The 72,089-nt window shown below is 33.2% G+C and overlaps 6 protein-coding genes and 1 long non-coding RNA gene across 8 annotated transcripts in view; 3 read left to right on the top strand and 4 right to left on the bottom strand.

Moving 5' to 3' along the window:
* Positions 1-10,210: 10,210 nt before the first annotated feature.
* On the bottom strand, positions 10,211-12,751 carry LOC105774326 (uncharacterized). The gene is made up of 4 exons (XM_012596777.2): positions 12,587-12,751; positions 11,656-11,871; positions 10,687-10,813; positions 10,211-10,527 (listed from the first exon to the last, which is right to left on the bottom strand). Exons 2-4 carry the CDS (start codon positions 11,847-11,849, stop codon positions 10,450-10,452), a joined length of 399 nt encoding a protein of 132 aa, XP_012452231.2. The 5' UTR covers positions 11,850-11,871; positions 12,587-12,751; the 3' UTR covers positions 10,211-10,449.
* Positions 12,752-26,139: 13,388 nt separating this feature from the next.
* Positions 26,140-33,249, top strand: LOC105774862 (protein ENHANCED DISEASE RESISTANCE 2-like). The gene is made up of 21 exons (XM_012597433.2): positions 26,140-26,527; positions 27,375-27,449; positions 27,555-27,608; positions 27,808-27,873; positions 27,959-28,020; positions 28,298-28,428; positions 28,503-28,549; positions 28,636-28,736; positions 28,849-28,944; positions 29,013-29,077; positions 29,162-29,233; positions 29,485-29,631; positions 29,727-30,040; positions 30,203-30,266; positions 30,356-30,531; positions 30,911-31,012; positions 31,158-31,208; positions 31,300-31,443; positions 31,813-31,908; positions 32,054-32,155; positions 32,420-33,249. The coding sequence occupies exons 1-21, from the start codon at positions 26,375-26,377 to the stop codon at positions 32,510-32,512; spliced, it is 2,211 nt and encodes a 736-aa protein (XP_012452887.1). The 5' UTR covers positions 26,140-26,374; the 3' UTR covers positions 32,513-33,249.
* Positions 33,250-34,531: 1,282 nt separating this feature from the next.
* Positions 34,532-34,984, bottom strand: LOC105774491 (ubiquitin-like protein 5). The gene has a single exon (XM_012596998.2). The coding sequence runs from the start codon at positions 34,899-34,901 to the stop codon at positions 34,680-34,682; it is 222 nt and encodes a 73-aa protein (XP_012452452.1). The 5' UTR covers positions 34,902-34,984; the 3' UTR covers positions 34,532-34,679.
* A 4,182-nt stretch (positions 34,985-39,166) lies between these two features.
* On the bottom strand, positions 39,167-39,608 carry LOC105773709 (ubiquitin-like protein 5). The gene has a single exon (XM_012595793.2). The coding sequence runs from the start codon at positions 39,518-39,520 to the stop codon at positions 39,299-39,301; it is 222 nt and encodes a 73-aa protein (XP_012451247.1). The 5' UTR covers positions 39,521-39,608; the 3' UTR covers positions 39,167-39,298.
* A 1,393-nt stretch (positions 39,609-41,001) lies between these two features.
* On the top strand, positions 41,002-44,914 carry LOC105773705 (WPP domain-associated protein). Its single transcript, XM_052632092.1, has 4 exons — positions 41,002-43,637; positions 44,200-44,326; positions 44,658-44,759; positions 44,840-44,914. Exons 1-4 carry the CDS (start codon positions 41,002-41,004, stop codon positions 44,912-44,914), a joined length of 2,940 nt encoding a protein of 979 aa, XP_052488052.1.
* A 4,732-nt stretch (positions 44,915-49,646) lies between these two features.
* On the top strand, positions 49,647-50,924 carry LOC128041812 (uncharacterized). The gene is made up of 2 exons (XR_008196667.1): positions 49,647-50,303; positions 50,614-50,924. It is a non-coding gene; the product is annotated as an uncharacterized LOC128041812 (long non-coding RNA).
* Positions 50,925-72,082: 21,158 nt separating this feature from the next.
* LOC105773708 (MLO-like protein 12) overlaps positions 72,083-72,089 on the bottom strand; it is a 2,986-nt gene continuing 2,979 nt past the window's right edge. For both annotated transcript variants that reach the window (XM_052632230.1, XM_052632231.1), the window contains exon 3: positions 72,083-72,089. This exon is cut by the window's right edge. The gene's annotated coding sequence lies outside the window, so the exon portion shown is untranslated.

The raw sequence follows: 72,089 nt of genomic DNA, 5'->3' as shown, positions 1-72,089 counted from the left end.
CAATTATTTCACTTGTGGGTAACCGTGGTACCCACATTAGAAGAGTACACCACTTTACTCTGTTGCCCAAAGATCCAAGTTGATAAAACCTACTCTAGAGTCGCCAACGTCGCAACCTTCTTGAAGAAGCTAATGAGGGACGGGCGAGCAATAAGTCGCGACCCAAATTAAGAAAAAAAGGATAATAAATGCATCACTTGGAAGAGCCTGCGGGACTTAGCCTTGGTATACCCAAACACAAGAAAAAAGATTGACGCCTTTGCCTTAAGTATTTATAGGTTAGTGATCTTCTCTAAGGCATTAGGACATATAAAATATGCGATTTCTGATTTGTTCGACCAACTCGACAAAAAGGTCACTCATGTCCCAATAATTTTGGCATTAGGACATATTAGAGAAGGAAACAATGATGCTATTTAACAACACCTTGCAGGCCCCTTTAATCATATGATGGGTAGTACTACCAAGAGCTTCTCGAAAATAACTGTGTCCAAAGAGATGATCGACAACGCGTTAAAAGCGAAAAGATAGATATATGATAAAATGTTAAAAGGTTTGTCTAAAAAAACAAAATGAAGTAAATACTGTGAGTGTATACAATATGAACTATTCAAAGCCAGCTATAGTAGCACAGCCTAAGACCATAACGTCCAACCATCAAAGCCCTCCGATACAAGAATCTAGTTCGAGCCAAATACATAAAAAATTCAATTCACACCTATCCCAATGATGTATGGAGAACTATACCAAAACATGTTCAACGCTCACATAATATCGTCGTTTTACCAAAAGCCCATGCAACCTCCATTCTCAAAGTGGTATGACACATGCTCAATGCAAATGTCATACGAGGATAATAGAGCACTCGATTGAAAATTACATTGCCCTCAAGAATTCAATCGATAAATTTACCAAAATGGGAACTATAAGGTTTGATGATTCTTCAGCGCCTAATGTGAGTAAAAATCTACTACCCAATCATCCCGACCAAGGGATAATTAAAGCAAATGGATCAACCAACGTTAAGAAAAATCTCCATTAAAATGGGTTTGGCAGAAAATGGTAAATGTAGGCTTGATCACTCACGATTTAGAGGACATATCAAAAGTAAAAAATTACTGCAAGTTTCACATTGCGGAAGGACATGAAATCCAAATGTGCGTCGAATTCAGAACTTAATGAGCAATAAAAAACTTTAAAGTTTTTAAAGATATTAAGGATTCAAAAGGGGTAGTTGTTTGTGCCTCTAAAATAGGTAGTATAAAAAAAACTTACAAGGTCAACCACTCAGTAGTGATAATATTCCAGACAATAGGCAGTGAAGTCAAAAAACAAGCCAGACCGAGACTAAAAACTCGTGGCCTTTCCTTACAAGATAGCAAGAAGGTCTTATGAAATTATAATTGCAATGTGATGATTCCAAGAGGGGAAAACTCAAAAGTTACTTCAAAAGGGGTCGAGGGTGTCGATTTCTCCACATGCAGTTGGAAACGCTACTGCCCTGTAAATGCATAAACTGAACCCCTTAACGAAAGACCCTAGTAGCCGAGCCTAAAAAAGGGAAAAATGTTAAACCTGAGTTGCCAATGACCGAGAACGAAGCTAAAAAATTCTTAAAATTTTTGAAACTCATCAAATACAATGTAGTAAAACAACTACACAAACAGCTAGTTCTTATATCTATTTTAACATCGCTTCTAAGCTCAAAGACGCATTGCAATGGATTATTAAAGGTGCTAAATGAGAGTTACGTCGTCGATAACATTTTCGTGAATAAGTTAGATCATTTGGTTAACAACTTGAATGCTAACAATTTTATTTTCTTCAACTTCGACGAAATACCTCTAAGAGGTATGAGACCAACAAAAGCTCTGCACATCACTACTCATTTAAGGGATATACACTACCTAGACTATTAATTAATAATGGGTCTACCCTGAATGTTCTACCTCTACCCACACTAAGTAGGTTGTCGGTTGATAGCTCTCACATGTAGGCCTGCATAATATAGTAAGGACATTTGATGACACAAAAAGAAAAGTAATGGAGAGGATCAAAATACCACTCATAATCGATCCAAATACATATGAAGTGGACTTTCTGATAATGAACATCAAGCCCACTTAAAACTGTTTATTGAGAAGAAGGCTTTGTATCTATTCAGCAAGGGCAGTGCCGTCATCGTTGCATCAAAAGTTGAATGTGACAAAAGGTCAGTTGGTCACGTTAAACGCCTAAGTATATCATTGCATCTATGACTACTGACGTGCCTTATATACGGACAAATGAAGCTATAGAATACTCTTTCCGATCATTGAAATTTATTAATGCAACTTTTATTGCTGAAGGAAACAAAACTCTTGCACCAAAAATATCTAAAGCCACAAGAATTGGTTTACAATTAATAGTCAAAAAAGGAGTTCTGTCAAGAAGAAAACTTGAAAAATACCTCCAATGAAAGGTTAATGCACAAATGCTAAGGAATAAACAGGATCATTTTTTGCTTAAGCTACAAGCCAGATGCAAGACAAAAAAGGAAGGAACAAAAAAAGAAGCATGAAAGAAAGAATACGCGACTAAGTGGGGAAAAGATAAAGTTGAAACCAATAATCTTTCCCCATATATATGAAACATTCATGTCAAGAGAAGTCATCTACCTTGAATGAAAAATTATAGAAAAAAAAGCCAAATAACCAAGACTGTGGGAAGAATGTGATAAAATTTAAGAGTCAACGATATATCTAAAAAGGAAACCGAGGAAGGGAACTTATTAAAAATTCGTCCTTACACCTCCGAAAATATTCTGAACAGCTAAATTGTGGATGAGATTCTTGTAATTTTTAAGACTATTTTAGAGTAATATTTAGAACATGCCTATTGATCTAAGCCTAGGAGTAATAGAGATCCTTTCGTGAAAAGACACATGACCACTATCTTTATTTCAATGAAAATAATGCATTTGTGTCCCATTTGACAAATATTTTACTACTCATTTTATTCATACTTATCTCACACAATTTATCATTTTAAATTCATTTTTTCCTTTGGTCTCATTATATTCCTATAACAAGGCTCTAACAAGGAAACCTAATGAAAAAATGAATTTTAGAATGATTCATTATTGTATGAATATGAATAAAAGGAGTAGTTAAATATTTGCTAAACAGGACACAAAAAACAAATTATTTTCATTAAAATAAAGATAATAGTTATGTGCCTTTTTCACAAAAGGATCCCTATTGCTCCCAATTTTAAAACAATCATATTTTGAACATTACTCTAAAATAGTCCTAAAAACTACAAGAATCTCCTCTACGATCCAATTGTTCAGATACAGCGTTGACGTTTAAATTTTCTAATATTCTTCCTACAGTCTTAGTTATCTGGCTTTCTTTTCCAATTATTTTTTATTCAAGGTAGATGACTTCTCCTAACATGAATGCTCCATATATATGGGAAAAGATCATTAGTTCTCACTTAATTTGTTCCTCACTTAGTCGCACTTTCCTTCTTTCTTGCTTCTTTTCTAATTCATTCATCTTCTGTCTTGTATCTAGCTTGTAGCTTAAGCGAAAAATGATCCTATTTATTCGTTAGCATTGATGCATTAACCTCTCATTAGAGGTGTTTTCCAAGTTTTCTTCCCGGTAAAATTCTATTTTTGACTATTAATTGTAACCTATCCTTGTGGCTTTAGATTTTTTGACGCGAGGATCTTGTTTCCTTCAGCAATAAAAGTTGTACTAATAAATTTCAATGATCGAAAAGAGTATGCATTAGCTTCATTTGTCCCTATGTAGGGCACGTCAATAGTCACAGATGTAATGATATACTTAGGCGTTTAACGTGACCAACTAACCTTTTGTCACTTTCAACTTTTGATGCAACGACGATGACACTGCCCCTGCTGAATAGATACAAAGCCTTCATTCCAATAAATAGTTACAGGTGGACTTGATGTTCATTACCAGAAAGTCCACTTCAGATATAGCGTTGATGTTTAAATTTTCTAACATTCTTCCTACAGTCTTGGCTATCTAGTTTTTTTTCTATTATTTTTCGTTTAGCGTAGATGACTTCTTCTAACACGAATGTTTCAAATATATGGGGAAAGATTATTGGTTCCCATTTAATCTCTTCCCCACTCAGTCGCGCCTCCTTTCTCTCTTGCTTCTTTTCTAGTTCATTCATCTTTTAACTTGTACCTTAAGCTAAAACGATCCTGTTTAACCATCAACATTGGTGCATTAACCCTTCCTTGGAGATCATTTTCAAGTCTTCTTCCTAGCAAAACTCCCTTCCCGACCATCCATTATAGACTCATCCTCATGGTTTTAGATATTTTTGGTGCGAGAATCTTGCTTCCTTCATTAAAAAATTTGTATTAACAAATTTCAATGATTAAAATGAGCATTCTACAGCATCTTCATCTGTCCTATGTAGGACACGTCACTAGTCACAAATGCAATATGTACTTTTTTAACGTTTAACGTGACCAACCAACCTTCTGTCACCAACTTTAACTTTTGATGCAGCGATGATGGCACTACCCCTATTAAATAAATACAAAGCCTTCCTAAAAAATATTTGTAAGTGAGCTTGATGTCCATTACCAAAAAGTCCACCTCATATGTATTTTGACCGATTAGAAGTGTATTTCGATCCTCCCCATTACTTTTCTTTTTGTGCCCATCAAACACCCTTACTATGTTATGTAGGCCTTCATGTGAAAGTTATCGACTAACAACCTATTTAATGTGGATAGAGGTAAAACATTTAGGACAAACCCATTATTAATTAATATTCCAAGCAATATATTTCCCTTACAACAAATAGTGATATGCAGAGCTTTTGTTGATCTCATACCTCTTAGAGGTACTTTGTCATCGTTAAAGAAAATAAAATTGTCAAACACTCAAGTTGTTGACCAAACGATCCAGCTTATTCGTGGAATTGTTATTGATGCCGTAACTCCTATTTAGCACCTTCATTAATGCATTACGATGTGTCTCTAAGCTTAAAAGGGTAAAATTGATATTCGAGTTGACAGTTTATGTAGTTGCTCTATTACACTGTACATGCTGTACTTCAAAATTTCAAGAACTCTTTAGCTTCGTTCTTGGTCACTGGCTTATTGACTGGTGACTCAGGTCTAGTGATTTTTCGCTTCTTAAGCTCGACTACTAGGGCCTCTCTCTTGAGGGGTTTAGTTTTTACATTCACATGGTTGTAACATTTGCCATTGTGTGAAAAAAACTAACATCCTAGACCCCTCCTAAAGTGACTTTTGAGTTTTCTCCTCCCAAACTCATCACATTGCAATCATACCTCCATGAGACCCTATTGTTATCCTTGTAAGAAAAGGTCACGGGTTTTTGGATTATGATTCTTGGTGTGGCTTGTTTCACGACTTCATTGCCTTTTGGACGGGAGATAACTACTGGGTGGTTGACCTTACAAGTTTTTTTTTATACTCTATCTTCAAGGCACAAATATCTACCCCTTTTGAATTCAATATCTTCAAAAAAATTTAATTTTTTGTTGTCCATCAAACTCTGTGCTAGAGTTGTAAATTCGACACACTTTTGAATTTCATATCCTTTTGTAACGTAAAACTCGCAATAGCTTTTTACTCCTTTTGGTATGTCCTCTGAATCTTGAATGATCAAGTCTATACTTACCATTTTCTGCCAAACCCATTTTAATGGAGACTTCACCTCCTCAACGTTGGTTTTAATTTTTTTGCCCTGATATTAGATTATTGTGTTTACCCTTTTATAGGGATGACTGGGTAGCAAATTTTCAACCACATTAAGCGTCAATGGATCATCAAACCTTACTATTCCCATTTTGATAATTCTTTTGATCTTCTTGAAGGTGATGTAATTTTTAATCGAGTGTCCTTTTATCCCTGCATGATATTCGCACTGAGCATTTGTGTCATACCATTTTGGAAATGGAGGCTGCATAAGCTTTAGGTAAAACGACAATACTACATTACTATCGAATAAGTTCTACTATAGTTCTCCATACGTCATTGAGATAAGCGACTCGAAAAGCCCTAATGGTTGGCCGTCATGGTCTTAGGCTACGCTATTGCGGCTGGCTCTAAATAATTCATATTGTATACTACCTCGTTCTCCTTTTTCAAGGCAGACATTTTGACATTTTCTCTTATATCTATCTTTTCACTTTTTATCACGTTATCGATCATCTCCCCAGGTATAACTATATCTGATAAGCTCTTAATAGCACTATCTAACATATGATTGATGAACAGGGCCTTCAAAGTATTAACAAAGGGCATTGTTGTTTCCTTTTCCAATAAAGGTGGTTGCACTTGTGCTGCCACATCCTTCCACCTTTAGGCGTATTACCTGAAACTCTCATTTGATTTTTTTATCCATATTCTATAGCGTAATTCTATCATGCATCATATCAGTCACGTGGTTGTACTACTTCATGAAGGCCTACACCATGAATTGATTCGGGCACGATTCAGCCAATTTTACCGTTTTACAACCAGTCCGATTAAACTATCTTGAAAACAATATATTAACAACTGATCATTATTGACATAACCTATCATTCTTTTGATAAACACTGTAATATGAGCTTCAAAGTAACTGGTCCCATTATACTTCTCAAATTCTGGGGTTTTAAATTTCAACAGAAGTACTAGGTTCGGGACCAAACTTAACTCATTGACATCAACTCCACAAAAGATGTCAACTCCCTCTATTGCTCTGAACTTTTCCTCTAACCATTTAAAATGATCTTTCAGCTATTTTGGAAGTTCTACTTTTACCTTTTCCGTTTCCATCATATCATTCAAATCTAGAACAAGGTTGGTTAGGTCGTCTCCGGGGTTGGAACCTAAAGCCACAAGATAATTTACTAGTCTAAAAGTGTCAGCCTAATACTGTTACGGTCTTATAATGCCAAGTACTCCTCGTAAACACATCTCCTGTTGAGCTTAAATGTGCAATAGGGTAAAACCTGAGGGGTAAGCAAGGTCTTCGTTCTCATCTCTAAAGCTTATCACAATACTCTTCCATTTGTCAACTCCTTCAGCCAACAACTGAGTTAACTGACTTATTATGTTTCTCTGATATTCCTATATCCAATTTTACATATCTTGTTGCACCTTAGCTAATTGGTCATGCATATACTTTTGGGTTTGTTCCAGCATTTCTAGTCTTCGATCCATAACCTTAATTTTACCTTGAGTACCATAGCGATGTCACGTTTGCAGATTTTTGATAATTTCAAGAGTAAATGTCACAATTCTATAATTAATTAAAGAAATCTTCTTGAAATTTAATGTATGAAATGAAATGCAATTCTAATGAATGGTAAATATGCATGCAAGAAGACATTAATTCTAGTTTAATTCCATTAGAACAATTTTATTAGAAAATAAGTTTCTTTATATAAGGCAAATACATTTTACATATATGGCATTGCCTTAACGCTCAAAACCTTAACTTTCCTAAGAAGTCAAGCTAATTCTTTGCCCCAATCCAACTCTGATTTATATTTCAGGCTCAGAACGTCAGCTTGAACAGCTAGGCTTGCAAATGGTTAGTCACTTCTCGTATTTGGGCCAAAGCTTTGCTCGTAACATGGTTCCTATCTCTGACCTGCCCCTAGGAGTATTGGAATGGCTCTTTCCAATTTTTGTTTCCCTAGTTTCTACGAGAAGCTCAATTTATAGTTCACAATTTCGTAATGAGGTATCAAGTTCTACCTTTTTTTTCAACTCCTCATTCTTAACCCGACTTGCTTTCAACTCAGTCAAAGAGTTACGACTACAGTGTCGATGCAAAGAGCTTTTTAACTCCGCTACCTAAGCTTTCAATCCAAATTTTTCAACTTAACATTCTAACAATTCTCATTTTATAGCATCCTCAAGGACTCGAGCATCTTGAAACTTTCCCTCCCACTTATCGGCTCTATTCTTTTTTTTTGGATTTTCTATCGCTACTGTGCCGACATTTTGCCCAACCAGACAGTCCTTATTTATAAGCAAAGTTTGTAATCCGTTTTTAAACTGTTCAAGTCCTCTTCAGCTTTATTCTTTCCCTTTCTCATTTTTTCGGTTTCTAATCTTTGGAAATCAATGTCTAACCCTAGCTGAATTTACTCTTCTTCCAACTTCTCTATCCTTTTTCCCAGCTCTAAACTTCTCTTTTCAAAGTCTTGCTCACAATACCTAATTCTGACGGGATCACTTGCAAGTGCTCTTTTATTGGCAAGATATTTTCTTGACTTAACGAAAGGATATTATCGTTGATTCTTTTATTCCACCACTAATCGTATTCTAGGGTTGTTATAAGATATGCGATAAATTTCTTCATCTTATGAGTTCGGTTCCATATATTAGATTTCACTAACCTTTTTATAATTGTCACCATCGTATGCAAACTCACGTTGGGTCAACCCTCGTGTTGCTGGAATAAACTGCATCGATCTGTACTACCTTAATACTAGTAAAGGGGCATATTTGACAGCTATCCATATCCCAAGTAAAACAACCCAGTCAAAGTCTCCACATCGATAGAGGATTTCATTGGGAATCATTCAAGGGGCCCGCCACTCAACATCTTCATTTCAGAGACTTCAAAAAATTGCCATCTATTTTTCTTCAGAGATGTTTTCTTGTCTTTGGATAGCCAGAAATTCCTTCAATGGAGAATAGTCTTCAGAGAATACTCGATAGGAGAATTTCTCCATCTTCTAAAAGGGCTAAATTGAAACTAAAAAAAAAACCTTAAAGTATGAATTGTAACAAAACAAAAAAAAACAAATAAAGGATTAAATTAATATATGTGAAAATGCACAAGGACCAAAAAGGTTATTATGCCCACCACTACGCATGTCACTTCCAAAGAAGTTGTCTAAGTTAGGGAACTAAATTGCACAAGAACAAAATAAAAGGGATAGAAATAAAATGAAACAAAAAAAACAATATGGGACGAAATTAAAAAATAGCAAAAAAAAACAAAATGGCCTAAACAGCAATTAGACCCTCCATTTGAAAACACATGTATCCTAAAGGTATTCGGGTCTAGTCTTCCTGTTGCGTCAAAACGACGTCGTTTAGGGCATATGAAGCCAAGCCCAAAATGACACTGATTCAAGGGACCTAAAATAAGTAAAAATAATAATTAAAAAAAATTATTTCCTTTAATTTAAAAAAAAAACTCTTTGCTCTTTTTTTCTCTCAACCCTCCCCCCTTATCCGACCATAGGGATGGTAGGTCTCCGCTGTAGCCGCCGGTCATTAGCGATAGAGACTGCCACCTCCGGTGACTAAAATTCTCAAAAATCCCCCTTTTGAGCCCTTTTATGCATAAAACGTAAATCTAGGGTTAAAATCCCAAAAAACCCAGTCAAAACTCAACAAGCAAAGAAGGCTTTCGACTTCACCCTTTCCCGACAAGGCCCTCGACGAATCCTAATGGATTCGGAGACCATTCAAATCGGAGAGGGCCACCCATGATGGCGGTGAAGTGAAACGTCAACAGGTAAAACAAAAAAATAAATAAATCTTTTTTGTTTTTTTCTTCTCGAAATTTCAAAAATATAAAAAATAAATCTTTTAATGATTTTTTTTGTTCTTTTTGTTTTTGTTCTCTATTTTATTGTTGATAAAAAATTACAGAGTTCAAGCTTTTATAGCCAAATTAATTACAATATTTCATTTTTGTTTTTTCCTTTTCTTTGTTCTTTTTTCTATCTTTTTATAGGTTTTTGCATGGTGGTGGTAAAGGAGGCCAAGTCAACGACAATAAGGGACGTGCTCCTTGCCCTTCCGGTGTAACCATGGCAAAAGGCAATCCTAGGGGCGTGGGTAACAAGAAGCCTTCGGATGAAGTGCCTGCTAACATGGCGAGGGCAACAACTGCTAAAGGGTTTTAAGCTTTCTGATAACTTAGGATAGTTTAGGGTTTGGACTTGTATAAGCCTTTGGGTATTGTGTCATTTAGGTAGTTTAAGGTTTTAAACTTTTGGGTTAACAAATAGGTCTTGGATAGTTTAGGGTCTGGATTTGGGCTTTTATATTTTATTCATTTGTAAAATGGACTTTTGATTATTAATGTATTTTTGTTTTTGTTTGGACCAGAAGAAATTAGGCCATTACAAAATATATATACCTTTATCCTTATATCCGACACTCACACTTAATTCCAAATAACGATCAATGTTTTCAAAAATTCTCAAATGGAATATTAAACCATGTGCTACATACATTAATCTCAACTACCAAAATTGTGTTTTAAGTTTTCACAACAATCTATTACAACATGAGCAACATATTCTTAACGAATTTGGATTAAAAGTGGGTATTTATAAATATGCAACGACCACAAAAAAAAAAGCACCAAAATCCTAATATTACTGCAAGTATGAAAGAAACCTTTTGGATTGAGAGCACAAAATATACTAGCCTGAGTTGCCTTCATTCGGCTTCGGAATTCTTTTGTAATCATAGTTGTTTATATCAACCTTCTGTTGCAAAGCCTACAAAACAAAAGAAAAACCGTCCCACAAAGACTCTTTATTTTCTCGAAGTACTTATGTTTGATATTCATGTCCAACGCACATTTAAACATGGGTATGGAGATATATCCGATGATCAGAGCCAAGTTTGAATAACATAAGAATAAAAATCTTGTATACCTTTAATTCTTCCTCTAATGAAATCTTTTTTGGCTTATATGCATCAATGGGTCCTGTTCTTGATAATGCTTTCCTCGTCTCGATAATTTCCCATTCTTGATCATCTTTCACCTTTGCTATATCCTTGCTGAACTACGAAATACTCTAAAATTTTAGAAGATCGAACAAAATGATGATGATAAGTACTAACTATGGATTAGAGGTGTTGCAACAGTGATTGAAACAGATAATCATATTGAAAATAGAAGTTCACATAATGATCAGCAGTTTTCGATTGGAACATGAAAACTGAAAGTCTTGTGAACTCTAGATAGACAAAAATGCAGCAGTGATATGTACTCTTAGTTTAAGCAGTGGCACCTTTCATGGACATTGATCAAGCCCTCGAATTTTCAGTTAGAAAATCAGATAGAAGGTCGTCTAACTCGACCAACTAAATCAACCAAACCAAACTAATAGATGACCGAGCTTGAACCTTATGCTTGACATTCAATCGATAAAGAGCCCAAACAAGAATCATACTAAAACATTTTCCTTTAACTACTAATTTGGTTATCTACCTGAAAACCGCAGTAAGATATGTGCATACAAGTGAGTGTGTGTGTAAGAATCATAGAGTGCTAGATTAATTCAAGTCAAACAAGAAGGCAAAAATAGCCTTCTATTTCCAATCATATGATTACATCCTATTGTCATTGGAATTCTTTTCTCCAACTTTAAAAATTTACAACCATATACCACCATCAGAACTGACGACCTAATACCATAGGTCCAACTCCGATCATGAGAAATACACCGTGAACAGAACTGAGCAATTATCTACGGTATAACATGGTTTGCCCCTCAAAGTTAACATGACATCTGCTGTTCTCTGCACAGCAGATATATTCACTGCCAGACGAAACATAGATCTCATCCACTAAAGTAGTTTGGAAAATCAATTTGCAAATCAAGTGTACCGAAACTAACCTGCCCTGCAAGAGGTGACCAAGGCCGACTGCCCCAAACACAGTCAACGAAATCATTGGAAGCCCATATCTGATAAAAGGATACTTCCTACCCCACCTTCGGAATGATGATGATGAACTCTGAATCTTAGCAGTGTTAGCAGCTGGATTACTAGTTTTCCGAGGCTCAGCCGTATTTCCCTCAACAGATGTCATTTTCAGCAAATCATGAAACAAACTGTATAAGAATGTCAGTTTCAATAGAATTCAGGCTATATTTACTTATCTATTGAGTTCTGATAGCCAAAAAGAACTCAAATGCACTATTCATTGCAAATCAGTCTGTTACTTAAGTGTTAGATACGGGTATGTGCTTGAAACTGGATATGATTGAAGGTCATATCCCATATCCAAGTGTCCGATATCGGTACTCAAGAAATATGAAGTTTCGAAATAACATAGATAAGTTAAAACCCTTTGCAATTTGTACAGATGAGTGACTTATTCAAGTAAAAGATAAAAGCCTTTAACATATATATCCTATGAAGCTCGAACTCTTCATTTTCCTACAGAATTTTTGTTTGACATTTTCGCTATCTATTAACGCAATATAACAAATTTTCCAAATTCAAACAAATTTAAGTTTCTTTTATGTTTTAAATAATAATGTTGAATTGAACCCATTGTTTTGCTCGACTAAAATTACAGCTTAATAACCATAAATTCTTATTTTCCAGTAAAAACCCAAATAATTAAAAATAAAAACAAATTTATTTTATTCAACTAATCTCAAAAATTATTTTTTCCAGAAAATTTATTAAACAAATTTCCAGCATAACCTTTTCAAGCTACACACAAATTGATAGCTAAAATTGCAGTTTAAAGAGGAAAAGGGCAAAATTTAAACATAGTAAAGTAAAACAAAATAAAGGTATAGAAATCAATCTACATACCTTCTTGAGACGGGTAATGTTCTGAATCTGCTTGAAAACAAAAATTAAAATTTGAAAAGTTTGAGTTGAGAGAAACACAAGGAGGAAAAGGAAGGAAGGAATGATTGGGCAGGGACAGCAAGTTAAATTTAAAAGTAGAAGCCCAGAATTCAATACCCAGGTCGGTTCATATCTTAGGTATTCATGGGTAAAATCCAAGCCCAAAATTCAATACCCAGGTCGGTTTATATCTCAGCTATTCAAAAGTAAAATTTAAGTTTTATAGGTTTTTACTTTTTATATTTTAAGTGTATAATTGAAATGGTTGACAATATTTTTCAAATATATTTTATAATTTTCTCGACTGTCAAAATAAATTTCTTTTAAATAATAGTGAGTAGAGTCGAATTTACAATGACAATGATATTTTTATTTTTTAACAAAAATAAATAAAATAAAGATTAATGGAGTTTTAAAAAACTTAAAATTAAAGTCAAATTAAAAAAAAGTAATAAAAAGTTGGGGGAAAATCAATATGATAAAGTTGTAGTTAAAGCTAAAATTCTCGTTTAATTCATGAGTTTGATCATTGATAAAAAGATTATTTTTAATGTTCTTTAATAAACTGGTTATAGTTGTCGATGTCGGGTCTAGTAACCAATCTCTCCGTATTGTTTCGATAACCAAGGGGTGGCCCGATTGAAATTATTTTCCTTATCAATAAATAATCTTATAATTTTCACTTAGGGTTTAACTTACCAATAGCATTAAGATCGAGACAAACCTAATCCTAACCAACAAACACACACTAGTGGAGTCCATTTAAATTAGATCGCATGTCTACACAACATAGGATGCATATATTCATCTTACCCACCTATGATGTTCATCATAAGTATTAGAATCAATTAAACAATTACGAATTTAGTAATTCTAATTGAGAAGGCAATTATTCTAAGCAATTGAATACAAACCTTATATTAAATAAACCTGAATACTGTAATTAAATCGGAAGACATGCAAATACTAAATAACAAATAAAATATTAAGAACAATTAGATCTCAGTAACTATCTGAATCAAACTTCGAAATTCTTTTGAATAGAAAAGTGGATTTATCAATCCATAAAATAAGAACGCAAAAACAATAAGTTCGCAATAAGCTAAAAGTTCAATGCAATCAAAAGTTATCTAACCCTCTTAAAAAATATTGTATTTATAAAGTTTATTGACCTAAATTAGAGCTACGATACTTGCTTAGGCTTTAGTATTTGAAAAATATAAAAATAGCCTCTAGCATCGAGTCAAATTGGCAAAGGAATCTCATGTCGAGCAAGCTTAGTGCCGCAACTCAGTAGCACAATGCTAGGGCTCGCAGGGTCGTCATGCTAAGGCATGGTCTAAGGCGTCAAAGTGTACGAGTAGTTGAGGTTGAAGCGCCGAATCTAGGCTAAGGTGAGGGTGTTTTGGGCCACGGCCCACTTGTCCTCCTTCGGGCCTTCTTGTAATCATTCAATTTCACTCCCGATAATTCTCAATGTTGTATTTCAAGCTCATATGCACCTAAAGCTAGCAAAACAGGTCCAAGTCTGAAAGCCAGTCCATGCTAATCTAAGCTCGTAACAGTTCAAATTTGAGAATTCGTGTCAAGGTGGAGATTGTTAAAGTTGTGTGACCCGAACCCTTGTTAAAGAAAATAAATGGTAAAATAAGGGGATCTATGTAAAGCTTTTCAACATTTAAATAGATGTAGTCAAAACTCATATTATATCATTCAGATTTCAACATTAGTGAATTTCTTCTCCATTGCCTATGGTTTTTCCCAAAAGGGTTTCCACGTAAAATCTATATGTTTTATTTTTCTTTTCTTATTGTTTATCATTCAGTTTTCAACATTAGTGAATTTCTTCTACTCAGCCCATGGTTTTTTTCCCAAAAGGGTTTCCACGTAAAATCTATGTGTTTTATTTTTCTTTTCTTATTGTTTTACGATCATTTTATATTGCCATTATCGGCATCTATTTTAACACTATAAATAGGGGTCAATCCACCCTACTCTTGTACATAGCATAAACCTTGAAATAAAGCATACGAGCATTCTAAACACTATTTTACAACCTTGTTTGTAACACCTCGAAAGTTGCTACAGTAAGAAAGTGAGATATCATCTTTGATATAGTAAAATAAGGAAATAAAGTGGAAAAAAAAAGGGGGGAAAAGTTTGAGTTATGTCAACAAAATCTGTTTAGGAAGTCTATTATGATGTATTAATTCAAGAAAAGACTAAACCGCAAAAGTGAGAAAAGTTTTGTGACCCAAGAATAAATACTCAAAATTTGAGGGGTTAAAGTGTAAACATGAAAAAGTTGAAGGACCAATAGTGCAAATATTTTAAGGGTGGAAGGATCTAGAAACTAAGGAAAATGGATGAATTAAGACCAAATTGAATAAGTGGAAAAAGTATGAGGGGTTAAATCATAATTTTACTAAAATAAGTGATGATTCAATGGAGGAATTTTGAAGGGGTCAAAATGGTCATTTAGCAAGGAAGATAATTTTGAAGAGTAATGATGATGTTGGTGATATTTTAGATTAATTAAATAAATAAATATTAGTTTATTAATATTTTGATTTGACATTTAATTATATTTAATTATTATTTTATTTAGTATATAAGGAAAGAAAGATGAAGAATTCTCTTCATCTTTCCATGTTCTCAACGTGAGAAGAAGAAGAAAGAAAGAAAATTTTCTTTTTTTTACAATTTGGTTCTTTTACAAAAAAATCCACCATTTTTGCTTAGAAATCAAAAGAATTTCTATAGCTACCAAGAGAGAAAAATAATAAGAAGACTATGGGGAGCTAGAATATTAAGTTAGATTCAAGAAAATAAAAGTTGGAGGAGAGAGAAAGTCAAGTTAAAGTTTGGTTTCACGAGAATAATGTATGGATGTTAAGGTTTTATGTTATTTTTAAGTTTAGTTGTGATAGAAAAGCATAAAAATGGTGTTAAAGTAAAGATTTCTCATGAGGAAATATTTTGTTTTTGACATGTTGATGAAGAGAGAAGTTACGTAAGTGAATTGTAACAGCCCATTTTCAGTGAAATCGGAATAGTGGTTTCGGGACCACAAATCCAAGTTTGGAAGGAAAATTATTTTAATATTATTGCATGGTCTGCATAATGATAGGAATGTCGTATAAAAATTTCATTAAGAAAATTTTACCAGTTACATGTCTAATTTGATGAAAATGACCAAATTGCATAAAGTACAAAAGTTGGAATCTAATAGCTAAAGAGATCAAATAGCTATGGAATTCAAAATTGGAGGTCCTTATATGGAAAATAGACCATTTAGAGGAGTAGTTAAGTATGCTTAGTCATCCATGGAAAATTAAATAAAGAAAAAGACTAAATTGGAAATAGAAATAATTAAAGATGATAAAAATCTAATATCATCTTATTTCATCATCTTTCCCAAAATTAAAACATGGAAACCCTAGCCATGGAAATTAGGTTTTAAGCAAACTTATTTAGCTCAATTAGATCCGGATAGACCAAATACGGAGCTAGATCGAGGTAAAAAAAAGTAACGGATTAGTAGCTTACAAGTTCACGAACATTGTCGAGGTAAGTTCGTGTAACTAAATTGTGTATATTTATATGTTTGAATTAAATGTTCTATATTTGAATTGTGTAATTGCTATTTATATGAAATTAATTACATATCTGACAAATCCTGATAAATGTTAAGTTCCGTTTGAATAGATGAAATTTCGATGGATACAGGGTTCCCGAATTGGTTGTGGTCCTGCATATGTTGCGGACACACCACAGCTCAAAAGAGCATCCCGTTATTAGCCCTATCGAGCTTTCCGTTATATGGTTCTTGCGAGCTTTCGTTAATAACTCTTTGGAGCATCCCGATTGGTTGTGATTCTGCATGTGTTGTAGACACACCACAACTTTTATGAGCGTCCCGATATATGGCTCTTCGTGAGCTTCCCGATTAAAGGCTTTTTGTGAACTTCCTAATTAATGGCTCTCCGGAGCTTCCCGATATTGGCTCATTTAAACTTCCCGATATATGACTATTCGGAACTTCCTGATTAATGGCTCTTCGGAGCTACCCGTTATTGGCTCATATGAGCTTCTTGATTATGGCTCTTATGAGCTTCCTATTATACAACCCAGATAAGCTTCCCGTTACATGGCTCACATGAGCTTCCTGTTATATAGCTCGAGAGAGAGTTTCTCATTTATGTGATCGTATGAGTATTCTCGGATATGAATTGACAGATTTTAGATTTGTACACTTTGTGTTTACTACCCGTGTATCCATCGATATTCTAAATGACTCAATGGGCAAAATCTTGATATGAGAAAATAAATGAATTCAAAGTGAATCATTACCTGTATTGTAACACCCCAAACCTGGTCTAAATTTTATGACCGAATCTGGCGATGTCACATTGTAACACCCCTTACCCGTATTCGACGCCGGAATAGGGTACGAGGCATTACTAGAAGACATACATTTGCATACGTATTAAACTGAGTTACAAAATTTCATCAGAATTAAAACTTTTAAATTATTAATGTGCTTTTAAAATTCTTTACAACATATCCTAGAAATATTATATTCATAACAAATAGGGCCTACGAGACCCGATATTTACTCATGTAATACAAAGCTTCATTTCCATTTCATTCAATTCACAAATTCTCATGTTCACAATTCAAATTAATTTCTCAATACAATATATATATTTCAATCATCTAAGAATATAATTCAAGTTACACAAACTTACCGAGGCTAAATTGAAGAAATACTAAAATTGAGGGACATTTTGGTAATTTTCTATTTTCATCAATTTCCACCCAATCTTGATATAAATTAATATTTCATTCAATTTATTAATTTAAATAATAAAATAATTCATTTCATGCAATTTGGTCACTTTTTGACATTTTACCAATATACCCTTAAAATATTACTTTTATTCAATTTAGTCCTTGAACTTAAAACATGCAAATTGGCCATTTTAATGAGAACTCATGCCAGTTGAATAATCATTTATTTTCCTCCTCCTCCTCTCTATTCCACATCCTTAATGTATAATATGATTATATGTAACATTATCTATAATTCCACCATTTATTTATATATTAATTCAAAGTTGTCCACTTGAATCATAGTCACTAAATTATTTATATCTTCAGCTACAAAACTCCAAATTAAGATCCGATAAATTCCTATGAAACTAGACTCACATACCTTCTTACCATAAGATTTTTAGAGTTTTTGGTTTAGCCAATAAGTACAATTTATTCTTCAAATTTCCCTATTTCACTATTTAATAGTTCCGACCCTCTTCACTAAAAATTAATTATCTCTTTGTACAGAATTTGGATGATGTTTCTACTTATTTATATTGAAAATATACTCATCCAGGATTTTAAACATATAAATTTAAGCCTCTAATTATTTTTATTCAATTTTGATGATTTTTCAAAGTCGAATAGGGAACCCAAATTCATTCGACCTTGTCTCACAAAATTTATTATATCTCATGATTTAAAATTCCATTACTTAACCGTTTCTTATATGAGAAACTAGACTTAATAATATTTAATTCCATATTTTTTTCATCCTCTAATTTGATTTCCAAAATTTATGGTGATTTTTCAAAGTTAACCTATTGCTGCTGTCCAAACTGTTTTAGTGCAAGATGTTGATTACTAAGTTCATAACTCCCTAATTCCCTTTCTCTATAATATTTCCCATCATTTTCACTTATTTCCCTTCACTAATATATCAAGAACATAAGACTTTATTTAAGAAAACTCTACTATAACATCATTTTCATGTTTTTTCAACAATAACAAACTTAAAAATATATTGAAATCTTGATGTTCTTACCTTGTGCTATTGATTTCAATCTTTAACTTGATTTTATCTCTCCTCCAGCTTCTATTTCTTGAATCTAACTTGACATTCTAGCTCCCCGTTGTCTCCTTATTATTTTTCTCTATTGGAAGCTATGGAAATTCTTTTGATTTCTAGGTGAAAATAGTGAATTTTTGGTGAAAGGACCAAATTGTAAAGAAAGTAAAATTTTCTTTCTTCTCTTCTCTTCTAACGTTGGTTGCATGGAAAGATGATGATTTTTTCATCATCTTTCCTCCCTTTTATATTAATCATTTAATAATAAAATAATAATAAAAATCTTAATAAAATATTAATTAAATAATATTTATCTAATTAATTAATTAAAAATATCACAAACATCATCATTACCTTCTAGAATTCTATCTCTATTTGACCATTTTGCCCTTTATAATCTTTTGAAATTCCATCCTTGAGTCACTTAATTTGGTAAAATTGCAATTTAGTCCCTCAAAATTCTTCACCTTTTCAATTTGGTCATAATTCATCCCTTTTCCTTAGTTTCTAGATTATTCCACCCTTAAAATATTTACACTATTGGTCCTTCAACTTTTTTGTATTTACACTTTAACCCCCCAAATTTTGAGTATTTACTCTTGGGCAACAAAACTTTTCTCACTTTTGCAATTTAATCCTTTCTTGAATTAATATATCATAATAAACTTCCTAATGTTGACATAACTCAATATTACCCTTTTTATCATTTTATTTCCTTATTTTACTATATCAAGGATATTATCTTACTTTCTTCTTGTAGTAATTTTGGGTATTACATTTATACACGAAATACATGAAAATTTGATATAGATGAGCTCATACCTGATTCTTGATATTCATGTAATATAAATGACTAACATATTTAATGAAGTTGTGTGTTTAGGCTATTAGCCTAATTTCTTGGATGCATTTTGTATATTTATTTTAATGAAAATGAATGGTAAGTTAATTTCTGTTATACGAACTTGCTAAGCTTTAAAGCTTACCCTATTTTATTTTTACCCTGTTTTATAGTAATTGAAAGCTTGTTGGGTTAGAAGCTTGGCGGAGATCATTCACACTATCCACTGGCTCATCTCGATAAAAATAACAAACTAATTTTAGTTATAATAGCATGTATAGGTTAAATAGCCAATGTTGGCATGTAAATGTTGTGGCTGTAACTAGTCATTGGTATGGCTTGTGATGAACATATTTTGATGTATATATAAGAGGCAATATCATGTTCAATGTGAGTGTTTGGTATGGTTGATAGATGAAAAACATATAGGTATATTGATAATTGATTTGAGATATTATATATGCATAAAACTTAGTTTTTGTTTGAATTAATTGTTTTGTATTGGTTTGTGAATGTGTTAAAGTGTTAATGTAGGTGGAAGGCAAATTTGGGTGAGAAATATGGCTTGGAAATGACCTTATTTCGTCCACACAAGTAGAGACACGGTGTGTGTCTCAGCCATATGTGACACACGGCCTAGCATATGGGCGCGTGGTTTGGTCGTGTGTCCCCTACATCATTAAAATTTCAAAACAGAATGCTCAGAAATTTTCACACAGCCTAGTACACGGGCGTGTGACTTGGCCGTGTGACCCTTGTACCTAATTAATGCAAGTCAAATTACTCACACGTGGGCGTGTGGCTTGGCCGTGTGACCCAAGTTAGAGAGTTACACAGGTATGGACACGAGCTGGGACACAGCTGTGTGTCCCTATTTCGAATATCCACACAGCCTGAGACACGAACGTGTGTCCTCTACACTTAGGAAAAATTTTTACATTTTGCAAAAAATTCTTGAAGTACCCAGTTTAGTCCCGACTTATTTCCAATGCATATTTTGGGTTTTGAGGGCTCTTATAAGGGACAATATGATTGATTATGATTTATTTATGAAATGAATGAGAAATAATATGAAATGTTTGTACTTGATCTGTAAACTTCGGTAATACTCCGTAACCCTGTTTCGGCGACGGATATGGGTTAGGGGTGTTACATGAATCAAATGGTAGGAGAAGAGAAAAACTAAGAGATTTTGATAGAAAAGAGGTAAATACCCATAAACTTTCTTGTTATTTGAGGATTAAAATGTGATTTTTGTAAAGTAAGTGGTAATTAAGTAATATATATATAGTGTGAAATAATTTCTTAAGTGAAGGAGGAAATTATAATAAAAGTATAATAGTTGGGTTATGTGTTAGTAAAATATACAAAGTATTAGATAAGTGAAATTATGGGAAAATGTGAAATTTTATGGAAACAAGGACTAAATTGAAAGACTTGAGAAATATATGTGGTGGAAATAATACAAGTGAAATACATAGAAATTTGATGTGGAAAATGAGATAGTGGAATTAATTATGTGAATTAAGTGAGATGTGAAAAAAATTTGTGTAATAATGAATAAAAAACTTTAATGGAAAAAAAGTGATTAAATAGGTAAGTTATAAAAGTTTACAAGGAAATATTGATAATAAAGCATATGGTGGAAAATAAAAAATATATATATATATGAATTTTGTAATCCAAACTATAAATATTTCCTAAGTTGTGGAAAATTAAGGGTTAAATCGTAAATTTGGAAAATTTTATAATAGAAATAGAAAAGTGAAGTTTATAACACTTAGAATGAGAAACATTGATGTTGTAGTGAATTTTGGAATATTAATAAGTATTGAATTATGTTATATGTGTTATTAAAAGTAAAATATATTCTTTGCATGAAATTTTGTGCTAAGGACTAAATTACAAAATATATAGAAGTGATATGTGAAATACATGATAAGGATTATTAGTGAATTATGGATGAATAATGAATTTAGAAATATATTACATGTATTAAAGATAGTGAAGATATAAGTATACGGATTATTGGTACAAGGATTAAATTGTAAAGTATGTAAAAGCATTATGCGAAAAGTGTAAAAGTGACGTGTATATTATGACTTGCCCAAGTAGACAAGATAAGTACTATTGGGATATTAGTGGCATGCCATTAAGGAACCTTAGCGCACTTTCTGATTATTAGCACGTTAGTGCTCTCTGATTATTAGCACATTAGTGTTCTCTGTATAGCACTTTAGTTCTCTCTATTTAATAGTGCATAATAATGCACCTCTGTATCAGTTCTGTATATCCTAAGTGTTCTATTTAGTCTACTGGGCCTCTACTAAAAAGGTAAACAATTTTCGTTACAAGGTAAAGGTTTATCTCTGATTCATGTTTGAAATATTGAATTAAAAATAAATTGTGAAAGAAATAGTGAGAAAATCATGAAAATTTACACTAAATGGTGAAATATGATACATGTATAAAAAGAGTAGTAATTTTTATAAGTTGATTTGAGGACTTAAGGACTAAATTGTGAAATAAGTAAAAAGTTACAAATGAATATGATAAATAAACAAAGAAACGAGATATTAAAAATTAAGAAATTTAATAGAATTTAAATATCATAGGTACTTACTAAGTCTTCATCGACTTAACGCGTTTATTTTTAATTCGTAGGTATAGTGATTTTCAAGAGTTGTAATTGAGGTTGTGAGCATCCATCTCATCACATCTCCAAGTGCCAAGAGGGTATGTTTCAAAATTTTGAATAGAATGACATGTACCTAGGAAGATCAAGTGTGTTACAAGTAGTAGGGACTAAAATATAAGTTATGAAAACTTTTTTTTTAATGTTCAAATATATTAATGATTTGCCAAAATTACTTTAGCACCAAATGTAATATTCCTATATCAGGTTCCTTGGGTTGAACTGGGTATAAGGGTGTTACATTGTTAATACTCTTTCTTTGCGTACATGCAAGCATTTCAAACACCCTTTTGCAACCTTGTTGTCACTCCTTATTGATGATGCAACATTCATTGTAAAGTTAAATACATGTATGTGCTTGACACGGATAAGATTGAAGTTCATATCCCATATACATGTGTTAGACACTAGTACTTGAGAAAAATAAAGAGTTGAAATAACATAGGCAAGCTAAAACCTTTTTCCTTGTTGCAATTTTGTAAAAATGAGTGATTATTCAAGTAAAAGATAGAACCCTTTAACACACACGCTTATATATCCTATGTTACCAAATTCTTCATTTTCCTATAGTATCTTTGTCTGACACTTGCACTACTATCTATTCAGACATAGGAATGGGGACATGGGAATGGTGGTTTTTCTAGTTTTTTTTTATGTTGATGACATACTACTTGTTGGGAATGATGTAGAGACGTTATCATTGGTTAAATCGTGACTAATTCAATAGTTTATCATGAAGGATTTGGGTGAAGTTAACAATGTTCTGGGAATTTGAATATTTAGGGATAACAAAATGAAGTGATAACTTTAATACAAGCTTCATAAATAGATAATATACTGGAACGTTTTGCTATGGCCAATTTGAAGAAGGGTATACAACCTTTTGTATAGGGATTTAATTCTTCTTTAGATGACTATCTTAAAACAGTGGAAGAAAAAGAACATGTGAAAAAACTTCCTTATGCTTCGACAGTTGGAAGTCTCATGTATGTAATGTTATGCACATGTCCAAATATTTGTTTTGCAGTAGGATTTGTGAGTCAATATCAGCGAGTCTTGATCATAGATACTGGCAAATAGTTATGCATATACTCAAATATTTACAAAGAATGAAAGATTATATACTAATATACTCCAGAGGGGATTTAACTTTCATTAGATATACTGATTTTGACTTCCAAACATGATGGATTTAAGGAAATCAACATCGGATTGTGTTTTTGTCCTAGGTGGAGGATCCATAATGTGGAGAAATGTTAAGTAGAGTTGTATTGCTAACTCCACTACAGAGGCCGAATATTTAACTACTTCTGAGACAACAAAAGAAATGGAGTTAGCAACCAACTATCTATAGTTGTTTTAAAATATAGTAATTAAATTTAATTTATTTCACTGTAATATAATAGAATATAATACTTAAATTGTTAGGGAGGGACAGACTCTTTCTAAAAAAAAAGTTTTTGAAGTGTTATCTATTTAGAGTTGATGGAAGTAGGGTTTGAACCCAAACCATAGTGGCTTATATCTTATAGGTTGGGGTTCAACTTCAAACTTGCAAATGACTGCAATTTCCTTTGGTAGATGTTTGTGAGCTCCGCACAATCCAACTTGGCAAGACGCTCTAACTTTATGAACCTGCATCTCAAGCAGCCTTTTTAAACACTTTGGCTCTTTACAGAGTTGAGAGACAAACTCCAACATAACCTGGGGACAATACCAACTTATTGAAGGGTTTATTAGTTCAAACTCTACCATAGGCAAATGGTCACCATTTCCTTTGATAGGTGATCATGTGCCACGCACGATTTGACTCGGCAAGATGCTCTCGCTTTGTGAACCTACATCCTAGACTCATTAGGAACTTATATAAATTTAACATATGCATGTTACTATTTATCATGTTTTGTTATCATATAAATTTAAACTTCTTACCATATAAATTTTACATTTCTTTAAAATATTATATTATTATGTTACTAATTAGTAAAAATTTAAAATAATAAAAAAGTAAACTTCAACTTTTATCTCCAAAAATGACATCAACATATTCTTTCAACCATTAATTTGATTTCAATTGATCTTTTCTACTTTCACATTTCATTTTCAATAAATATGATAAAATTATTAATATAATGTTTAACCTAAAAGGTACAGAATAATTATAATTATTTTATTAATAATATTAATAAGAATAATATATGAAAATTTACTTTATATATAATTCTACAACATTAAAAAAATAAAATTCTTTTATCGAATATTGAACAAAAAGTTATATAACTCAACATGTTTACATAATAATTATCAATATTATTATTATGGATTTTAATACCTATAATCTAATTGTACTTTTTTCCACAATTTTTTCAGAAATTATGATAAAATATTATTAATATAATGTTTAAACTAAAAATCATAATTATATTTATTTTATTAATAATCTTAATTGAGACGAGATAATAATTTATTTTAGATATAATTGTACCGAAACAAAAATATTATTAATAAATAAACAATTTTCTCATTGAATAAAAAAATTGTCTTGAATATATAGGATAAATCTCAAAACTGCACATAAACTTTGATTGAACGTGCAATTGTCACAGGGTTAGAAATCTGTGGCTCATGACACGATGCTATACATGAACTTTGATTGAACTCGCGATTGTCACGGGGTTAGAAATATGTCGCCTGTGACACAATCCTATACATAAACTTTAGTTTTGTATAATTTTATACATGAAATATTAATTTAATTCAATTTCACAAATTACTAATACAATTATCGATAACACCATTTTCAGTATACATATTTGTAATACAAAATAATTATATATATCTAATTTAAAATAAAAATGTATTTATTCCTTTAAATATGTATAATTGACTTTAAATTAAAGTTTCATGTATACATTTGAACAATAATTGTAGTTTCATGTGTATAATTGCATCAAATCAAAGTTCATATATCGAATTACACATCAAATAAAAGTTCATGTATAATTTTGAGATTTATCCCTAAATAGATAACTGAACGTGTTTACACAATAAATATTTTTTTATGAAGCATTATTAATATTTTGCATATAATCTAATTTTCTACTTTGATTTCGATTGAGTCTTAGTTCGATTGGTATGAAATTTGTTGCCAATGCAAGAGGACGTGGATTCGAGTGCGCTGAAACGCATTATTCTCCTATTTATGGGTTCGAAAGGAGCTATAGGTAATTCTAAGCATTGTGTCACAAAGAGTAAATGTGATCAGAACCTATAACGAAATTGTTCAAAAAAATTACTTTCATATTTTTCATTCTGTAAATATAATAAAATATTATTAATACAATATTTAAATTAAAAAATAATTGTAATTATTTTATGAATAATATTAATTAAAACAATATATCAAAAATTACTTAATATGCTTTTATCAAAGTAAAATATTACTTAACACTTAAATATACATATTATTTATTTTTAACTCAAAACAATAATATTATTTAATGCATTTATAATATAATTAATGTATTTACAATGACTTTTAGAGATTAAAACAATAAAGGTTGAATAATAAAATATATATTGATATGCTTCATCTATTTTACGATCTATATTCAAAGTTTATGATTATCTGTTTCAACAATGTCATCTTTAAAATTCAAAGCTCTATCATCTCCTTAAAAGTATAACCCAACGACTTGTCGGTAGAACATGTTTATATTTTAAATATTATACAAATACAATTTTAAATATTTATATATTTTCCATTAATTATATATTTTATTAAAAGTAAAATAATTAAATTTATATGAATGTAAAAATTAACTAATAAAAATGATCAGGTATGCTATTTAAAAGTTTAAACCGATTTTCTATTAATTTTCAAATATTTTTAATTAGTTGTTTTATAAAAAAAATATTTAATTAGTTATAATTAGTGTTAATATGTCAAAATCCAATGATTATGAGGAAATAAAATACAGGAAAATGAGTGGGATAAAAGCCGTCATCTTCTGTTTATATTCTAAAAACAGAGTTTCAACGTTGAAGGCAAAAACTCAAAATAAAACAAACAAAACAGAAACAAAAATTTTAAAAATAAAGAGGAGGAGGGAAGGATAAATTGCTCTGCAAATTTCAAAAGCCTCACTGGTTTTCCCTAATTTGATTCTCTGATTCCATTAGCTGGGATCAGAGGATCAACCCCTCAAAATCTTCATTCAAAACCCAAAGCAAATTAATAAATAAATGAAATCCAGTGCCATGCAATAAACGTTCTTCATTGAAGTTGAAGAAATAAAGCTTTGGTTTCTGAGTGATTTTAAAGCAATGGGTGTTTCTCAAAATGACGCTAAAATGGAAGGTTGGCTATATACAATACGTTCTAATCGTATTGGCTCACAGTTCTCTCGCAAATGTTACTTCATTCTTCATAACAATGTTCTCAAAAGCTATAAAGCCACCCCCATTTCTGAAGAAGAGGTAAACCCTTTGTTTCTTTTAATTCCTTTTTTTTTTTTAATTTGATTTTTTTTGAACTTGAACTATGGATCTTTTATATGTTTTTGGAAAGAAAGAACCCCATATTGGAAAATGGAAAAGAGAATGATATGTTCTTTTCTTGCTGGTATTATGATATGTTCTTGTTTTGATGACAAGCATTTTATTTAATGAGGCAAATGCATGTTTGTTTTATTTTATTTTTTAATTTTTTACCTAGATATATGCAATGAGTTAGGGATGTCTGAGATTCAAAATTCACCTTTGAGACTGCATAAACCAACTAAGTTAAGCCCCATGTTCATTTGATCATGTTTATATATGCATGTTTGTATGTATGCATAAATAACTTTCTGGATTTCAACTTTAAGTGATACTTTAAACCCTATGTTCATTTGATCATGTTTATATATACGCGTGTGGATGTTTGCATATATAGTTTTCTGGATTTCATTCTTGTTTAAGTGGTTGGTTTTTTACATTGATAGCCAATAGTTTCATTAATGTTTCTGGCTATTATCAAATTTCCATTCTAGTAGTTGAAGAAAAAAAAAAAAGAGAATCCGATTTTATACCATATGGCTGGTTTCTTGATAACTTAATTTGAAATTCTGCTTAAGGCCTTAAATAAATCCTCTGCTCTGTGATTGAAGAGTTATTGTAGGATTCGCGATTTCGTTTTTAAAAATCTTGGTGATGTCTTTTATGTTTATGAGTTTTAAAATTTTCGGTGAACCGGTCTTCTGTAATTGAAATGCAAGAAATCTACCAATTACAGTCCCGTTTAATTTGTAACACCAGTTGAATCAAAGTATAATAATCTTTTCAGGAGCCTGTTAGAAGTGCCATAATTGATTCATGCATTCGGGTCACAGACGATGGAAGGGCAAGCATTAACAAGAAGGTTTGATTATTAAATCCCTTTTTTTAATTTTCTGGGACTTTGGATGTTTCCTTTCGGTGCTGCAATGTCAATATATAATGCTTATGAAGTGTTCACCTCATGCAGGTCTTCTTCATTTTCACCATTTACAGCACTTCAGTTGATAATGAGCAGCTTAAGGTGTGTATACTAATACTGTGAACTGTGTTTATTTTTTATCTCCACTAACACCCATGTCTGGAACATATCTGGATGAGGGTATGAGGATCTGGGCCTCCAAGGACCTACCAAATGTTGGAGTCTATACCCGACATTCATCCTTGAGTCCCAGTAACCTAACTTATTAGCAAGCAATCTTTCTAATATTGAAACATTACAGTTAGGTGCAACTAGCTCAGAGGATGCAGCAAGGTGGATTCGTTGCTTGAAGGATTCAGCATTAAAGGTTTAATACTATGAACTTAAAAATCTGTGAGTTTAATGGTTATTCTTGTGATGGAAGCCTTACATTTTATAATTTTCTTTTTCAGGAATCTCCATGTCTTGCAAAGAATTTTTCAGCTCCTCCTAAGAAGATATGGTCATCTTTGAGGTAATTATAGTTTATACTCTCCCGATTTGTTTTATTAGTTTAGTTGTAAGAAAAGGCTGAAATGCTTGTGTCGTTAGTAACCTATGTTGTTCCGACTCTTCTTTTTCTTGAGGTACCTATATTAGATACATTTTCAGATATGAATAGGGATATATAACCCTCCACATACATGTATGAAGTACGCAATTACCTCGTATTTGCCTTATTTAGCTATATTATTAGGGCTTGGGTGTTAGTGTTTGTATATATTTTAAATGGCGTATTCCTCTACAAACAGATTGACTAATTCGAAGAGAACACACAGCAAGGACTCTGTCCATTGGCCATTCCACTCATCTGTTCATGCCGAGGCAATGACATCCGATGTTGTTGCACCTTCACCTTGGAAAATATTTGGTTGTCAGAATGGTACGAAATTAAGTTCAAACCATGTTTCAAGTTCATAAACGCGACACATCATTGACATTGTGTTTCTAACACAGGGTTACGGCTTTTCAAAGAATCAAAAGACAAGAATACTCGTGGATGGGTAGGTTGCTCTTGGGACATTAGTCATGAATGCTATTCTCAATCCCTTTTTGTTTTTGTTTGGCTGAAGAAACTTCTTGTTATCAGCATTGGAATGATATTCCAGCAATAATGGCTGTCGGTGTGGTTGATGGGACCTCAGAGGCAATTTTCCGAGTTGTCATGTCTCTTGGTCCCTCAAGATCAGAGTATGATTGCTGCAAATTTTCTTTCCATTCAAGTTCCATCATGATGAATATATACATTCATATATATATATATATATATGAACCAGATGTTAAATATTCGATTGTCTTGCAGATGGGATTTCTGCCTCTACCATGGCAGTGTGGTCGAGCACGTTGATGGTCATACGGATATCATTCACAAGAAGTTATATAGCGACTGGCTACCATGGTTAGATTCTATGCCTTCTTTGAACCTAATTCACATTTTAGATTTCGCATTGATCAGAGTTGTTACAGGGGAATGAAACGAAGAGATTTATTACTTCAACGCTATTGGAGACGAGAGGATGATGGCACATACGGTACTATATTCTAACCAAAACGCGTGAAGTTTTGGAAATATTATTCTCAAGCTTTAACATCCTATATCTTTTTTTTTGTTGCAGTGATTCTTTACCACTCCGCGTCTCACAAGAAGTGTCCACCTCATAATGGCTATGTCCGTGCTCGTCTAAAAAGTAATGCATGTTTTACATTAGGAACTTAGAAGTTCATTCTCCTATAATTAATGCATTTGAATAAGTTTTCCAATCGAACCTACAGAATCACCATTTCAATGGTAAAACAATATAAACCTCCACATGCATTTTTCCACTCATTGCCCTGATTTCATTATATTCCTCTCTAAATTCCTTGTTCCAAAACATGACTCTACTTATATGGTTTGCATATTTACTCGAATTTTAAGTTGTTCCTTATAAATACATAGGTGGGGGATATGTTATCACTCCGGTGAACAACGGAAAACAGTCACTTGTGAAACACATGCTTGCTATAGATTGGAAGTTCTGGAAATTTTATCTCCGAACTCCGGCTGCTAGATCTTTGACGATTCGTATGCTTGAGAGAGTTGCAGGTGCCTCTTTGCTCATTAATAATAATTCAACTTCATTCCAGCTAGTTTCCTTTTTCACTTATGTAAAATATTTTATTGAACTTACTGATTTGCAGCCTTACGGGAGCTGTTCAAAGCAAAACAAGGAAATTATCCTCCTGAATGCTTGTCCATGGAGTGGACGAGTGATGCACACTTGCCTCAATTAGAAAAAGAGGATATTAAGATTGATACTCAAAGCCCCGAAGAGACGATAAAGATTGAGGAAGATGTTCTAATGGAGGTTGAGGCGGCAAAACCACCATCCGGGCGTGTAAGTCTATTGCGTCTGAATCAAGAACCGGATGAGTTCTTTGATGTTCCTGAAGCAGATGAATTCTTGGATTATGATCGCTTGGAGAGGGACTGGTCACCTGAACCAAGTTCTCCGGTACTTTGATCCCCGATTTATCTTTGTTTTTCAAGTAATTGTTATGAACCATGTGGCGAAGGAATTTTATATCGAAGAGATATTTCCTATCTTTGGATTTGTATTGAGTTCATACAATTTATTAACTGTGTTTTTACCGTTTTCTCATAATCGAACATGCAGAAAATACCACAGCCAAAAATAACATCAGCAGCCGGTCTAGTGAGAAAATTGCATGGTCTTGCAAGTGAGTTCGATTATGCTAACCAAAGTTATTGAGATAATTGATGGATCGAATGCATCTTAGCTGTTTCTAATCTATTATTCATGCTGCAGCTCAAAAGAAGGGTTACACAGAATTACAAGAGGTGGCTCGGGAAGACAGCATAGTCTTCTCCTATGGAACCTCTCTCCAAAAGGACCCAACCTTTACTTCACCATGCAGTTGGTCAGCCGGAGACCCTTCTTCATTTTTGATACGCAGTAAAACTTACCTGAAAGACAACAGAAAGGTATTCATTCACTTCAATTTCATTTTCAAAATGTATATAGGTTATTTAAAATTTCCATGCTCGACAGCATACATTTTTACATGCATATGATATGCCAGCATGCATGCATTTATACATATATGCATACATGTTACCGACTCTTCATTTTTCTTGAAGTTTCCAAATGCATTAAAAAAAACTTGGAAAATATTCAACATACCCGTGTCGGACGAATATATAGCTCAACCGTTCAGCCTGCATTACTCAGCTTGTAAAGTTAGAATTTAAAGCTATTCATAATACATTCAATGGCTTTGAAAGTTATGGTTACTCGCTTTTCAAATCCATGAAATGTAAATTAGCTTCAATCTATGTTCTAAATTTGTATTCTTTGTGGTAGATTAAAGCAAATGGAACGTCGATGCAAATGGTTGGGGCAGACTGGCTAATATCTGACAAACGAGAAGATGATTTAGGCAGTCGAGTTGGTGGTATCGTTCAGGTTTGGACTGTAATTTTGTGCTTTACGTTCCGATTTATAAAATCTGATCCATGTTACTACTCATCTATGCAAAACAAAGAAAAACTATGCATTAGATACAAATCATTGATCGAAAAATAAACTTCATTGATATAAATTCATTCAGAAATACGCTGAACGTGGTGGACCAGAATTTTTCTTTGTCATCAATATGCAGGTGTGTTAGGTTTTATACATTTTTTTATTACTTCTATGGTTTTTTTTCCTGTCAATAATCACATTAGATACTCTCAATTATTATGAGTCAGATTCCTGGTTCACCGACATATACATTAGCACTGTACTACATGATAAAAACTCCCATTGAAGATCACCCATTGCTGAACAAGTTCGTCAATGGAGATGATGCCTATAGAAACTCAAGATTTAAGCTCATACCATACATTTCTAAGGTATGCAAAGCTATAGCAGGCATTTTTCTTTTTTGAAGTATAATTGAGCTGCCCAAATCAAACTATAAGAAGCGCAAGCTTTACTCAAAATCGAGGCTCCTTTCCCGACTTAAACTCAGGCGAGAAACAGATCGAATTGCTTGACCTTGCTCAATTAGGCTCATTTGTTTAGTAAAGATGAGTTTGATTCTCATCCTTGACTTTGAGCTCGATTAAGTGTTCTCAAGTTGAAGCTTGAATTGAAAGCTTTCAATATTAACTTGATTAGGCTTGAGAACTACTCGACTCGAGCATTAGAACGCTTTTCAAACTTTATGTTGAGCTCAAGCTCATTTACACTACGTTCTACCAAATAATCTATTTCTTCAGGGATCATGGATAGTCAAACAAAGTGTTGGAAAGAAAGCTTGCTTACTCGGTCAAGCTCTCAATACTCGTTATTTCCGTGGAAAAAATTACTTGGAGGTAGATTCTTGAATCCTCAAAACCAAGTACAATTGCGAATGATGATTGTGTTATTGTTTGACTTTCTGATATTTTCATTTTCGTGATTTTTCGATTCATTATCGTGTTACTATATGCTGATCACTGAAACGAGTTTAAATTTCAGGCTGATATAGATGTTGGGTCTTCGACGGTGGCTCAGGGTGTAGCTAATCTTGTCCTCGGATATCTTAACAATTTGGTCGTAGAAATGGCATTTATAATACAGGTAAAACTTCTCTTAAAGTGTCAAAAATGTCAACTTTCCTTGAGTTGCAAGCAACGAAAGAGAAACGAGATAGTTAGCTTGCATCATGTTATTATTTTAAGTATGTTGCTTCTATGTTTGCTCCGATTCTTCATTTTTAATGAAGTTAGAAAAAAGTTGAACATACTTGAGTTAAACACATACTCGTATCTAACACTTGTACTCAAGTCCGAGTACAATATATTTGCTTGATGACTTTGGTTATGATCCAAACTACTTCTTCAGGGTAATACACAAGAGGAGTTACCGGAAACCCTCCTAGGAACATGCCGTCTTAATCATCTCGATCAATCGAAAGCTCACGTAGCAATGCCATGAGCAAGAAAAGAAACCAGAAAATCCTCGAATCACACTGGCTTAGTCATCCCGATCTATTGAAAGTTCACATATCATTACCATGATCTATCGAGAGGTTGAATCCAATACCAAATCATGTATTGGTCCCCTTTTTGTTGTTAATTTTCTTTCCTTACCATGCAATCAAAATGAAATTAAAAATGAGTCCATTTTTTTATTGTTTGGTAGGGTTTCATGTATTATTAAGCTACAATGCAATTCTCATCCTTTATAATGTAAAGAAAATTGGCGAGTATTTGGTATATTTTATTCTACAAGCAATTTTAAAAATTGACACATTTTACTATCTTTTATAAAATACTTGTCGTCGATCTTTTAACTTTGTTTGTAGAGTCTAAAATATATATTTTATTGACAATAATTTCTTTTGGCTACCACACAGAAGGCCATCTTACTAACGGATATTCCGTAGCTACTACAACCTATACATATCCAATGTATTTACAAACGACCTTATAAAAATAAACGATTTGAAAAATATCTAAATTTTACAAATATTATTTTTACTATTTGGTGTTCCATAATGCTCTTATTTCTTTTTAATAAGAGTGAAAGTTTAATAATAGTAAATTTATACCATCATATAATTGAAAAATTCAAAACTTGCGTGAGCAAAACTCAATTCAATTATTAAAAGAAAATTTATTTTCGAGTTAATCGAATCGTGTTATTCGACTTATTTGAGTCAACTTGAATAATTCGATTCGAGTTCAAGTTGAGTTGAAATTTACAAATTAAATAATTTATTAACAAATTAGTGTAAATACTCTTTTGGTCTCTTTCAACTTTGAAAATAAACAAATTGATCTCTCAACAAAATTACAAAAAAATAAAATAAAATCAAAATACTTATAAAAATTTCAAAATTTATATATTTTAAAAAATTTAAAATTCTAAAAAATATATAAAAAGTTAAAATTTTAAAATTTTCTAAAATAATAATTTTAAAGACCTAAATTAATTAATTAATTAATAATTTAAGTTTACCATATTAAAGTATCTTAATTTCAATTTTATGTGCTCTAATACGGAATTAGTGAAACTGTAACAATATTTTAATTTCACATTTCAAATCAAATTAAGATAATAAAATATGACTCATGAACTCGATTAACTCGAAAATTTTTCACGTATTTAATATGGTAGTGTATAAATTTATACTAAAATCATATAATACCACCTTAGTAACAAACTAATACTAAAATCATATAATACCACCTTAGTAACAAACAAATTGTTTGTATCATCACATTTAATTATTTAGTATTATATTTATATCGTGCAATTGTATCGGGTTGAAAATTATAATAATAATAATAATAATAATAATAATAATAATAATAATATATTTATAATCCAATGTCTGATATGTCCATTAAATTAGGATAATTTTGAACATATCATGAAAAATAACACAAACATGTCCCAATAATTGAATTTTTATCCAGAATCTAATCTTTAAATGAAAATAATATATGCAAAAAAATAAGTATTCCATACAAAATTTTATCTGTTGATGAAAAACCAAGAATACATGTTCCATTCTAAATGAGAATCAAATTCCAATTATCAAAGAATCAAATTCTATTCTAATTATCATATTTGAGAATCAAATTCCAAACATTAAAGAATCAAATCATATTCTAATGATCATATTCTCAGAATCAAATTCCATTTTAAATATCATATTCTAAGATCCTCTTTCAGCAATTCAGTAGTCATCAATTTAATATTTTTAATTACTTTAAATATATTCATATTTTATAATATATAAGACAGTTGAATATATTTTTCATTATTTTAAATAAATCAGTTCACCGGTTTGATTATTCCATATGATGATCGGTTAAATTGATTAAGTTAAAAAGAACCGATCCAATTAACGGTTTGCTCTTCTCTAATCCCTAATTATGCCCACCTTTCCATAATCCATAACCAAAGGTGAAAATATAAGGTACAACATAAGTGAATTTAACACTATTTTGATCATCCAAATCTATAAACTTATTTTCTTCTATTGATAATCCTTAGAAAAGTAAATACCATCATCCACGATTATATTACATTTATATATAAAATCTAGAGCTTGTTCAAACAAAGACCACACGGATTACATAAATATTTTTTTTTAATTGTAGTAAAGTTCGAGACCCATACCATCGTGGATTTCGTAATCTTTGAGGGTAATATGATCCTTGTAAACCGTGTACCACTTCTGGATACGGATCTTGTCTGCTCGAGTTCCAGTTTGGGCCGCGACCAGCTTCTTAAGGTCTCCAATCGTGTCGTCGTCGTTGCACTTCACGCGCACTTTCTTCCCTAGCCGATCGTTCAACACCACCTCGATCATCTTCGATTTTTTTTAAAAGACTATTTCAGAGAAAACCCTAATCCCCAAATTTGTTAACCCTGGAAATAAGAGAAAAGTGAAGCGTGGGGGTGGATTTTATAGTGGAATTATTTTAAAGCCAAATATTACCCGTTGACTACTTTGGCCTTTTAGTTTCTTTAAACGATGTCGTATCACCAATTTTATTAATTTGTCCTTTTTAAAATAAGAACAAATTTATTATTTATTATTTATTATTTATTATTAAAGGAAGAGTTTGTCTTTCTTTTACTTTGTTTTTTTTTTGGGCAAATTTCTAAAAAAAGCCCTATTTTTTAAAATTTATCGAAATGGGCCCGGTATTTTATTATTTACCAGAATGGGCTATTTTCCTCGAAATCGCGTCCACGTCAGCGCGATGTCAGGGGACGTGTCAGAACATCGCGTCCACGTCAGCGCGCTTTGCTTACGTGGACACAAATCGCGCCTACGAGGATGCAATTTGCTGACGTGGATGAACAGTTCATGATTTTTAGCTTGGAAAACTTTGAAAGGCCATAACTTTTGGCTCGGTTGTCCGATTGAGACGATTTTTTTTATTTCGAATAAATTTTCAAGATATCTGTGTGACAAATAGCGAAGGCGGTTTACGCGATTTCGCGAAAAAAATCCTTTTTTGCCCCTAAATTTCGATTTTTTCGGTTTAAAATTGGATTTTGAAACATTCAAATCATTATTTTCCTTATTTATTTGAAGTAAACATCGGTTTTTTTACAGAATTGTTGTATTATTTTTTCTAATTTGACACGTGTATGGAATAGGTCCGATAAATCGTTAGAACGTAAGTAATATAATTAAGATAATAACAATATTTCTATAATATGTTAATTAATTAGTTTGGCTTAGTTGGTTAAGATGCTTGCTCTTTTCCTTTAGTACCTTGGTTCAATTTTTGTTGGTAACAATTTTGAATCTTTTTTGTACTTGTTTCTATTGATCTAATATTGAAGAGTTAATTGATTAAAAAAATAAATACAAGTACAAAAAGATTCAAAATTTATTTTTTCAAAATACCAAAAAAGCCCTATATTTTTAAAATTTATCAAAATGAACCCGGTATTTTATTTTTTTGACCGTTGGGTACTGTTCACGCGTGGGCCGAAATCACGTCCACGTCAGCGCGAGATGCTGACGCGTACCCTGACATTGCGCTGACATGGACGCGATTTTCCGGAAAAAGGACCATTCCGGTAAATAATTAAAAAATGGGCCCATTTCGGTAATTTTTGAAAAAAATGGCTTTTATTGGTAAATTGCCCTTTTTTTTGTTAGGTCTCGTATCATTCTGGTTGAGGAGCATGGAGCTTCTTTTCCGGAAGCTTGCAGGAGTGGAGAATCGTTTAAAAAAATTCTTAGAGAGGGGTGAATTTATCGTGTTTTTTTTGTCTAGTTGCATGGCGTATATGGAAGAACAGAAAAACCTACATTTTCTAGAAAGTATCATGGAGTGTAGAATAAATTATCAAAGGTTCATATAGCTGGGCCAAATAGTAGGTTTTTATTCACAAGTTGTGAGGGGGAGTCCATTTGGACAGGTAATTGGATACGAATAAGATTTGATAATGCTGTTAATGTGGATTTAGGGTATGCTGCAGTACGGAGAATTTTGAGAGATCGACATGAAGAGTGGACTCTTAGTTTTAATTGATGTTCAGGAAAATGTTCAATTTTCAATGTTAAATTATGAGATATTTTAGATGACTTGACATTGTTGCACGGCAGACATTGCGATAGAGTGTTGGTGCAGACGAAAAACATGGCGGTTATTGTGGCTATCCAGGAATCTATTTTGAAGACTTCAAGCTCGGTGTTAATTAGTTGAATACATCAACTCCTGGAGAATGTGGGGAATTGGATGCTAGAATACGTCCCTAGAGAAGAAAATAAAGAAGCTGACCGAATAGCCAAAATAGCGTTTGACAGGGAAGAGGGATTGCAATTGTTTAGAGGGATTCTTTTTGTTTAATTTAGTTGGTTTTAAGTCAATTGAGTATTAACTCGATTAGCAAAGACATTGTTGCCAATATAGGAGGATATGAGTTCGAGTGCACTGAAACACATTATTTTCTTATTCATGGGTTAGGGAGGGGGTAGTTTAAAGCATTGTGTTAAAAAATAGCAAATATGATCAGAACTTATAATGAGATTGTTAAAAAAACAAAAGATAAAAAAAAAGTTAATTCTAATCCTTTTGTTTGTTTTTCAAAAAAAAAAGAAAAGAAAAAGAAGTTAATTCTAATCCTTTTGTTTGTATTTTTTTTAAAAATATATTAATATTTGCTCTTTCTAAAAATAAATTTTAAATAATAATTCAAAGCCCAATTCAGCTGAGCAAGGAGTTTAGCGTTTGCTTAGATATTTTATCGAAGCCCAAATACTTTTGAAACCCAATTAGCCCATTTTGGTAGGGTAGGCCTAAATTGAATGTTCTACGACCTACATGGACTGGATTTATCGAGCTTGTTGACTAACTCCATCCTTTAATATGTTTTAGAAAAATAAATTATTGGTCTAATAAAAAAATTAGTTTATTGTGAATAATAATAGATAAAATAATGAACTGTATGAATATTAAACTTAATTGTAGAAATTAAAAAGAAAATATGCATTATCACTTTGAAAGAAAATTTAAATTTGCAGATATTATTTTCACTATCTGGCGCTACATAACGTAATTTTGTTTTATTACAAAATGCCTAAAAATTTAATGGTTAATTTACACTTTTAAGAATTTTGGAAAAGCATTATTATTTGATTCAGGTCAACATTATCCAAACCATCAAACCGATTTTATATACTCAAACACACTCAATTAATGCCTTCATGTTGCAATAATAACAACGTCAATTAAATTACGACAAAATCAATTAGATTTGAAAATTCTATTCATAAAATTTTACATATTAAATCTTATTTTAAAACAAATATTTACATAAATTTGACTTGTATATCAAGTAATTGTATTGTGTCAAAAACTACTGTATCGATTTGACAGGAAAAAAAGTATCTAATTAGATGCATTATGGCAAACACTTCAACAAAGAGACATTGTCTGTATATGAATTTGAATCATTTAAGAACACCTTAGAAATAAACAATTTGTTTGCACATACTCTCAAATTTTTAAATAGAATTTTAGTTTTTTTTTTCTTTTTTAATACTAATTGTATCCTGTTGAAAATAATAGATAGAATAATAACGTTTGGTCTTCAAACCTTGAAAGTCCATGTTTATGTGAAACAAGCTCAAAAATATACTCTTGATAATTTTTTTTGAACAATTTCATTAGAGATTCTGATCATATCTGCTTTTTTTGGACACAATGCTTAGAATTACCAAATAGTCCCTCCCCAACTCATAAATAGAAGAATAATGCACTTCAGTGTACTCAAACTCATGTCCTCCTACATAGGCAACAATGTCCATATCAATTGAGCTAAACTCAATTGACTTAAGTACGCTAATTTTAGACATGAAAGAAACATAAAAATTAACACAGAATGAAACAACATGTTCCAATATCATAACTGTTTATATTTTTGAAGTTACAACCCACTAACTATATCCACAGCTTCAATTAGAATCAATAATTATAATCACAAAACTAAATAACTTGATTCAAACTAACTCAACTAATTCCTGAACATAATTTTCATATGGACTCAAAGCTTTTGCTTTTGTCAACCAGGCCAACACTTCATTAACAATTATGTTATATATAATATAATTGAATAAAAGTAATATATGTTAAAAGTAACCATTCCATACAGTTTCTTCTTGAATTTTTTCCCAGTGATGAAATAACTGAGAATACATGAACAAGCACCAAATTCTAAACATTAAAGAATAAAATTCCGTTCTTCATATCATATTCTAAGATACTCTTTCATATGAATGGAATTGATGCAAATTTCTTTTTGAATTTCAGATTTTCTTTATGAAAGTTTTACTACTACAAATACAGTAACACTCACAACTAGAAACACAAATATACAAGGTAAATTCAAACTAATACAAAACATAATGGATGATGAAATTCAAACCCAAGTACTCAAATACCCAAGGCTTCCACCTTAGCCAACAATACCGATTTCAATTTTCCCCCTCAAACATTGTGCCCAATTTTCCATAATCCATAACCAAAGGGGTGTGTATTATATACACATACATATATATTAAAACATAAGAATTCATGAATTTAACACTATTAAAAAGAGCCAAACCAATCCAAGAACTTATTTTCCTCCATTAATATTAAAAAAGAAGAAGTAAATACCATCATCCACGATTATATTACATTCATACATAAAATTTAAAGCTTGTTCAAACAAAGACCACGCAGCTTACATAAAAAAAATTTAATTGTAGTAAAGCTCGAGGCCCATACCGTCGTGGATCTCGTAATCTTTGAGAGTAATATGATCCTTGTAAACCGTATACCACTTCTGGATACGGATCTTGTCGGCCCGAGTTCCGGTTTGGGCCGCGACTAGCTTCTTAAGGTCTCCGATCGTGTCGTCGTCGTTGCACTTCACGCGCACCTTCTTCCCTAGCCGGTCGTTCAATACCACCTCGATCATCTTCGATTTTTTTTTCTTTTAATATTTCAGAGAAAAACCCTAATTAACGAATTCGCTCACCTCGGAAAAAGTGAGACAATCGAAACGCGGGAGGGATTTTATTTGGGAATCCGGTTAAAAGCGATATTACCCTGGAAAGCATAAACGACGTCGTATGATCTTTTTACTAATTTATCTCTTTTTTTAAAGGGTAAAACACCTAGTTGGTCATCCAACGTTTAGAGAGCTTTCATTTTGGCCACCTAAAATGAAATCCTTGCAATTTGGTCACCCAACTTTTAGGGCGATTTCATTTTAGTCACTCAAGCATTAAATCTCTAACAAAAGTTAACTATACATGCCATATCATGTTTATACTTTCGTTTTAGTCACCCAACTTTTAGGTCACTTTCATTTTGGTCATCCAAAAAATATCTTTTTTAAGTATTGATTGGAGTAAAAAAAAATCAAGTATTAAAGTGAAAAAGCGGTAGAAACTAAAATAATACACAAAAATTTTCAATTTTTACTTGTTTATTCCATTGTTAAGAATTCTAATTTTTTTTAATATTGACATTTTAAATTTTATTATTATAATATTTTTAAAATTTTTTATTATATATTTTTAAATATTTATGTATTTTATATATTTCTTTAACTTTTTAGAATTAGGATCAAATTGAGACGATTTGTAAATTTTGAGGTTAAATTTTAAAATTATGACTAAATTGAGATAATATATAAAAGTTGATGGCTAAATTTGTTATTATACCGATTTTTTAACTACTACGTCAGTTCATTGTTTATGATTTTAACGGAGTAACCAAAATGATTGAATTATGTAATGTGGGTGCTTAAATAGTAAAATTTTTATTTTAAGTACCTAAAATGAAATTTTTATAGTTGGGTGACTATATGTATAGTTTACCTTAATAAAAAACAACCATACCAATCTAAAGCTCATAAAATTTTTATAAAATTCTAAAATTTTACCAATCTAAAGCTCATAAATTTTTTATAAAATTCTAAAATTTTCTTTAAAATTCCAAACAAACAATTTTTAATTTTATTAAAAAATTCCTTGTAATTTTTAAATAAATTATAATTTTGGGATTTTTAATGATTTTTTAGTGAATTATAATAACATAGTAAAGCTCGAACCAGAAACACAACTATTACGACATGAATCCAAGCTACACCGGCACATGAGGTTTAATTTTAAGTAATTTTATTATTATATTAGATGATAAAATTGATGAATCAAAATCTTATATAATCCCTTCCTATGGAAAAGGATTATCTGAATAACTAAAATTTAGAACTAACATTTAAATATTTTTTAATAATTGAAGTATAAAAATGAAATATAATTCCTTTCAAAAAAAATCTTTTGCATGTATCTAACAAATCCCGTGATTAACTTCTTATTCTACTGAGTTCTGTTAGATTTTCCCGAGAATAAACGAATACTTGAATTTTCCAGGAAAATTTTGTATACTCAAATGGAGCATATTTTGAATCTGATCGAAGTGGATAGTGCAAATAGTAGTATCAAAGTTTCCATAACCGAGTCAACAATGATGCAGCTTCTTCACAAATCAATGGACAAAGCATACCGGAAAGTTAAATCAAAAACCGGTGTCATCGAACGTTTGAATGAGATATCGAAATTCTACCAACTCGCGGTGATTCAATTAGAAGGTTGTTTGAAATTCGTTCAACAGGAAAGAGGTAACTACGATCTAGAAACTAGCCAGGAATTACTGCTTGACGACTTGACAGAGATCAAGGATCGGCTTCAAGGTCGACTTAAGGAAGTCGAATCGGCAATTTCTGATAAGGATAAAGAGTTATCGGAGAGATTAGGGAGTGAATTGAAGCTTAAAAAGGCATTGGAGAGGAGTGAAAAGAAAAGGGATTCATTGTATGCTGATCTTGAAGAACATAGGAAAAATGAGGGCATTGATGAGTTGTTTCTAGGGAGTCAAGCAAGCATCGAAGCCGGGGATCGAGAAGGCGAATTTTGTGAGTTGAAGCATTCGGTTGATCAGCAGGTATGGAACATTCAACAACAGCTCGAGCCGAATTATCAGATTCAAGATGAAGAAAGAAATCAGGGGATCGACAATAAGAAAATCGAGCAGATGGGGTCGGATATCGGGATTTTGAAGGGGACTTTAGATCTTGCCTTTTGTAAGATGCAGAATGCAATTTTTTTATCCGAACTCGGGCCGATTGAGCATCAATGGATGTGGAACATTGAGAGATCTATATCTGCAGTTGTGATTAAAGATCTGTTGAAAGGTTTCCGAGAGAATTTTGAAGACGAAGTGAAGAAACAAGAGTTGCAGGCCTCGTTAGGCTTGCGAAAACATTTATCCGAGGTGATTCAAGAGATTAATGTCCTTATCCACGAGCTTCAGTTTGTTAGTAATCCGGATGAGGCTCAAGTCAAGAAACCTAAGGAAATTCTGAAAGGAAGACGTTTTTCAGAGGGTCAAGATCTCGGGAAATTGGGTATAATCAAGCAACACGGAGAAGAGGATTCGGGAAATGATCATGGAAGCTATGTTGTAAAGATGATAAAGAATCATGAGTCTATAATCCGGGGAAAGAGTGAGGAGCTCAATTTGTTGACACGGGAACTTCTTGGAGAAAAATCAAGTCCACCAACATGGAAAGAAAAGGATTCCGTCAATCCGAAACAACGGATTCAAGAACTTATGGTGAGATTGGAGAGTTTAATCAACTCGAGTCCTGAAATAGATGATGTTTTTTATGACAATAAGTATGATTGTGAACTGCAAAAGCCTCTCAAGACAAGGCCGTTTATGGATGACCGAACCAATATCAAGAAATGCGGTGCTCACAGTATGGAAGAAATATGGGAACAAGTGAACAAAAGCTCAGTTCCTGAAACAAGAAATGAAGCTCCATGGAGCGAAATAAAGCTTGTGAAACAAGAAATGGAGGATTCAAATCTTCAAACCAGGCTAATGGAAGACATTCAATTAACTCTTTTCAAAAGTTTGGTGGATGAATTTCATGTTGAGATGCTTAATCATCACATGCATTGCCTAATCAAAGAAGGTATGTACGAAAACTTCATCGAGGAAATGAAAATCGAGTGGAACAAGGAAATAGAAAGTGTGAAATACGATACCTTGTTCCCCAAGGCAACGTCGCCTGAAAGTCACCAAGCAAATAGCGGATTAGATCATTCGGAGGGTACTGTGCCGTTACTCTATTCCGAAAACATGAACCTAGAGGAATTAATTCACCCTGATCACTTCTTTAGAGAACTTTGGCACGACATTTACACGTTCCTCCTACGGGAAATACATGGAGAATGGAATGAAAATTTAGAAACTTTCGAGTCTGTAAGTTGTTTAAGTGAGGAAATTTGCTTGCTTGTGTTTGGTGAGATCTTTAGAGACATTATAAACACTTCCAGTTCCTCATTAATCAAACTACGAGAGATCAAAGCCAATGATAACTTCTTCGAAACCGTGGCAATGTCGATCAAGGACAACGTTCTGAAGGTTTTCCTAGCTGATATAATCAAGGAATTGCATATGAAAATATATGCATTTAGCTTTGAGAGCTTTATAAGGGAAGATGTTTTTCAATTGGTCATTGTTGAGGCAGTGAAACAAGGTTGCATTGTAAAGGAAACCGAGGACCGGACAAATCGAGACCAGAATCCAAACAACTCGATCTCTACCAACAATTTGAGACATACATTAGATAAACTAGTCAAGTTTTTCGAAGACGAAGAATCTGTAATCCTAACCGCCTGTTCCGAAACAAAGCAACAGATTATCCGCCTTCAACACGTCATCTCCAGATTCAATTTAGACCAACACGAGCATTGTCCCGGGTTTTTAACCTATGATGGAAACAGTACTAATTCAGCAGATATCGAGCTTGAGAAAGCTTTACTACAATTGGATTATGGCAAGGCATCATTGAATGAGTTAGGGTCCCAGTTAGGCATAACAATAAATAATTTAGATCCAATTGTTACCACCAGAAATTGCAGGAGTCCCTCCATTGATGAATATCTTGAAACCTCCTTCCAGGATATAGCCCAAATGTTGAAGAGTTTCGAGTTCGAATCATGTATGGAATTAGGAAGGTATTCTTTGAGGTACTTAAATTTGTCTATGAACTGCAATTATTTGCTGTGTCCTATCTTTTAGACCAAAAATCTTCCTGATCTTTGATTATTATCACTTGAGTATAGAGTATAATTAATTGATCACTGCATACTGAGATAGTATGTTGTTTGGAGTCCGATAAGTATCAGATACGGATATATATCTTTTACGATATGTTTAATTTTTATTTTATTTTATGTATTTGGAAGGTCCTTTGAGGATCATATCATATGAAAATGCATCTGATTAGATACAGTATAAATACTTTCTGAAAAATGAAGAGTTTGAGATCATTATCTTTCATGATTTTGTTTATTGATATAATTTTAGTACGAGGCTAATATAATAATTTTTAAGTTTTTCCATATACAGATTTAGGTCAAAATAGATTAGAATTAATATACTATGTTATCCGAATTTAAGTCGGAGTTTACATAATTTTAGAAAAAAGAAAAATTAAACATACACGAATTAAACTCATACATATATTAAAATGTCACATTCAAATCCCAATAACATGGATGTGTTCGGATTTTGCAGGATAGAAGAAATGGAGGGTGAGGTAAATTTAGTGGCTGAGCTCATTGCCTCACTCATCCAAAAGGAATCACTTTACAGGAAAGCTTTCATTAGGAGATGTGAGAATCTACAAATGGCTGAAGCTGAGGTGCTTTTAACTTCTTCTTCTTCTTCCTTATTTTCTGTTCAAGAATCGAGTTATTTTTTAGAATTCGAGTGCCCGTGTTATATTTCAAAGGGTTTGAACAAAATACTAAACCGAAAATTGATGGAACCTAATTTGGTCCAGTTTATGGATACCTTACCTTAGAACAATTTGTTCATAACTATCTTGATTCGTTTCAAATTTCAATCATTGATTAAGAAACTAGACCGAAAGTTAAATCGATGAAATCTACTTCGATTGAAAACGCACATTAATACCCTAAAACCTTTTCTAATAAGGATTTTTATTTATTTATTTGATGTTTGAGAAATAGGTGGACCTTCTTGGAGATCAAGTGGAGCAACTTACAGAACTACTTAAGAAGATATATGCAAAACTACATCAACATTCTCCAGTTTTGCACCACTATTTTGAGGTTAATTTTTTATTATTTAATTTCATTTTTCAATTTTTTTTTACTTTTTTGTTTTATCTTTTTACTTTATTTTTCAACAGGTTTCAGAAATGTTAAAGCTAATAGAGAGAAATAGGAGGAAGATGATAATAAGGCCATTACAAACTGTAAAATAAAATGTATGTATTTGGAAGGTTATTGATATTTTATTATTTTCAAAATAAAAATTAAATTGAAATTGAAATGTACTCATTTCTTGATCACATCATCACTAAATTATTAGTAAATTTATATTTTGGTCACTTAACTTCAAAAAGTTATAAAATAGTCACCGAACTATTCAAAAGTTTTTAAATCATTGGACTGTTAAAATTGTTGTTGTATAGCATTTTTTGTTCACACCGCTTACACCAATACCAATCGAAAGCTTTCATTACCTTCTCTTCTATAGTTTAGCCTTTTTTTATGAAACAATTTTGAATGTCACGGATCTGTGAACTAAAAACCAAACAATTTTCTTATCCATTCTCTGACATTGATCATCAAATCGACTTAAATCTAAGGTATGTTCTTCTACTCGTCAATGGGTACTGATCCACAAAACTAATTGTTAAATCGTTGCTTGGAGCTCACTAGTTAGACTTTCTTTAGAAAAAAAAAAACTTTAATAGTCTAGTGACTTAAATAAAAAATTTCGATAATTAAGTGATCCCATTTTGTAATTTTTTGAGGTTGAGTAGCCAAACCTTAATAATCCTATCAAATTTATATTTATATTTATATTTACATTAATACTATTTTTAAGATTTTGGTTAAATTAGTGTCACCGGTCAATCGGGTACTAACTCATTTATAATTTGACCAAAAACCTTTTAACCCAATTTAACCCAAAAATCTCTTCGTCATAGATATTCAAAATTGTTTAACTCAATTTAAATCCTTGGTTTAGATCATCTTTTCGTAAGATAAATTCGACGAACTAATATAAAAAAACATTATAGATGTACTTTTTTTATCATATAAATCTATTAATTATCAAGATAAGAGGGACCCGTACAGGGATTTAAATTGCGGTCGCGGCCGTGTTTTCGGTCGCGTTGCGTTTATCGCGGTTGCGGACATAACGGATGCTATTGCGGTCATTGCGGGTATCGCGGTCGTGAATTTTAAAAAAAATTCACACAACTTATTATAAAATATAATAGCGGTTTTGCAGGTGGCGATTCCGACGAGATCTACCGCTATATAACGGCCGCTATTTTGGTAACGGACCGCTATTTAAATCCCTGGACCTGTATGCTTATGGATCGATTTCGTGTTGTGTTTGAGGCATATGAGGTGACGTTGATGCCATTTCCAAAGCTCTAAATTCTTGAACCGTCACGTCCGCGACTTCCCTCCTTTCCGATTGCAGTCCACCACGACTAACATCAGGAACATCGATATCACGGTGACTCGAAGAGTTGGTGAACATATCTACCGGATCCCATCGGTCGTTCTCAAAGTTCGAATGCGTTAGAGACGTATGACCGCTTTCCTCACTTTTTCGAGGATAGCCATGTAGAGGATGGACAGGAGACATCCCATGGCTTGGAGTTGCGGGCTTGCTTGAAAATGGTGTTGTATTCTTCGAAAGCTTGTCGTGTTTAGTATTTTCCTTTGCTGTGTGATGCCAAGTTTTAAGCGAATCTGCGATTCTTTGATCGAAGATTGTTGATCTCATCTTTGTTCCCATCTGTACACAAAATTTTAAAAAAATATATAAATTAATATATATTTTTCCTTAAAATAAGTTTAAGGATCGGATTATTTATTTTGACTGATAAATTTTTTTTTATATTTTTCATATGCAATTAGAGGTACTCATGGGTTTGGTCAGGCGAGGTTCAGGTTCGGCCTAAGCATGATATTAATATACTTTATACTTGCCCAACCCTAGCTCGACCCGAAATATGGGCCTAAAAGCTCCCCATATTATTTTTTACATTTTTATATTATTTAATTTAATATTTTTATTTATTAAAATTTTTTATATAATTATTTTAACATTATTTTAATATTTACATTAGAGTAGTATTACATATTTAGTATAGGTTTATTTTTTAATGTGTTATACATAACATGACATAAAGTATTATAAACTTAAAAAAAGAGTTGGACTAGACTTGGGCTTAAGTTCAGACCTTGAATATTCAAGCCCGAGTCCGACCTATATTTTAAACAGATTTAATTTTTTTACCCAAATCTTCTCAAATTTCAAACGGATAACCCCACCCATAAATCTAACATTATATATATTTTAAAAATGCTTCAATAGAAAAATATTTTGTGATTTCCAATTAAAATAATGGGTTTTTTATTGTTTGCTATAATGGAGAGGAAATCATAGAAACAATCCAAAAAGACATGACTTTGTCACTGATGAGAGCGACTGTGGACTTAATCACCTCCTCTCCCTGACCTTTCCACCTTAGCCTTATAAGATGTTGATGATGAAAAGGTTAATTAAAATACATCCAAGTTTTTTTTTTCGTATATTTAAAATTTATTCTCTTAATTTTTATTTTTAAAATTTAAAATTTAAAATTAATTATTAATACCATTAAAACTTTTTATCAAATGTACGAAGAGTTTAAAGATTTGATGCATATTTTAACTTGATGAGATACGATGTTGGCGAGAAATAATAATAACAATAATGATGATAATGATTTAGATAAGGTTATGTTCACATCTTTTAAATTTTTGATGAAAAAATTATCGACTTTAATAAAATAAAATGAGATTTAGGCATCGACATATGTTTGGAGTAGTAGTTAATGTTTTGTAAATCACTTAAGTAACACAGGTTCAAAAACTCGTATTCAATATGTATATTTTAAAACGGAACTGTGTTGTTTTGACTTTTCATTTTCTAAGAGTATGCATATTCAACACTCGTATTAGATAAGTATCAAGATATAAGTATATGGATGTGACTCTTCAAGGACCTTTTAAAATAATTGAAAAGGAAAAATTGAGCATGTTTGAATATTATTTGTCTTTCTACTGCCTATTCAAGAATTAAATTATTCTTCTGAATATGAGTTCCCACTAAATATTTAAGAGAGTTGGAACAAAATATTAGATAAAGAATAGTTAAATTTAATTTGACTTGATTCATGAACATCTCTGTTTACAACAATTTGTCTTTGACCTGCTCGATTGATTTTAAATTTTAATCAAAGGTTAAAAAAATGGGGTTGAAAGATTAAATTGGTGAAATCCTTTAATTATAGGTTGAATTGATATTTGAGAGGATTGGACATTTTACTTTATTTAATTGCAATTTTCATTTTTTTACTTTTTGTTTTATCTTTTTACTTTATTTTTTCAACAGGTTTCAGAAATGTTGAAGCTAATAGAGAGAGAAATAGGAGGAAGATGATAATAAGGCCATTACAAACTGTAAAATAAAATGTATATATTTGGAAGGTTATTGATATTTTATTATTTTCAAAATAAAAAATTAAATTGAAATTGAAATATACTCATTTCTTTATCACATCATCACTAAATTATTAGTAAATTTATATTTTGGTCACTTAATTTCAAAAAGTTATAAAATAGTCTCCGAACTATTCAAAAGTTTTTAAATCATTGGACTGTTAAAATCGTTGTTGTATAGCATTTTTTGTTCACACCGCTTACACCAATCGAAAGCTTTCATTACCTTCTCTTCTATAGTTTAGCCTTTTTTTCATGAAACAAATTTGAATGTCACGGATCTGGGAACTAAAAACCAAACAATTTTCTTTTCCATTCTCTAACATTGATCATCAAATCGACTTAAATCTAAGGTATGTTCTTCTACTCGTCGATGGGTACTGATCCATAAAACTAATCGTTAAATCGTTGCTTGGAGCTCACTAGTTAGACTTTCTTTAGAAAAAAAAATTTAATAGTCTAGTGACTTAAATAAAAACTTTCGATAATTAAGTGACTATTTTTATAATTTTTTGAGGTTGAGTAGCCAAAATTACCTTAATAATCCTATCAAACTTATATTATATTTATATTTGCATCAATACTATTTTTAAGATTTTGGTTAAATTAGTGTTGTAGCGACCTAAAAATTTGGCGATGGGCGCTAATCGAAGTAATTATTGAAAACTTGAAAACCGAATCTCGATTTTATTTGAAAAAAGGAGTCGCCACCGATCTTTTTTTTTCTAGGTGTGATCGGATACCTAATAAATTCTCTTTTTAGAAGAAAAATTTATTTTTAAACTTTTCTAAAAAAGAGGTAATTTTAGGTCCACGTAAAAATCCAGAGAAAATTCGAGTTCGGGAGTCAGTTACGCGCGAGGAAGGTATTAACACCCTCGCGACACCCAAAATTGGTATCTTGTTAAACGTGCGTTGTCTTAATTTTCAAAAACACAAGTTCAATTTAATAGTTAATCGCGACCCGATAAAAATATGAAATTTTTTTAAAACACGAACATTTTTGAAACAACTTTTATTTTTGCGAACACGAGAATTTTTTTTTGAAAACACGATTTTTTTGAAACTTGAAAATTTGAGAAATACGAGAATTTTGAAGAAATGAAAATTTTTGAAATACGATTTTTTTCTTTAAAAAAATACCGTATTTAACACGAATCGGTGATATTCACCCCGATATGGCGATGAAACCATCGAATTAGTATTAAATCAAATCAATTTAAAAATTAATCGGGATTCTATTAAAACGCGAGAATTTTTATTTAAACACAAGGAATTTCGAACATTTTTTATTTTTAGAAGGGCGTCTCGTATTTAACACGATCCATCGATATTCACCCATCATAGCGATGAAATCAACGGCTCGATGTTAAATCGGTTCGTTGCCTTATGCATTAAAATATTTTTTTTATTTCATTTTTTACATGCAAATAAAACCATACTAATATTTCTAAAAAAAAACTATTTTTAAAAAAATGCTAATTAAATTTAAATGAAACCATATTTAAATAAATAAAACTAAATTAAAAAAGATTTAAGGAAATTACCAAAAAGCCCAAAGTTGTGGGCCCTTTTCTTTTTTCCTTTTTTTTTCTTCTCTTTCCTTTTTTTTTTGCTGGATGTTGGGCTGCCGGATTCGGGCCTGGGCGCTGGGCCGAAAGGGGCCTGCTCGGCCTGCTGCTGCTGAGCCTGGAGGCTTGCTGCTGCTGGGCCTACGTTGGGCCTGCGCAATGGGTCTGCTGGAGGCCTGCTTCTGTTGGGCTGCTGCTTTTTTTAAAACAAATCTGCTGCTTCTTTTTTTTTTGCTGGTTACTGTTTTGGGCCACTGGGAACGGGCCTGTTGCTGCTGCTGGGTACCGTGGGTCAGGTCGGGTCGGTCGGTTTGACCCGACTGTTAATTTATTTTTTTATTTTTTTTCTTTCCTTTTTTTTTCTCTTTTTTCTTTCTTTGTCTTCCTTCTTTTTTCTTTCTTTCTTTCTTCTTTCTTTTTTCTTCCTTCTCCGTTCAGCAGCAGCCCCTTTGTGTCGCCGGTGATGTCTCTCCGCCTGGTGCGTCGGCCGACGGTGGCGCGCACGGAGGTATGCTCTCCCCCCTTTTCCTTTTTCTTTTTCTTCTCTGCTCTTTCTCTTTTTCTCTTTTGCTTGCTTTTTCTTTGTTTTTGTTTTTTGCGTTTAGGACTCGACGGTGAGATGACAATGGTGGTGGCGCGACGGACTTGGTGGCGGTGGAGGCAATCGGCCGGATTGAGAGCTTTTTTTTTTTTGGAATTTCTTTGCTTATTCTCTTTTGTTTTTTTTTTTGAAGTTTTTTTTTTAGAACCCCCCTCTCCTCCTCTTCAATTTTTATTTTTAATCTCATTTCATTTTGTCTCCTTCTTCTTGTTTTCAGGTGGCAATGGAGGAGGGAGGCCATGCATTGGGGTGGCAGGCGTGGCGAGCGGGGCACGCAAGAATGCTGGTGGGGGCAGTCTTGTCATGCCCAGAAGGACTAAATTGTAACGGGTGAAAAGTTTCTGGGGCAAAAATGAAATTTTAGCAAAATATAGGGCTATAATGTAATTTATGGAAAGTTAAGGGGTCAAAGTGTGATTTAAAAAAATTTCGGGGTTAAAATGTAATTTATAGAAAAGTTTGGGGTCAAAATATAATTTTTGAAAAGATCATGGGCTAAAATGTAATTTATATTTTTTGTTTTTTTGAGATTTTTTTACTACTATTTTTTAATATTTAAAACAGAAAATAAAAAAAATAAAAAAAGGGCTAAAACAAGTTCAAAATTAAATTCTAATGGGCCCAATCATTGGGCCCATACGAGATCAACCCGACCCAAAACCCTAATCGTGCAAAATTCAGTGATGACAAGTGTCACCAGTCAATCGAGTACTAACTCATTTATAATTTGACCAAAAACCTTCTAACTCAATTTAACCCAAAGATCTCTTCGTCATAGATATTCAGAATTGTTTAACCCAATTTAAATCCTTGGTTTCGATCATCTTTTAGTAAAGGATAAATTCAACGAACTAATATCAAAAAACACTATAGATATGATTTTTTATCATATAAATCTATTAATTATCAAGATAAAAGGGACCCTATGCTTATGGACCGATTTCGTGTTGTGTTCAAGGTATTTGAGGTGACATTGATGCCATTTCCAAAGCTCTAAATTCTTGAACCGTCACGTCCGCGACTTCCCTCCTTTCCGATTGCAGTCCACCACGACTAACATCAGGAACATCGATATCACGGTGACTCGAAGAGTTGGTGAACATATCTTCCGGATCCCATCGGTCGTTCTCAAAGTTCGAATGCGTCAGAGAGGTATGACCGCTTTCCTCACTTTTTCGAGGATAGCCATGTAGAAGATGGACAGGAGACATCCCATGTGTTGGAGTTGCGGGCTTGCTTGAAAATGGTGTTGTATTCTTTGAAAGCTTGCCGTGTTTAGTATTTTCCTTTGCTGTGTGATGCCAATTTTTAAGCGAATCTGCGATTCTTTGATCGAAGATTGTTGATCTCATCTTTGTTCCCACCTGTACACAAAATTTAAAAAAAATATATAAATTAATATATATTTTTCCTTAAAATAAGTTTAAGGATCGGATTATTTATTTTGACTGATAAATTAACTTGATTTAGTTGGATAAACATGCTTGGTCTAACCGACTCAACCACTTTAAATTTAAAACATTTATTTTTTAACTTTCTAAAAATAATAGACGTGTTTATGTGTTAGGTATAATAACTACTCATTTTATAAATTCTTATAATTAGATTTAAAGATTATTATTAAACAGTAATTAGGACTATCTCAAATTAAATTTATTAAAATTTCATCTAAAATTTGGAGAAATTATTTTATCACTTTCTCACCACTTCATCCATAGTCTTTTCCTAATTATTTAATGATATTTCAGCAATTCTTTCCATGTCATTCATACGTAATTTTTGTAATTTTTTTTGCTTTGAATCCTGAATCCCAAATCTTGAATCCTAAAACTCAAATCTTAAATCATGAACCCAAAAGGTTTAAAGTTCGAGTTGAAGTTTCGAGATTTACGATTTTGGGTTCGGGGTGCAAAGTAAAAAAAATACCAAAATTATATATCAATGACATGAAAAAATTACTGAAATGTTATTAAATAATTAAAAAAGAGTCATGGTTGATGTAATGGAAAGAGCCCGTAAAATCATTTCTCCAAAATTCAACCGGTCTAATTTCTTACCAGATTCACTAAAGCATAGAGTGGAAGAGTGACGTAGCTGCAGAGAACTTGTATAATGACCCTGAAAATTACAATATATATATTATCAGTATTTTGTTTTTCAAATCATTAATATTTATTTGATGATCTTAGCCAAAAAGATGATTTTTTATCCGTAATTTTTTATTAAAAAAAAATTCACCCCATAGAGATTCTGATGATGATGTCTTCAGTTTTCTCATGGTAGCAAGAATTTATGGTAAATTCATACTAAAAAGGATTGAGAAAGAAGGGAAAAGAATTGTTAGATAAGGTAATCGAACATTTTCTGGGGAAACAAACACAGGGTTTAGGTTTTGCTTACCGTGCTCCACGCGAAAAAGGCCAGTTGAAATGCATTCTACACAATGAAATCATATTTAGATAAATTCATATCTGCCCGCAAAAGTTAATTCATGTATTTATACCATATTCGGATTTAATTAAATTTATATTTATATTTATATTACATAAAATTTTAATATATACATAGATAAGAAAAAATTATTACCGTAAAAAGAATGATGTGAATGAGAGAAAGAAGGAAGCCAGGACGATCGAACCAGAAGTGTTCATCGCCTGGTTCAACCACTGGTGCACCCCACACCACACCTCCTTTTTCTTGAATCCTTAATCCCATTTTTGTTATGATGACTTGCAGCTTGGTTCCAACCATTAGAATTATCTGAATTAAGCAAATGTCATCTTAATTAATTTATTATGTAAAGAGCAAAAAGGATATCCATAAATATATGAATCCATAAAAGCAATTACATAATATATGAAAAATGTATTGTACTTACAATTAAGGGGATAAAAGGAAGCCAAAAATAAGATCTCCACCCTGTCCATAAAGGGCAAATTGTTTATTAACATTAACCACAATAGTAAAAGATGAAAATCCTACCCATTGAATTATAACTCGATTGTTAATGTAGAAGGACGTGAGTTTGACTGTACTGAAATGTATTATCCTCCTATTTATAAGTTGGGGAAGGACTATGAGTAATTCTAAATATTATATCAAAAAGAGCAGATATAATCAGAATCTATGATGAGATTATTAAAAAAAATGAAAATCCTTACCATGTGTATAGGCAAGCAAGAATAGGACCGCAATGAACCATATGTGTGGACTGCAGTTTCATACAACATTATATATATATATATATATATATATATGTAACCCAATGCATATTTATATTTGGTACTTGTACTCGAATTTAAATTAGAAAGTACACTAACCTGATTCCAACTACAACTTTAAAATCTTCTTCTAATGATTTCTCGATGTAATTCTGAAACTCGAATTGTGTTTCCTTTTCAGGATGGAAATGTGCCTAAATACGTAGCAGACAGGAACTCATAAATTTTGTGGTTTTCTTAGCTAAACAATTGTAATTAGAGGTTCTTGTTGGGCAGGTTGAGTCAGGATTAAGTACTTTATATTTGTCTAAATTCATTCATATTTGCAAAAGACTAACTAAGCCCATTTCAGGTTTGTCCATATTATATTTTTGGGTTTAATACTTTTGTCCAAACCCTCCCAAATTTTGAACGGGTCTTCATATCTAACAAATAACTCGACCCATTAACAAATCTAATTGTAATACGCAAATATTAACCTTTATTATCACCAAGGACATTTATATTTGATATTTTGGTTATGTAACAACAAAAAATTAATCCCAAATTGTAATCTAAAATCCAAAATCCTGAACTTTTAGCTTACCATGATAAATCCACGTCTTAATGTCAAGTAATCAACCTTTCTAACTGAACCAGAGAATTGTCTAAAGAAACACACCTGATAGCAAATAAAGAATAAAATTCCAACTCAAATATTAATTATTAAAAGATTCAAATATTTTAATTAAATAATTTAAAATTTAATTTTACTTACAATCCAAACAGATAAAGGGATCTACTCCAAAATTTCAAATGTCTACGTCCAAATGAAGTGTCCTTACAAATCTTAACCTCTCAGGATCTACATTATCATAAGCAAGAAAAAATACTCATTATTTATTAATAAAATTATTTTTTATTCAATTTTAATTTTAAAATAATAAAAAACACTTTTCTAAGTATATATATAAGTCTGGAGGCAGCGGCATTGGACCTCCAAAATGGTAAATTGATTATATAGTCCTTTCAAATTTTATGAAAGAACAAGTTAAATTATAAAAAAAAAAAAAAAAGGAAAATTTCATCATAAAATACCATTGTAATATTGATAGTTATCAGTCTTGGCTTCACTTTCCCAAGTCTTCCATGTCTTTATCTGCCGTCCAAAAAATTGATTTAAAAATCCATAGATAAGATAAAGATAATGTTAAGTAATTTTATATGAAATAGTTAAAAATAATACCTTATAACTTCCCAAAACATAGGTGGTAATGCAATAGAGAATATGAAAGATTGCCAACACAAAGCTGGTGGATTCCATATGAAGATACAAATGCTACTTCTCCCTGAAATTTCAATTTTTATTTTAGAATTAATTAAATTCGAATCTCACATTTATAATATAATTATTAAATTAGCCTTCAATGCTTACATGTTATGTTCATTTAACATTTTTTAGTTAAATTTTATCATTAATCTTTTCAAAAGAGTCAATTTGATTTTCTTTGATTAAAATGATGACTAAAACATTAATGTCTAACGATATTGGCCTGGTAATCTGCATGACAATCTACAAGGGTGAAGCCAGAAATTGTTTTGAGAAGGGGATCGAAATTTAGTTATATATTTTTGCGAAAGCAAAATAATATTACCATTTTAATACCCTATATTTTATAAATTTTAAAATATTAATCACAATTTTCTTTTGAGGGGTAAAGTGTATTTTTACTATATATTAATTTATTTAAAATTTTATAAATTATAAAGAGAATAAAATAAAATTTCCATTCTAGAGAATTCAAGGTCTCTACTAACCCCATGATTCTACCCTTAACAATCTGTGAGCTACGTGCAAACATAATATTATTTGTTTTATATGTTACGTAAATAAACAATTTTAAAATGATGGAAAAATTCATATAAAAAATCAAAACTCAAACAAAATTACAAAAGAATCATAAATAAAAAAGTATGAAACATACGCATATTGCCATATGGGTTGTCATATTTAAAATTTAAAATTTTAATTAATGTTTTCGTTAAAAAGCCTTTTTCTTTTAAGGACGATGATTAAATTGATTTTTTTTAAAATATTAAAAGCTAAATTTAGCTAAAATAATAAGAAATAAATTCAAAAAATTTAAATTTATGTTTTTTCAAATACATGAAACTATTTAAGTTAATTTATTTTTAATTTCTAAATATTATTATCTAAATCTAATTTTAATAATTTCAATGTCTAAAATTAATACGTTTTAATTTTTTTAAAAATGAAGAAATAAAAGGGCATGCCTTTTTGCGGCATTTGTCTGTTTCTTTAGACGGGGATTTAGCCTTAGAATGCTTATCACAAGGATGCCACGTGGCCGCTACTGTTTCTGATATGCAAATGTCAGCTATACTGTCTTTAAGTACTGTTAGTAGTGTAGCGACCTAAAAATTTGGGGCACAGGCGCTAATCGAAGTGATTATTTAAAATTTGAAAACTCTGAATTTCGATTTTATTTGAAAAATGAGTCACCACCGATTTTTTTTCTAGGTGTGATCGAACACCTAATAAATTCTCTTTTTAAGAGAAAATTTTATTTTAAAATTTTTCTAAAAAAAAGGTAATTTTAGGTCTGCGTGAAAATTCAGAGAAAATTAAAGTTCGGGAAACGGTTGGTTACGCGCGAGGAAGGTATTAGCACCTTCGCGACGCCCAAAATTGGTATCTCGTTAAACGCGCGTTGTCTTATTTTTCAAAAATACAAGTTCAATTTAATAGTTAATCGCGATCCGATCAAAATACGAGAAATTTTTTTAACACGAAGAATTTTGAAGCACAAATTTTATTTTATTTAAATTTTTTTTTGAAACACGAAAACTTTAGAAACACCAAATTCTTTTTTTAAAACACGATATTTTTTGAAACACGAGAATTTTTTTTCAAAACACAAAAATTGTAAAACACGAACATTTGTGAAACACGAGAATTTTTTGAAAACATGAAAATTTTTGAAACACGGAAATTTTTTTAGAAAACACGAATTTTTTTTTAAAATCACTGGAATTTTTGAAAACACGAAATCTTTGAAACACCGAAATTTTTGAAAACACGACGATTTTTGAAACACAAAATTTTTTTGAAAATACGAAGATTTTTTTTTGAAAACACGAACATTTGTGAAACACGGGAATTTTTTGAAAACATGAAAATTTTTGAAACACGGAAATTTTTTTAGAAAACACGAATTTTTTTTAAATTCACCGGAATTTTTGAAAACACGAAATCTTTGAAACACCGAAATTTTTGAAAACAGGAGGATTTTTGAAACACAATTTTTTTTTGAAAATACGAAGATTTTTTTTTTGAAAACACGGAAATTTTTAAAACACAGGAATTATTGAAACACCGGAATTTTTGAAAACACGAGGATTTTTGAAAACACGAAATTTTTTTTTAAAACGCAAAAATTTTTAAAACACGAGAATTTTTTTTTTTGAAAACATGAAAATTTTGGAAACACCGAAATCTTGAAAACACGAAGATTTTTGAAAACACGAAGGTTTTTGAAAACACGAAGATTTTTTGAAACACGATAATTTTTTAAAAACACGAAAAATTTTGAAAAATAATTTTTTTTGAAAACAGGAGAATTTTGAAAAACAAAATCTTTTTTTTATTTTTATTTTATTTTTTTAAAACACGAATGTTTTTTGAAACCACAGAAAGATTTTTTTTACACAAACTTTTCGATTTTTTATTAAGCACGTATCGTATTTAACACAAACCAGTGATATTCACTCAACATAGCAATAAAATCAACAAATTTGTGTCAAACCGATTCGTTGCCTTACTTTTTGGAAACGCGAATATTTTTTTTGAAACACGAGAAAAATTTTTGAAGACACGAAAAATTTTGCAAAATATAATTTTTTGAAAATATGTGACTTTTGAATATTTTCGATTTTAAAAGGCGTGTCGATTTTAACACGAACCAGTGATATTCATCCAACATAGCGATGAAATCAACGAGTTCATGTTAAATCGATTCGTTGCCTTATTTATTAAAAGTATTTAAAATAAATTAAAATTAAAATTAAAATTAAATTAAATTAAATTAAAAATATAAATGCCAAAATACAAAAATGTATAAAATACTAATAATATTAAAACGAAAAAAATACGAGCATTAAATTAAAATTAAAAAAACGAAATTACCGAAAAAATCTCGAAACACGAGCTTCGTCGAACGGGTTACACGAATTGAACCTCTTTTTTTCTTTTTTCCTCCTTTTTTTCTTTTTTTTTCTTTTTTCTTCTTTTTTCTTCTCTTTTTCTTCTTTTTTTCTCCTTTTTTCTTTTTTCTTTTCTTTTTTTCCTTCTTTTTTTCTTCGGCCTGCTTCAGATTGGGCCTGGGCCTGCTGCTGGTCTGCTGATGCTGGTGGGCTTGCTTTAGGCCTGCTGTTGGGCTGCTATTGGGCTTGCTAAAGATGGCCTGCTTTCTTTTTTTTTTTGCTTTCTTCTTTTCTTTTTTCTTTTTGGGCTGCTATTTGGGCCGCTAGGCTGCTACTGTGGCCTGCTAAGCTGCTGGTGCTGTCGGGTCGGGTCACGGGTCATACGGGTCGGGTTGGGTTGACCATACTATAATAATTTTTTTTCTTTTTTTCTTTTTTGTTTCTTTCTTCTTCTTCTTCCTTCTTCTTTTTTCTTCTTTCGGAAACCCTAGTAGTCGCATGTGGCATTGTCGCTCATCTGTCTTGTCATTGCCGTCGTCTTCACCGTCGAGCCGCCGTCAGAAGCTCTCCTCTTCTTCTCCTTTCTCCTCTCTTTCTCTCCTTTTTCCTCTTCTTTTTCTTTTTTTTGCAAGTTTTTTTATTTTTTCGTGGGTCGGGGGTTCTCATTTTGGGGTTTTTTAAACCCATTTATAGATGTTTTTTCTCTTCTTTTTGCAGGGATTAGGTGGCTAGGGGAGAGGGAGGCCATGCCTTAGGCCGGTGGCCGGAAATCACGGGGGTAGGTGTGCAAGTTGCTGCCAGAAGGACTAAACTGCAAACGCAGGAAAAGTTTTGGGGCTAAAACGTAATTTTGAGGAAGTTTAGGGGTCAAAATGTAATTTTAAGAAAGTTATAGGGTCAAAATGTAATTTAGAAAAGTTTAGGGGTTGAAATGTAATTTTGAAAAAAATTAGGGGTCAAAATGCAATTTTTTTAATTTTTTTTTTAAACATGAAATTATTCCCGGACAAAATTCAGTGATTACAGCTGCCCCTCTTTGCTCATCGCTGTGAAACAGGGATAGAGCAAAGACTTAAAAGCATTGAATTTTGTTCGACTATCCAAAATTTTTTTTTTAATTGAAATCGAGAATAACTCGACGTGTGGCCCGAGGCTCAACTCACCTTTAGCATTATGAGTTGATTTTTTTGGAAAACAGAAATTGAAAAGATACCTCGGCATGTGACCCGAGGCTCATCTCATCTCTTGCATTATGAGTTAGTTTTGAAAAACAGCAATTGAAAAATACCTCGACATGACTCAAGGCTCAACTCACCTTTCGCAATATGAGTTGATTTTTTTGAAAATACGAAATTTAAAAGAAATACCTCGGCATGTGACCCGAGGCTCAACTCACCTCTCGCATTATGAGTTGATTTTTTTTGAAAAACAGAAATTTAAACGAAATACCTCGGCATGTGTCCGAGGCTCAACTCACCTCTCGCAATATGAGTTGATTTTTGAAGAACAGAAATTTAAAAGAAATACCTCGGCATGTGTCCGAGGCTCAACTCACCTCTCGCAATATGAGTTGATTTTCAAAAATTTAAAAGAAATACCACGACATGTGTCCGAGGCTCAACTCACCTATCGCAATATGAGTTGATTTAAAAAGAACAGAAATGTAAACGAAATACATCGGCATGACCCGAGGCTCAACTCACTTCTCGCATTATGAGTTGATTTTAAAAAAACAGAAATTGAAAAATATTTCTCGAAAGAAATAAGGTTTCAAAAAACATCAGGTGAAACTAAAAGCCTTCTTCTTCATTGATTCTGTGCAATGTTCTCCCAGTATTCATTCCTCTACTGGTATACCTGTATATGTCATGTATGATGTTATTATGATATGCACATGTTTGTCCTAAATGCTTTCGTGTCTACATGATCAAGCCATGCACCCTGAGCTGTTTGTCACATGCCCCACTTTTGATTTTCGTGAGGGTCCGCATTCATCTCCTCAATTCTTGACTTTTCTCTCCAGTTTTGTACTCATCCTCAAGTTCTGTGAGTAATCCACATCTTCGTATACCACCTTCCTGCCCCATTGCTGAACTTTGTTCTTGCTTCAGGGTCCTTGTATTTATCAAATTCTCATCCAGGTAATGCTCAACATTCCTTTTGTTTAGAGTATGTCATCTTACTATTTATCATTTAAATGAATCAAACACGAGATGCATGAAAAATGACAAAGTAGGCATGAAAGAAAGACCTCACATTCATTTTTTCAAAAGAAGTAAGCAAAGAAAATTGACAATGAATGGTTCAAATAATAATAATAATAACAGCATCATAAAGACAGGAAAGCGAATTCAATGGCCACAAATGCTCTAGATATCCAATGCATGAACTTCTCCGCGTTTCTTCATCCTGGATCTTTTCGAGCACGGCTTATTATGTAGAAGATTCTAAACTTCTGAAAATGCTTCAAATGTTGCAACCTCGACATTCGACTCCTCGTTCAAGTTGTCTTGCTCCCTAGGCCTGCATCTGCTTCATTAGGACGCCCTTTTGGGTTTTCATCCTAATCCTTTTTGTTTATCAAGACGCCCTTTTCGGGTTTTTATCATGATTTTTTTCATTTTTTTTGTTTTTTTCTGTCTTTTTTGTTTTTCTTTGTTTTTGTTTTTTTGTCTCATTTTTTAGGCATAATATTTCTTCACAGCATCTGAATTCACTAGATTAGGTAATTATTTCCCGTCCATCTCAGTGAGAATCAGAGCCCCTCCTGAGAATGTCTTTTTTACAACGTATGGCCCTTCCCAATTTGGTAACCATTTTCCTTGAAAGTCTTTTTGTATCGGGAGGATCTTTCTTAAAACGAGCTCCCCTTCGCGAAATTCTCTTGGCCGCACCTTTTTATCATGGACCGTGATCATTCTCTTCTGGTACATCTGTCCATGACAAATTGCCTTCAAGCGTTTCCCTTCAATAAGGTGTAGCTGATCATATCGAGCTCGAACCCACTCTGATTCTTCTAACTTTGTCTCCATCAAGACGCGCAGTGATGGGATCTCTATTTCGATAGGCAGAACGGCCTCCATCCCGTATACCAGAGAAAAAGGAGTTGCCCCTGTAGAAGTTCGTACAGATGTGCGATATGCGTACAAAGCGAATGGTAGCTTCTCGTGCCAGTCTTTATATGTCTCAGTCATCTTCCCGAGAATCCTCTTAATGTTCTTATTAGCTGCTTCTACTGCTCCGTTCATCTTCGGACGATAGGACGAAGAATTATGATGCTTTATCTGAAATTGCTCACATACTTCTTTCATCATCTTGTTGTTCAAATTTAAAGCATTATCTGAAATGATTCTTTCAGGCAGACCATATCGACATATGATCTCTTTTTTTAAGAACCTACAGACTGCAGCCTTTGTCACATTAGCAAACGAAGTGGCTTCTACCCATTTTGTGAAGTAGTCTATAACCACAAATATGAATCGATGTCCATTGGAAGCTTTCGGGGAAATTGGCCCTATAACATCCATGCCCCACATAGAAAAAGGCCACGGAGAAGTCCTGACATGAAGGGGCGACGGAGCTGCATGAATTTTATCGCCTTAAATTTTACATTTGTGGCACTTTCGTGCGTAGCCAATACAATCGCTTTCCATCGTTAGCCAATAATAACCAAGTCTCATAATCTGCCTGGCCATACTGAAACCACTGGCATGCGTTCCACAAATTCCTTCATGAACCTCCTCAAGTATCTTTCTGGCTTCAACAGTTTCCACGCATCTCAAGAGCACTTGATCTTTTCCTCTTTTGTATAGAATATCCCCATCAAGAACAAATCCAATCGCTATTCTCCTGATTGTTCTTTTGTCATTCTCATTTGCTTGCTTGGGGTACCTTTGATTCTTGATATACTCCAAGATATCATGGAACCATGGTCGTCCATCTGACTCCTCCTCAATACTACAACAGTGTGCGGGGGTCTCATATATACTCATTTGGATGGGCATTATCTCATTTTCTCTGTTTGTTTTGAACATCGAAGCCAAGGTGGCCAGAGCATCAGCCAATTGATTCTCTTCCCGTGGAAAGTAGTTAAAAGTCACTTCATAAAATTCCTTGATTAGCTTTACAACGAGATCGCGATATTTGACTAATTTCGAATCTCTCACTTCCCAATCTCCACGAATTTGGTAAATGACTAATGCTGAGTCCCCGTGTACCTCTAAGATTTTGATTTTCCTCTCGATAGCTACACGAAGTCCCATGATGCAAGCTTCATATTCTGCTATATTATTTGTACAGAAGAAATTCAATCTGACAGTAAGCGGGTAATGGTTCCCTTCAGGTGACACTAATACTGCCCCAATGCATTTGATGCACCATCAAAGCTCATCTTCCATGACTTCTCTTTTGATGACTCGCCCTCTTTTCCTGAAATGCACATCAAATCTTCATCTGGGAAATCAAATCTCAAAGGTTCATATTCCTCCGTTGTTCGACTTGCCAAGAAGTCAGCTATTGCGCTTCCCTTTATCGACTTTTGGCTCACATATACAATGTCATACTCAGTCAATAGGATCTGCCATCGTGTCATCCTCCCTAAGAGTGCAGGTGACTCCATCATATACTTTATTGGGTCCAGTTTTGAAATTAACCATGTCGTATGATAAGCATGTATTGTTTGAGCCTTCGAACCGTCCAAATTAATGCACAACAAAAATTTTCAATTGAAGGGTATTTCGCTTCATACTCTGTGAACTTCTTGCTGAGGTAGTAAATTACCTTTTCTCTTTTCCCCGACTCGTCATGTTGTCCCAGTACGCAACCCATTGAGTTCTCAAACACGGTCAAGAACAATATTAATGGTTTTCCAAAGATCGGTGGTACTAGTACCGGAGGATTAGATAGATACTGTTTTATCTTATCGAAGGCCACTTGGCACTCCTCCTTCTATTCTCCCGGGTTATGTTTCCGAAAGAGTCGAAAAATTGGATCACACCGATTGGTAAGTTGGGCAATGAATCGAGCAATGTAATTCAACCTTCCTAAAAATCCTCTGACTTACTTTTGTGTGCACGGGGGAGGCAATTCTTGTATAGATTTTATCTTATCTGGATCAACCTCGATACCTCTCTCACTAACAATGAAACCTAGTAGTTTTCCTGAGGTAGCCCTAAACGTACATTTGGCCGGGTTAAGCTTCAATTGGAACTTTCTTAATCTTTCAAACAGCTTCCTGAGAATCCCAACATGCTCTCTTTCTTCTTGAGATTTGGCAATCATATCATCGACATAAACTTCTATTTCTTTGTGCATCATATCATGAAACAACGTCACCATGGCTCTTTGATATGTTGCCCCAGCATTCTTTAGTCCGAACGGCATTACCTTATAGCAGAAGGTTCCCCACATTGTTATGAATGTAGTTTTCTCCATGTCTTCGGGAGCCATCTTTATCTGATTATAACCTGAGAAACCATCCATGAAAGAAAACAAAGAATGCTTTGTCGTATTATCCACCAAAGTATCGATGTGTGGTAGAGGAAAATTATCATTGGGGCTCGCTTGATTTAGATCTCGATAATCCACGCACATTCGCACCTTGCCATCTTTTTTTGGTACCGGGACTATGTTAGCTACCCATTCTGGATACTTAGAGACTTGTAGGAAGCCAGCATCAAATTGTTTCTTGACTTCTTCTTTTATCTTTAACAGTATTTTGGGTCTCATCCTTCTTAATTTCTGCTGAACGGGCTTGCATTCTGGTTTCAGTGGGAGCTTATGGACCACAATATCTGTGTTTAACCCTGGCATATCCTGATACGACTAGGAAAACACATCATTGTACTCATGGAGCAAGGCGATCAAATCTCGTCTGGTGTTTTCTGAAATGGAAGTCCCGATCTTCACTTCTTGTTTCTTTTCTTCATTCCCCAAGTTCACTACCTCAACAGATTCTTGATGGGGTAGGATTTTTTTCTCTTCTTGTTCTACCGTTCTCAGTAAGTCAGAAGACGAGACACAATCTTCAACATTTTCGTCAGCTTCGAATTCTCCTAAACAAACAGCCTTCTCAAAATTGATTTCAGGATTCACAACGTGATTATTCATGCCATTGATATCTGAGCACCTGAAAGGTGAATGGAAAAAAGCTATAGAAGAGCATTGAGGTATTGGAATCAACACACGATGATATGAGATGATATGAGACATATGCCAGAAAAGGAAATGAGTAGAAGGAGTAGTCGTGAAATTAATGGAAATGAAAAGAACATGACAATATAAAACAAAATGCATCTTCATTAATGTTCATTGAAAAGATAAAGAGCAAACATAAGCTCTTACAAAAGGAACCCTACTGTTTAATGACACACAAAATGGAGAGTTAACATTGGGCATTAGCCTGAAGGGGACTTAGAAACTACAAGGAGGTCCACAGCAGTCCAGTTGTTCAAAACATATCCTGGAGGACAAGGGCGTATCATTGAAGCATTCTCAATTGCATCATCCTCATTGTCAATAGCGTTTAGGCTGATATTCTGAAGACCTTTTTCAATCAATAATATGACTTGCGGATTGTCCTGCCCTGGGTACATCACTCTTGCTGATGTAAATGTTCTTGACAAAGGAGGATACACTAACGGCTCCTATCTCAAATCCTGGCCTGAAGCCCTTGCGATTCTTCTCTCTCGATCTTTCTGCAATTGTTTTCTTTTTTGATGTATATCTGGCTTGAACCCCAAACCGTATCGACCCTTGTGGTGCATTGGTTTCAAGGCTCTAACCATCCATTGTTGATATTTTCCCAAACCTTTCCTCGCTCGAGCTCCTTTTCTCACTGTCAGCTTAATTCCCATCTTGGTATTCCTTGACAATTTGGGAATGGGGATCTTATTCCCTTCAGCAACAAATGCAGCATTGATAAATTCCAAGGAGCGAAAAGAACATTCTACGGCATCTTCGCTTATTTCGATGTAGGGTGTATCAGTAGAGATAGATGCAACGATGTCTTCCTCACCACCCACAGTAATCAAGCGGCTATCCATGATAAACTTTACTTTCTGATGGAGAGATGAAGGAACTGCCCCAGCAGAATGGATCCAAGGTCTTCCTAAGAGGCAATTGTACGAAGGCGTGATGTCCATGACCTAGAACTCGATATCATATTCACATGACCCCACTTTTAAAGGAATTTTGATCTTTCCCATGACCTCTCGTCGTGTCCCATCAAATGCCCTTGCTATAGAATGACAAGGCCTCAAATAGGACATATCAACTGGCATACTGGAAAGCGTGGCCAAAGGCATAACATTGAATGCAGATCCATTGTCGATGAGCACATTTGGTAATATGTAACCTTTGCAATTGGTTGTGATGTGCAATGCTTTTACGGAGCCCCTACCATTTGACGGTATTTCGTCATCACTAAAAGAGATGAAATTATCTGCATTCAAATTATTTGCCCACCTATCAAGCTTTTCCACAGATACATTGTTCGCCACATAAGCTTGATTTAACACTTTTAGCAAGGTGTTTCGATGTGGCTCCGAGTTCAACAATAGAGATAGTACTGAGATTCGGGCCGGTTGCTTATTTAATTGTTCTACAACGCTATATTCACTGTGCTTAATAAACTTTAAGAACTCATGTGCTTCCTCCTCATTCACAGCCTTTTTAACTTCTTGCTCAAGTTGTGCTTCAACATCATCCTCAACCTCATACATTGGTACTTTTCCTTTTTGGCTCGGGCCAGTAAGTTCAACCGTCTCGGGAGAATAACACCTTCTGCTGCGAGTGAAATGTCCTACTCCGCTGACACCTTCATTCATAACTTTTGACTTTTCACCTTCAGGCACAATGATATTGACATCATACTTCCACGACACTGCCTTGTTGTCCTTGTAAGAGAAAGGAGTAGGTACTTCAATTATCAAACTTGGTTTAACTTCTCGACTAACCTCTTCCTTCTTTGCCTCGTAATAAATCAACAAAGGTCTATCGACGCTATAAGGGAGAACCATCGATTGATTGTCAGAGGCACATATTTCTCCTTCTTCGGCCCCCTTCACACTATCAAAGACCTTGACCTCTTTGTTATCCATCATGTCCTGAAGTAATTTTCTAAATTCCTTGCAAGATTGGATGTCATGCCCTTGGATCCCATGAAAATAACAGAAACTCTGGTCTTTTTTTTCTTCTTCTTTGAGAATCCTACTAGGCGGGCAGAGCAAGCCATTTTCAATCATCATCTCCCACACCTTCTGCAAAGGTGTCATTACTTCAGCAACATAACCTTTGGCTTGCTAATTGTCTTCATTTGTCACTGCATTTACATTCCCGCCAGTATGGTTAGGAAGAGGATTTCCCGTCACATTGCTAACACTATCAAAGCGTAAAATACCAGCATCAATGAGACCTTGAACCCTCCTTTTAAAATCCAAGCAATTTTCTGTAGAGTGTCCCTGGTTCCCAGCGTGATACATGCAACTAGCGTTAGGATCATACCACTTCGGGTATGGAGGCTTCAGGGGTGCCATGTAATGTGGGGATATTAATTATTTTTCCAACAGCTTTGGGTATAATTCTCCATATGATACAGGAATTGGAATAAACTGAGGTCTTTCAGGATTGGGTCTTGTTGGTCTTTGTTCATTTTTTAGTTGGCTTTGTGTAGGCATGGTGTTTGGTGGGAACACGGTGAATGGTCTTTGGTTATTCATAGCATAAACAGGGTAAGACGGAGGTGCTTGATAGTAAGGACCTTGAGGAGGAAAGTAGAAGTTTGAAGGTGGGCGATAATGAGGTCGTGATTGGGCGGGATACGGATTGGGGGTACATTGACTCTCGGTTCCAACCATATGGGCTTCTGCCTCCTTTTTCTTTGCGGGTACTGCCCTCTTCGAACTCTCGGGGCTTTCCATTCTCCCACTCTTGACGGCGTTTTCAATAAGCTCATCGGTTATTACAATATCCGTAAAGTCCTTTGTGGCACTTCCTACCAATTTTTCGTAAAACGGTACTTTCAGAGCATTAATGAAGAGGACCGTTATCTCTGTCTTAGTTAACGGAGGCTCCACCTGAGCAGAGATATCCCTCCATCTTTGTGCATATTACCGAAAAGTCTCTGTCGGCTTCTTTTCCATCATTTGTAAAGTTAATCGATCAGGCACCATATCCGATACATGCCTATATTGCTCACAGAATGATGACGTCAAATCCTTCCATGATCGGATTCTCTCTGCTGAGCTGATTATACCATCGAAGGGCTGAGCCTACCAAACTATCTTGAAAACAGTGTACCAATAACTTATCATCGTTCACGTAGCCAGTCATCTTTTGGCAAAACATGATAAGATGTGCCTTTGGACATCTTGTTCCATCATACTTCTCAAAATCAGGTGTCTTGAATTTTGGGGGTAGAATCAAATCGAGTACCAAACTGAGCTCTTTAGCACTCAAAGCAGAGAAAACTTCAGCTCCTTCTACTGCCTTGATCCTCTCTTCCAGGATTCTAAACTTGTCCTGAGCATTATTGTCATCAACTTTCTGCAGGATCATCTAGATCTGGAACAATTGGGTCAGAGGGATTAGCTCCAGAGTTCGATACAAACATTCATTGCCCTGGATGAACAGATGGAACAGGAGGTTGTTCTAGGACTGTAAGCTCTCTTTGGGGATATCCTCTTTGCATTGCATGGATATGAGGTGGAGTGAATCCCGGGGGATAAAGCGGATCTTGACTAGCTCTTGCCTGAGGTGGCTCTACGATATCAGGGCTCTCCATAGGTCCCTTTTCTTTGACCGAGGCCGTCATCATTTCCATCATTTTATTCATTTGATCCCTTTGCTTGAGCGATTCCTCTCGAGACCTCACCATCAAATCTCTCGCCTCTTGCCGCGACTTGGCCAGTTGCTCCTGCAACTCTCTCTGGGTTCTTTCCATCCTTTTCATTCTTTCATTGAGTTCAGCATCCATAGCTCTAGCTCTTAGGCGCGTCCTATAAGAGTGACATGATTCCAGACTCGTAGTGTAACAACTGTAAATTAGACGGTTTTAGCCTTAGCGAGCGATTAGGATGATATGTACATGCAATGAATGAATGAATGACTAATGAAGGATGAATGTTAGTTATGCAAAAATATGCAAAAAATGGGTGTTGATTTCAAGATAGCCCCATATGTGGGCGTTTTATTAATCAAAAGAGTCTATTACAAAAAGTTTTGCCATCCTGGTTCAACAATTACGTAAATTTCCTAGCCATATCGCCTTGTTTCTTTATACGTTCTAGGAACTCCGATATACTTGACCTTTTGTTTGGAGGGTATTGACAACTGAGAACTTCAGCTTCATCAGATAATTGCACCATTTGCGCAGCCGCCTTGCGAATTTCATTGATCAAACTACCGAGATGCATGTCTTTTTCTTGGAGGGCTCTCTCGTATGCGTTAATGTCTCTGTCATGTTGACCATTATTTTCCTCTAAAACTCTCAAGAGGTCATCCAAATGTTGCTGATGAGCTTGCAATGTACTTTCTAGACTTTGAATTTTTCCTTTTAGCTCCTGATGCTCAGACTGACTAGCAGTTAATTCTGTAAACACAGTTTCATATTCAACATTCTTCTTCCTCAACTCTATCGTAGCACGTGCGGCTCTTTCCTCCTCTTTCTTCGCTTTGGCTTTCCAAAACTCCATCCTACCTTTGATATTACTTAGTTCCTCCTTCCATTCTGCTGATGATTTCCCCAATCCACTGTTCCTTATAGTGCCTCTTAATTTCTTGTTTTCCAAATGAAGGTCCCTTAAATCCTTTCTCGTAACTTCAACTTCTTTTTAGACTTTCTCGATTCTGGATTTTTCAATTTGGACATCAATCTTCAGCTGGTAGTTTTCTTCCTGGAGAGAACTAATATCTTGCAATAGTTTAGCTTTTTCACGTTCAAATTCATGTCTTGCAATTTCTAGCTCGGATGGAATTTCTTCTGAGAATGGATTCTGGCAAGCTTCATCAATCGGTGGGGTTATTTGACTCTTCACTTGTCGTTGCCTCCATATGCCATAATCTACAGTGATAGTATCAGCATAGGAGCCAACTCCATTAGGTAGATTTTCCTCCAATAATTTACGGTATCTCGCACCCTTTTCATGTAACCCTCACCCGTAAAAGTAAACTCCGATTGTGCTAATCCATCAGTAACTGGTACAAACTGTCGCGAAGCGAACTGTCTCTGAACCATCAACGGAGCATATCCAACTCCTTCCCATAATCCTAACAAAGGCACCCAATCTTGGTTCTCACACTTGTATAACAAGACAGATGGACGAATCCAAGGTGCTCTCCAAGTTATATCTTCAGAGCGGAGGTTCTGAAAAACCGAGACCCAATGTTGTTCAGTGACATCCCTTGGCCAATCTTTTTCAAGGTGTGCTTCTAAAGGAGCGAATGTCTTTGAAAACATGTGGAAAGGCGTGCGCTCCACCTTCCAAAAGTTGCTAAAGATCCAAACATTCAGTAACTGAGCGCATCCGATAAAACGTCCTTCCCCTTTTCTCCTACAAGCATTTATAGATCTAAAAGTCTCAGCCAAGATGGTTGGGACTGGGTTGATTCTTTGCCTCAACTTTTTGAAGAAATCCACAACCGCAACTTCAATATGCCCAAGAACCTTCGGGAAGACGACCAGTCCGTAAATAGCCAAGGCGAACAGATCTATCCTTCTCAAAGTATCTGGATGATTCTGAACTAACTCTCGAAGAGAAAACCATGGAATACAACTGACTTCATTCTTATTCTTTATCTGTTTTTCAGCCCATGTATCAGTCATCCCCGTCAACTTCATTAAATCTTTCTTAAAGGTCATTGGTTTAGGCTCCTTCATGTATATCTTGTTGAGTTGTACATTGTCAATTCGAAGTAAAGCGGCATACTCTTCTATGGTCGGAGTCATGTCTTCCTGATTGAAAGTAAAACACTGATAAGCTGGGTCCCAGAATTGAACCATGGCTTGAATCAACTGCTCGTTCACATTGATTGCTATCAAGTGAGCTATATCCCCGTACTTTTCAGTGAATATGCCTCTAGTATTTGAGTCCCACTTCTTCCAAATCCCAGTCAAGTCTTCGAGATTGTTCTGACGAGCATTCAAAGTCACATGTTTAGGAAGATCAGAGATGTATCCTTCTTTTAAACTATCCCCTTTCGCTTTCTGAGTCCTCAAAGACCAATCTCGAACTACGACATTTTTCTCGGTTACTTGTGTAATTAACTCCTCTATCAGAAACCCGTTTTTGGCAACCGATCTCTAATCAACACCTTCCTAATGAGATGTTTATGATGCATGATGAAAAATAAAATGAAGAACAAATAACCTTGGTTAGAGATCATAACAGATATAAACAGAAGGAAAAAATAAATAAATAAATAAAGACTATGGAAAATTTAACAAATTAAGCTATTCAATCATGTAATTTGGTGTAACAGACCCACAATTTTTTTTTGCCCCAACATGCTTTACAAGAAGCCTACCCCACATACCATCTGACAATCTATCCAGCCCAATTTATTAAACAGACTCAATTCATTTGCAAATAAGTGTAAATGTAAAAGAAATAAAAGGTAAGAGACACTTCTCCCGTGTACTTATTTCGGTAACTATCAAATGGACAGAGGTTCGACATGGCTCTAATTGGGTGGCTCGTACGGTTCACTATATGTGGTTTTGGTTTTAGAAAGGTACTCGAATTGTCCATACTGTCACCTACTAAGGTTGGTATGGAGCCTCGGTCATCACCCATCACAGGCTCATGAGCTCAATTCAAGGGATTACATTTACTTATGCCTATGTGGAGGGACGAGTTAACTCACGAAAGCATAAGTCATATGTAACCCGGAAGTAATTCACTAGCCTGTGCGGAGGGACGAGTTAACTCACGAAGGCGTAGTGTTTACTTCCACTTAAACGGACGGAGCCCGGGTAGAGAGCTCATGTTATGCAAGAATGCAAATGCACGGTGTGTGGGGAGAAACTCACAAACCTTTTATTTTTTATTTTTACTAAAAAAAAACTAAAAAAACGTAAAACTTAGAGCTGAAAAAAACAGAAAAATAAAATAAGTTAGAAAAATATTAATTTAAAAACAGAATGCAGATGCATGACTTTTTTAATAAAAAATAAAATAAAATTCAAGGATAACGATTAAAAATTAATTTGAACAAGAAATTTTAAAAATTTTGACAACACGCGTTTAACATCAAACTCGACTCTCAAAAAAAATCCCCAGCGGAGTCGCCAGCTGTAGCGACCTAAAAATTTGGGGCACGGGCGCTAATCGAAGTGATTATTGAAAATTTGAAAACTCTGAATTTCGATTTTATTTGAAAAAGGAGTCGCCACCGATCATTTTTTCTAGGTGTGATCGGACACCTAATAAATTCTCTTTTTAAGAGAAAAATTTATTTTTAAATTTTTCTAAAAAAAAGGTAATTTTAGGTCTGCGTGAAAATCCAGAGAAAATTAGAGTTCGGGAGTCAGTTACGCGCGAGGAAGGTATTAGCACCCTCGCAACGCCCAAAATTGGTATCTCGTTAAACGCGCGTTGTCTTATTTTTCAAAAATACAAGTTCAATTTAATAGTTAATCGCGATCCGATCAAAATACGAGAAATTTTTTTTTAACACGAAGAATTTTGAAGCACAAATTTTATTTTATTTAAAAAATAAAATTTTTGAAACACGAAAACTTTAGAAACACGAAATTCTTTTTTAAAACACGACATTTTTTGAAACACGAGAATTTTTTTCAAAACACAAAAATTTTAAAACACGAACATTTGTGAAACACGGGAATTTTTTGAAAACATGAAAATTTTTGAAACACAAAATTTTTTTTAGAAAACACGAATTTTTTTTAAAATCACCGGAATTTTTGAAAACACGAAATCTTGAAACATCGAAATTTTTGAAAACACGAGGATTTTTGAAACAAATTTTTTTTTGAAAATACGAAGATTTTTTTTTTGAAAACACGGAAATTTTTAAAACACAGGAATTATTGAAACACCGGAATTTTTGTAAACACGAGGATTTTTGAAAACACGAATTTTTTTTTTAAAACGCAAAAATTTTTAAAACACGAGAAATTTTTTTTTTGAAAACATGAAAATTTTGGAAACACCGAAATCTTGAAAACACGAAGATTATTGAAAACACGAAGATTTTTGAAAACACGAAGATTTTTGAAAACACGAAGATTTTTTGAAACACGAGAATTTTT

Source organism: Gossypium raimondii, chromosome 6 (genome assembly GCF_025698545.1).
Source record: "Gossypium raimondii isolate GPD5lz chromosome 6, ASM2569854v1, whole genome shotgun sequence".
Lineage (NCBI taxonomy): Eukaryota > Viridiplantae > Streptophyta > Magnoliopsida > Malvales > Malvaceae > Gossypium > Gossypium raimondii.
Note: the sequence above shows the minus strand (reverse complement) of the source record. Positions and strands in the feature narration are given on the sequence as shown.

Bases quoted from the DNA above. Each gene is read 5' to 3' on its own strand.
- LOC105774326 (XM_012596777.2), bottom strand. From the start codon at position 11,849: ATGACATCTGTTGAGGGAAATACGGCTGAGCCTCGGAAAACTAGTAAT. The intron at 10,814-11,655 runs GTTAGTTTCGGT...TTCGTAGTTCAG, and splicing joins GGTCACCTCTTGCAGGGCAG to CAAGGATATAGCAAAGGTGA. The intron at 10,528-10,686 runs GTATACAAGATT...TTTGTTTTGTAG, and splicing joins CATTAGAGGAAGAATTAAAG to GCTTTGCAACAGAAGGTTGA.
- LOC105774862 (XM_012597433.2), top strand. From the start codon at position 26,375: ATGGGTGTTTCTCAAAATGACGCTAAAATGGAAGGTTGGCTATATACA. The intron at 28,429-28,502 runs GTACGAAATTAA...TTTCTAACACAG, and splicing joins AATATTTGGTTGTCAGAATG to GGTTACGGCTTTTCAAAGAA. The intron at 31,013-31,157 runs GTTTGGACTGTA...AAATTCATTCAG, and splicing joins GAGTTGGTGGTATCGTTCAG to AAATACGCTGAACGTGGTGG.
- LOC105774491 (XM_012596998.2), bottom strand. From the start codon at position 34,901: ATGATCGAGGTGGTGTTGAACGATCGGCTAGGGAAGAAAGTGCGCGTG.
- LOC105773709 (XM_012595793.2), bottom strand. From the start codon at position 39,520: ATGATCGAGGTGGTATTGAACGACCGGCTAGGGAAGAAGGTGCGCGTG.
- LOC105773705 (XM_052632092.1), top strand. From the start codon at position 41,002: ATGGAGCATATTTTGAATCTGATCGAAGTGGATAGTGCAAATAGTAGT. The intron at 43,638-44,199 runs GTATTCTTTGAG...CGGATTTTGCAG, and splicing joins TCATGTATGGAATTAGGAAG to GATAGAAGAAATGGAGGGTG. The intron at 44,327-44,657 runs GTGCTTTTAACT...TTTGAGAAATAG, and splicing joins TACAAATGGCTGAAGCTGAG to GTGGACCTTCTTGGAGATCA.